The sequence below is a fragment of the Astyanax mexicanus genome, chromosome 2 (assembly GCF_023375975.1).
Source record: "Astyanax mexicanus isolate ESR-SI-001 chromosome 2, AstMex3_surface, whole genome shotgun sequence".
Classification (NCBI taxonomy): Eukaryota; Metazoa; Chordata; class Actinopteri; order Characiformes; family Acestrorhamphidae; genus Astyanax; species Astyanax mexicanus.
The window spans coordinates 26,325,271-26,389,646 of record NC_064409.1 but is presented as its reverse complement, the minus strand read 5'-3'; the positions used below and the strand labels follow the sequence as shown (position 1 = coordinate 26,389,646).

The 64,376-nt window shown below is 40.2% G+C and overlaps 1 protein-coding gene and 2 long non-coding RNA genes across 19 annotated transcripts; 1 reads left to right on the top strand and 2 right to left on the bottom strand.

Annotated features, from left to right (window-relative positions):
• The first annotated feature begins 4,800 nt into the window (after positions 1-4,800).
• kcnc2 (potassium voltage-gated channel, Shaw-related subfamily, member 2) lies at positions 4,801-55,094 on the top strand. 2 transcript variants are annotated; one of them, XM_049474101.1, is made up of 4 exons: positions 4,801-5,625; positions 28,465-29,374; positions 37,887-38,057; positions 53,324-55,094. In XM_049474101.1, the coding sequence occupies exons 1-4, from the start codon at positions 4,939-4,941 to the stop codon at positions 53,446-53,448; spliced, it is 1,893 nt and encodes a 630-aa protein (XP_049330058.1). In that variant the 5' UTR covers positions 4,801-4,938; the 3' UTR covers positions 53,449-55,094. The 2 variants fall into 2 exon arrangements, with proteins under 2 accessions (XP_049330058.1, XP_049330057.1); XM_049474100.1 differs by having other exon boundaries at positions 4,802-5,625; positions 51,693-53,413.
• LOC125797621 (uncharacterized) lies at positions 38,212-39,406 on the bottom strand. Of its 9 annotated transcripts, XR_007436481.1 has the most exons (6): positions 39,229-39,406; positions 38,929-39,028; positions 38,579-38,678; positions 38,479-38,528; positions 38,339-38,428; positions 38,218-38,288 (listed from the first exon to the last, which is right to left on the bottom strand). It is a non-coding gene; the product is annotated as an uncharacterized LOC125797621 (long non-coding RNA). The 9 variants fall into 9 exon arrangements; XR_007436499.1 differs by lacking the exons at positions 38,479-38,528; positions 39,229-39,406 and adding an exon at positions 39,029-39,099 and having other exon boundaries at positions 38,339-38,388; positions 38,529-38,678; positions 38,929-38,978; XR_007436457.1 differs by lacking the exon at positions 38,339-38,428 and having other exon boundaries at positions 38,219-38,288; positions 38,429-38,528; positions 39,229-39,401.
• LOC125797672 (uncharacterized) lies at positions 39,770-46,700 on the bottom strand. Of its 8 annotated transcripts, none has more exons than XR_007436540.1 (4): positions 46,645-46,700; positions 45,207-45,271; positions 44,265-44,312; positions 41,233-41,821 (listed from the first exon to the last, which is right to left on the bottom strand). It is a non-coding gene; the product is annotated as an uncharacterized LOC125797672 (long non-coding RNA). The 8 variants fall into 8 exon arrangements; XR_007436516.1 differs by lacking the exon at positions 41,233-41,821 and adding an exon at positions 42,975-43,685; XR_007436510.1 differs by lacking the exons at positions 44,265-44,312; positions 45,207-45,271; positions 46,645-46,700 and adding exons at positions 39,770-40,220; positions 43,638-44,001 and having other exon boundaries at positions 41,412-41,863.
• Positions 55,095-64,376: the final 9,282 nt, after the last annotated feature.

Here is a 64,376-nt window from a genome sequence, read left to right as displayed (position 1 = left end):
TTTTTACAGCACTCACAATGTTTCTATCATCAACTGCTGTAGTTTTCCTTAGTCTACCTGTTTCTCACCTGTTATTTAGTACACCAAGACATTCCAAACAGTTGTTCTCGCTATGGTTCTAATTGATTCTCCATCTTCTCTCAGCTTCACATTTGCTTATTTTTCACCTATAAACAGCTCACTGCTTTTCATGTTGGTTACTCTTAACAATAAATGCACAGTCTGCACAGATAAAACCCAAATCTGAAACTGAGCGCTGTTTATTGTTTAAATAATCAATGTATCAGTACACACCTGGGCAACATAACACACCTCACAGGCACATCTTCAATACTTTTGCTCAAAAGAAAAACAAATGGGTTCAGACAGAAGGTACTATCTTCTAAACTGTGTATTAGATCCAGATGTAAGGGGCAATTCCACATATGCAGCTGTAGGGGGCGCCAAAGGCAAGGAAGATTCCAACACACCTGTAGTTGCAATAGAGGTCAGGAGGTCAGTATGAGTTGAGTATATGTCTCTCAGCCAGTCACAGGCACACATCTTTGCTTATTGGCTCTCTGACTCATACAAGGCGGGACCCGGAAGCTTTTATTGAGTAGTTTAGTGAAAATCAGAGTAGCATAATTGACTAGCTTAAAAATGCCCAGGCAAATAGAACAAAACCCTGGGGTAGATTTTGAGGTAATGAGGTAAACAAGGGTTCCTGGGGTGAAATTTGAGATAATAAATGAGGTATCCTGGGAAGGTTAATGGGAAAGCAGAGCCCTCCAAGCAGTTCCATCTAAATCCTAGAATGGATTTTTTATTTTCAGATTCATTCAAACAGATTTGACATTTTCAGTATCTGATATAAGTTTCAGAAGGTGCCAATCTTTTAAAATGATGTGCTAAGAAACACACTGACATAAAGAGTTACAGAATTACCTTCTGTTGGTTAGTGGAGACAGCGTCTTGTTTCTCACCGGGAGACTGTGAGAAAGCTGAGAGCTGGACTGGGAGACGCTGTCGAAAGGGCAGGAGGTCCGGACTGCTGAGTCATGGTGTTCCAGTGTCCTACTGATGTTCACCCTGTTTTTGCAGTAGGGGTGGAGTCTTAATAACACATACAATAACATCCCACATATTTTCAATCAGGGTTAGGTCTGGCATTTTATAAAATTTCAACCCACACCATGACACCAGGCCTTCCAGATGTGTGAAACAAGACAACAAACTGCAGATCTTGGTTCTGACCACTGTGTTTCCACACTCAGATTTGTTAATCATCTATACCAGATAAAGGGGGATATGTCACTGAAGATTACCCACTGCCATTCTGAGAACCTCCCTGAAAAGCCCTTAAAGTCAGTAATCCTAATTGTCTGTGTGCGTGTAGTCCTGCATCAGCCGTCTATGTACAGTGGTTCTGGCACCAACAGGAGTCACTGAAGGCCATCTCTGCTCGTTGGCTTACTTCGCACGTCGGACAATTCATCAGTTTTCCTTCCCTGTGGTTACTCAGTAATTTGTAAGTAATCTAACGCGTTACTATTTATAATCCCATAGACAAATTTTACGGTGACATGAAAAAGTTTGGGCACCCCTGATCATTTTCATGATTTTTCTTCATGAATCATCAGCAATTTCAGTTAAATGTCATATATCAGAAGAACACAGTGAAATTTAAGAAGCAAAAAGAAGTTTATAGGATTTACAGAAAGTGTGCAATAATTCTTTAAACAAAATTAAGCAGGTGCATAAATTTGGGCACCCCAAAAGAAAACTAACATCAATATTTAGTAGATCCTCATTTTGCAGAAATAACAGCCTCTAAATGCTTCCTATAGCTTCCAATAAGAATCTGTCTTCCGATTGAAGGTATTTTGGGTCATTCTTCTTTACAAAACATCTCCAGTTCAGTCAGGTTTGATGGTTTCTGAACATGAACAGCCTGCTTTAAATCACACCACAGATTTTCAATAATATTCAGGTTTGGGGACTGAGATGATTATTCCAGAACATTGTACTTGTTCCTCTGCATGAATGCTTTAGTAGAGTTTGAGCAGTGTTTATGTTTAGGGTCGTTGTCTTGTTGAAGTATACAGCCCCCACGCAACTTCAACTTTGTCACTGACTTTGTTCTTAGAAATCTGCTGATATTGACCCACAGCATAATGGAAGCACCACCATATTTTACTGTGGGTTGCAAGTGTTTGTCTTGGAATGCTGTGTTCTCCCGCAGGGCCTCCTTGCATCCTCTGCGGTCTTTGGTGGCTTCTCCTTCTCTTCGCCACCACTCATCGCACCCGTTGTGGCTCCTCCCCGACGCTACCCCCACAGGGCCTCCTTGCGTCCTCGGCGGTCTTTGGCGGCTTCTCCTTCTCTTTGCCGTGCTCCTCACACCTCACACATCTTCACCATCCTAATCATCCCCGCCATAATCATCGCCATCATCGTCAACATCATCACTATCATCATCTTCGCTATTGTCCTCATCCCAAAATGCTACATAGCTTTAAAGTTACTTTTAAAGAGGTAATCAGTAATCAGATTACTATGCCATCACTGCATCTTCCAGATCCCAGCTACTGCAACTGCTTTGGAGGAACTGTTCTCTGAGGTGTCATACTTCAACAAAACAGCACAAGTAAATAATGAAAGCTTGCGCAATGAGATGACCCTACAGGTTTGAAACGTTAAACATTTGCATGTCTCACAATGAAAAAACTACCCACCAAGTTTGATTCCTGTTGATTGATTCCTTCTGGGTGCAACTATTTGTTTGATGATAAGTGTGTATACAATGTATGAAGAAAAGTATTGGGACAGTTACCTTTTCTACCTACAGGATCTGTTATGGTCCCAAATTACACACGCTCTGTAAACTTTACAGTCTGTAGCTTTATGCTCTGTATGTTTCAGATGAATGAGACGTTCCATTTCTGAAGTTGTGCGGGTATTTATCTATTCTCCATGCACAGTATCACATGTGTACAGGGAATACACCATAGAAGGCTAATATTACCACCCAAAGTGGACAGCGCATTTGAGGTAATGATGGTGAACAATGGCATCTAACTGCTTACTATGTGAGCAGTGAACAGAAATTACACCCACATATAATGCAGGAGACCCTGCTCATACATAAAGACACACGTGTAACTGCATAGTATAATATGTTTGTGTACAGAACTTGGCTCTGTTCTGTTAAATGTAGAATGCACACGCACACGCAGCTGATGTGTACCCATTGTATCCACATTTAGAAGAAGGAGAGGATGAGAGAGGGGAGCATACGTGTTTTATCCAGACAGCCTCTCATATAGATGAAACGGAGCACGCTTCTACCTGTGTATCTGTATGCAGGTTTTGGGCATTTTTCTCATGCTTCTCCTCCTTTTTTCTCTCTTTCACACTCTTTCTCTCCTCTCCCTCACCCTCTCACTCTCTCTCTCTCTCTAAATCTCCCTCTAACATTAAGTCTCTCTCTCTCTCTCTCCCTCCCTCACCCTCTTACTCTCCCTCACTCTTTTTCTCTGCTTCTCTCTTCCTCTCTCAAAATCTCCCTTCAATGTTAAGTCTTTCTCTCTGTCTCCTTATCTCCCTCACCTTCTAACTCTCCCTCTCTCTTTCTTTCTCATTCTCTCCCTCTCTCTAACTATCCCTCTAGCTTTAACTCTTTCTCTCCTCTCATTCAAACTTTCTCTCTCTCTCAATTCTTTTTTTTTTCTTTTAAGGTGGCTTTTACCCTTTAGACTTTTAACAAGACTGTGAGGTCACCGGAATTTTCTCTCAAAAAATTATCTCTCAAAGGTTTTATTAGATTTTAAAGGTCTCATTCCAATATTTTTTTACATCTGTGGTCTCTAGTATGAATGAATGCCATGTGAGCAGTTTTTGTGCTCTGGTGTTTCTGTATATCCCTGCTTTAGTTCACTGAATTAGTAATATCTGAAGAAAGACATAATTTTGGCTCTTGCTTATGAATATTCATACATGCAAACATATTGCTAACAGCACTGCAGCACTGCTCTATTGGCTAACAGCACTGCAGCAGGGAATGCTACCTGCCTCTGTCCCCCACAGTCAACTTTGCAACTCTAAAACAACAAAATGGACTAAATGTTTTCAGAGATACAGCCTAAGTTGTAAAGATCGTCGAAGCCCCAGTCGAGTCCGAGTGTTCTATTGAGTTGTGCTTACTTGTCAAACCGTGCTTCCCTTTTGTTCATTTAAGGTTTTTGTAAAATGCAGAATCAACCGGAGATCCGATTTATACCTATAGTTACTTACAATAGGTAGCTAATGCTAAGTAGCTGGTATACAGAACTGTAAGCTCTTTAGCTTTGTCTGTGGGCAGTCCCGAGCCCACATGGTCAAGGCCATGCACTCAAGAGTTGAGAAAGACAAGTTGCTTTTTCCTGATCGACTCGTTTTTCTGAGGATTTCCTTTTCTTATGTACTGCAGACAATGCAGGCTGAGAAAGAGTTTTAAGTGCAGCACACATAAACAACTCAGAGAGAACTATAGTATTTCACAAAGAACAAGAAAATGTGGATGTTAGAATAATAAAACCATTATTACCTGTGTAATTGATTTGAATTACTACCGATGTGTGAAAAACCTACAGTATTTTGAAGAAATATGGTTTTATGTGGAGGCTGTGTGACAAGCTGGAGTTCTGCTGACCTGAATGCTTTTAATATTGAACTTGATGTTTTTTTTTTAATAATCTGTTTGATCAGTTGAATTGACATTTTGCTAATAACTCTTACAAATTGCTTAAAATAAATATAATGCTCTATCTCTCTCTCTCACTCTCTCTCTCTCTGTCTCTCCCTCTCTCTCTGGTTCAGTCCGTGCTGCTCCTCTGATCGCGCGCGCGTCATGCCTCTCTCCGCCGCCTCTTCTTCCTCGCGCTCTTCATCACTTTCCTCTACCTCTCCTGAGCCGCGATGGGGAAGCTCGAGGACAACAGCAGCACAAACATAAACAACTACACCTGCGTGCGCCCTAACAGCAACAGCGGCAACGAGCGGATCATCCTGAACGTTGGGGGCACGCGGCACGAGACCTACCGGAACACGTTGCGCACGCTACCGGGCACGCGCCTGGCGCTGCTGGCGACCGAGCTGCCCTCGTCCGCGTGCGCCGTGACGGCGGCGGGCTGTTGCGGTGGTCATAGCAACGCGCTCGAGCCTCACCACCCGCTGCAGCTGCACCTCCCGCAGCAACAGGTGCGCGCGCGCGCCAACAACGAGTACTTTTTTGACCGGCACCCGGGAGTGTTCGCCTACGTGCTGAACTACTACCGGACCGGGAAGCTGCACTGCCCCGCGGACGTGTGCGGCCCGCTGTTCGAGGAGGAGCTCAGCTTCTGGGGCATCGACGAGACGGACGTGGAGCCGTGCTGCTGGATGACCTACCGGCAGCACCGAGACGCCGAGGAGGCGCTGGACGTCTTCGACATGAACGCGCTAGGTGGAGGACCCGAGGGACCGGGCGGTGAGGACGGCGACGAGCTGGGCGAGGCGGCAGAGCAGCGCGAGCACGCGGATAAGGAGCGCGATACGGGCTGGAGGCGGTGGCAGCCCGTGATGTGGAACCTTTTCGAGGACCCGTACTCTTCGCGCGCCGCACGGGTAAGAGAGCGCCTGTCCTCGAACCCGAGCCTGTACTTGTACTGCTACCCGTACTGGTACCAGAACTTGTAGCTGTAACTGTTCCTGTACTGATCACACTGATCTGCCACACTATCTGGTTAGATTGTTAATGCCAGCACCTGCCTCTACCGGCACTCATGTTCATGGCTGAACCTTGTATTTGCAGGTAAATCTGTTTCTAATCCTGTAACTGTAGGCAGACCTGCCTCATCAGCTGAGTTTAAGTTCTGTTAAACCTGGTTACCTGTTCAACAGGTGGCGTTACAGAGCTCTGTGTGATTTAGTTCAGTTCAGTCAGTCAGTCCTTACTCCTGCAGGCTTTATCTTAGTGGTATCTCACGTGTGGACGTTCTCCTAAAACCAGCTGGTAGTGATAATGAGCACATGATAATGTTAGTCTTTCTAAGTCTGTATAACTCTTTAGGAGTGTACCTGTACTTTGCAAACCTATTAATATTATTAAATAGTTAAGATTTAAACAGAGCGATTCAGACACAGCCTGAGACCTGATACTTTCTGTTTTTCCCGAGGGAGTCAGTGTGAGGTCTGATAGTGGGAGCAGGTAAATTATGGGAGTTGGAGTGAGGTCTGATAGTGAGTGCAGGTGAATTATGGGAGTTGGAGTGAGGTCTGATAGTGGGAGCAGGTGAATTATGGGAGTTTGAGTGAGGTCTGATAGTGAGTGCAGGTGAATTATGGGAGTTGGAGTGAGGTCTGATAGTGAGAGCAGGTGAATTATGGGAGTTGGAGTGAGGTCTGATATTGGGTTCAGGTGAATTATGGGAGTTGGAGTGAGGTCTGATAGTGGGTGCAGGTTAATTATATGAGTTGGAGTGAGATCTGATAGTGGGTGCAGGTGAATTATGGGAGTTGAAGTGAGGTCTGATAGTGGGTGCAGGTGAATTATATGAGTTGAAGTGAGGTCTGATAGTGGGAGCAGGTGAATTATGGGAGTTGGAGTGAGGTCTGATAGTGAGTGCAGGTGAATTATGGGAGTTGGAGTGAGGTCTGATAGTGAGTGCAGGTGAATTATGGGAGTTGGAGTGAGATCTGATGGTGGGTGCAGGTGAATTATATGAGTTGGAGTGAGATCTGATGGTGGGTGCAGGTGAATTATGGGAGTTGGAGTGAGGTCTGATAGTGGGTGCAGGTGAATTATATGAGTTGGAGTGAGGTCTGATAGTGGGAGCAGGTGAATTATGGGAGTTGGAGTGAGGTCTGATAGTGAGTGCAGGTGAATTATATGAGTTGAAGTGAGGTCTGATAGTGGGAGCAGGTGAATTATGGGAGTTGGAGTGAGGTCTGATAGTGAGTGCAGGTGAATTATGGGAGTTGGAGTGAGGTCTGATAGTGAGTGCAGGTGAATTATGGGAGTTGGAGTGAGATCTGATGGTGGGTGCAGGTGAATTATATGAGTTGGAGTGAGATCTGATGGTGGGTGCAGGTGAATTATGGGAGTTGGAGTGAGGTCTGATGGTGGGTGCAGGTGAATTATATGAGTTGGAGTGGAAGTTCAAGAGAAATTCATTCAGAATGGTGGTTTTAAAAGTACTTGTATAGAATAAAGTTTTAAGATGAGCTCATTGAAAGTGGGATTTTAAAACTTGTTTACTGGGTAAATATGGTAAATTTAATTTATCATTGAATCAAGAGAGCATCGTATACGGTTTGTTCTGGGAATTACATCAGGTGTAAGAGTGTTGTGGTAATATCAGTGATTGGGTAAGAATCTGCACAGCTTCTCTATAAATTGAATAAGGTCGAGGGAGTGTGTTCACTCTGCATGTGTGTTTGGTAGTAGACTGAACTGATCAGAAAATCAGTAAAGATCAGACAGATATTCTTAGGCTATGTGTGTTTCTCCATTTATAACACTGAGAGTGACCTCACACACACGCACACGACTTATGACTGTATGTTTATAAGTGTGATTGTGTGTATGTCAGTTTCTGCACATTATCCTACCTGTGTGAAGACCAGATGTCCCCACAAGTGTAGTGGCATGTCATAATTTGAGGGTTTGTGGGGACATTTTGTTTTCCTTACTACTTCAAAGACTTTGGTAGGCTAAACTGGTACTTCCTTAGTAATTACAAAATGTAAAAGAGTGAAATGATTTACTTTTGATCACTGTGGCTAAGGTTAACTTGAAGTATAATTAGCTAGTTATTATTATGTGAATCGACAGTCCTCACAAAAATAGCAAAACAATGTGTGCATGCGTGTTTGTGTATGTGCGCGTGCCGCCACTTTAGAGGTTAACACACTCGTGCAGCTGAGGATGCTGCACTTAGACCGTTCTCATGGCAACAGCATCGCTCAACTCCCGTGTTCATTCAGAGCTCAGACTGATTTCTGGAACACGTACACACCGTGTAATGTCAGTGTTTGTGAAGTTCGGTGGTTAAATCGAGGAGCTGTTTGTAACACAGTTAAACCACAGTGAGCTCAGAGTACTGATGTTCCTCCACCTGTACTGTAGGTGGAGCCGTTCACCCCAACATGTCGCCGTGTCCATCCTTTTCCCCATTTTTTCAGTGACGCTCCTTCTCTCACAGTCTTTCAAAATGGGGCAAACTGTCTTTAAGTGCATCATAAGGTGTGTCTAGCCTTAAATACCTCTCCAAGAGGTACACTACCCAAATGTAACCTTTTCATAGAGCAGTGGGAGAAGCACTTTTATACCCTCTTTCTAAAAACACATATCTCAGGCATGGGGTTGTGATGGGGGTGTGGTCGATGGCTTTTCTCACTCTTTGCTCTAATCAAACAAATAAATTAGTCACATACCTTTACACAGACACACACACAAACACACCTTCACACAAACATCTTTGGAAACACACACACCTTCACAAACACCTTCAGATCTTTCATGAAGATCATACTAATACGAGTGTCAGACTCAGAAACTAACAGAAACTTAGCCCTGCCCAGAACACTATATTGGGATGCTGTATCATTGTTCACTGTTTCTTCAGAAATCAAGGATATTAAAAAGAGTTTGTTTTTGTTTAAGTAACTGTCTCTACTGTCCAGAGAAGACTTTCTGCTAGATTCTGGCAGAAAGCATTGCTATGAGGATTTGATTATATGAACACCCTAACTCACCCTATCTAAGAGTATTGAATAGAGTTCCATCATTTCAGAGAATCTAGTTCTGCTGCTCCATAGCTCAGTGGCTTCTCCAACTATTAGCATTGTGGCTAAACTTGCTCTGAAGGTTTATCTGCTCAACGCTGTACTAAAACCTGTGGTGGGGCAGTACTGTACTGAACCTCTCGACGCAGTGTAGTGATGTGATGGAAGTTCAGAGGGTAATAACACGCTAGTTATACAGTAATATCAGAGAGCAGTCATTAGCCAGCCCTCCATCAGCGTTTCAGTGGAGTGATGCTGAATGAGTCACTCTGTTCACTCTCAGCACTGACACTCCTGCTGCCACGGTGGAAAACACTCTCTATTAACTGAAGCCCTCTTCAGTGCCGGTGCCACTGCACACCGGACCCCTACAGAGATCCATTTACCGCGGTGTTAGTGCTAACGCTAACGAGCGGAAACACCTCCCACTACACCTGCTGAACTCTGACACTCTCTGATATGCACCTCACTTTTACACTTTACACCACACTGCAAAACAACACACACACACAGCCGAAATAGCCAAAAGTATCGGACACCTATATGAGCACTAATATGGATGTGACCTTTGGGTTGCAGTTCTAACTGCGTCTGCTCGTCTGGGACAGTTTTAGTCTCTGCTCTAATGCAGGTTCTCAGAATTTTTTTATAAAACTAGAGCCAGAGCTAAATGTTCATATTATTTATATTTCACTCATATATTTTATTATTATTTATCATTATTTATTATTATTTGTTTTCTTATTTATTATTATTATTTATTATTCTTATATTTCTTCTTCTTTTTTATCTACTCTATAAAAATATAAAATTAGCCCAAATTAACCACCTACTGTACTCTCCCAGAGAAAAATAGAATGATGTACTGTACTCTCTCGGACTCCGACTGCTGATGGAGAAGCAGCATGACCCAGCCTTTCTAATGACAAGGACATGTTTATGCTAACCTATCAAAGGTGCCTGTACTTCCTGATTTCTGCTCTCAAAAATTACCATTGTCTTGCTTGGTGATTAAGTGACGTGTTTCCCGAGTTCGTGCTCCTTGCTCTCATTTTCCATTAAATTCTTTTGTTAAATTATTTTTTACTTTTCTTCTTTGTTATTCCACAGGTTTATTAAGGCCACTATTAATGGCTTCCCATAGTTTATAAGATCAGTGATTTGTCACAACTTCAACCTGACAGAACTGAGTGCTTGTATACCACACTTTGATAAGTGTTATAGTATTAAACTCCCATAGAAATGTATTGAAATGCATTTTAACCTATAATTTATCCTATACTTCAAACTTCTATAGATTATAGTTTGACCTACAAACACCAAATTCCACACAAAGAGTTTCTCTCAAGTGCCTGTCTCACTGTGTGATTAAAAATAGAGCAGAAAGAGAGAGATGCTATCATCCGGATCCACTTAACCAGAACCGCCCTAAAATACCAGCATACATCATTCATTAACAAAGTCCATCACACACACTCACACACACTCCATCAAACACACACACACACACACACACACACACACACACATATGTATTGGGGCTGATGCATCTGTGTGTGTGTGTGTACCAGTCCTGTAACAGAAGGTCGTGTCACAGTGTGACTTGTCTCCGGGGCGTCCGGCACCATCACACCTGTCCTCGTCTCCCCAGCCTATCTCCATGACAACTTACATAACACAGTCGTCATGGCAACCGCTGAATCCTCTGCCTCGGGTCCTTGTGAGGAGCGATGCCAAACAAAGAACAGGAGCAACGTGATGATGTTCGGTATTTAGCGACATGTACATCCTGAATTAAGATGAGCCATGATAACCCAACACAGGCAACACAAAGACAACCAGAGTAGAGACAACTCAACTAAAGACAAAGCAGGATGAGCTCAAAGAACTCCAGCTCAACCATTCCCAGCTGACACAAAGCAGAGATGAACTGAGACATCCAGAGTGGAGACAAACTGAGACATCTCAAACCAAACTGAAACATCCAAATTAAAGACAAGCTGAGACATTCCAAACTGAGACATCAAAGTGGAGGCAAACAGAGACAACTAAACTGGATACAAAGCAGGATGAGCCCAAATAACTCAAGCTCATCCATACCAAGCTGACACAAAACAGATATATTGAGACATTCAGAGTCGCGACAAACTGAGACTTTTTAAATTAAACTGAGACATCCAGAGTAGAGGCAAACTACGACATTCTAAACCAAACTGAAACATACAGATTGTAGACAAATTGGGACATCATAAACCATACTGAAAAATCCAGAGCAAAAAAAACTGAGACATCATAAACCAAACTGAAAGATCCAGCGTGAGAACAAACTGAGACATCATAAACCAAACTGAGAAATCCAGAGTAAAAAAAACTGAGACATCATAAACCAAACTGAGACATCCAGCGTGAGAACAATCTGAGACATCATAAACCAAACTGAGAAATCCAGAGTAAAAAAAACTGAGACATCATAAAACAAACTGAGAGATCCAGCGTGAGAACAAACTGAGACATCATAAACCAAACTGAGACATCCAGAGTAAAAAAAACTGAGACATCATAAACCAAACTGAGAGATCCAGCGTGAGAACAAACTGAGACATCATAAACCAAACTGAGACATTCAGAGTGAAAACAAACTGAGACATCATATACAAAACTGAGACATTCAGAGTGAAATCAAACTGAGACATCATAAACTCAACTGAGACATCCAGAGTAAAAACAAACTGAGACGTCATATACCAAACTGAGACATCCAGAGTGAAATCAAACTGTGACATCCTAAACCTTTCAAAACAAACTGAGACATCACAACTTAAGACAAGGCACACCAAGACATTTCCAGCTGACACAGAGCAGAGACAAACTGAGACATCCAAATTAGAGACAAGCTGAGACATTCCAAACTGAGACATCAAAGTGGAGGCAAACAGAGACAACTAAACTGGATACAAAGCAGGATGAGCCCAAATAACTCAAGCTCATCCATACCAAGCTGACACAAAACAGATATATTGAGACATTCAGAGTCGAGACAAACTGAGACTTTTTAAATTAAACTGAGACATCCAGAGTAGAGGCAAACTAGGACATTCTAAACCAAACTGAAACATACAGATTGTAGACAAATTGGGACATCATAAACCATACTGAGAAATCCAGAGTAAAAAAAACTGAGACATCATAAACCAAACTGAGAGATCCAGCGTGAGAACAAACTGAGACATCATAAACCAAACTGAGAAATCCAGAGTAAAAAAAACTGAGACATCATAAACCAAACTGAGAGATCCAGCGTGAGAACAAACTGAGACATCATAAACCAAACTGAGACATTCAGAGTTAAAACAAACTGAGACATTATATACAAAACTGAGACATTCAGAGTGAAATCAAACTGAGACATCATAAACCAAACTGAGACATCCAGAGTAAAAACAAACTGAGACGTCATATACCAAACTGAGACATCCAGAGTGAAATCAAACTGTGACATCCTAAACCTTTCAAAAATAAACTGAGACATCACAACTTAAGACAAAGCACACCAAGACATTTCCAGCTGACACAGAGCAGAGACAAACTGAGACATCCAGAGTGGAGACAAACTGAAACAACTCAACTAAAGACAAAGCAAACCAAGACACAGAGCAGAGACAAACTAAGACATCCAAAGAGGACACAAAGTGAGACATCTCCTGCCAACTTGAGACATCAAAGGTGGAGGCAAACTGAGACATACCAAACCAAACTGAGATATCAAAAGAGGAGGCAAACTGATTCCAATCATTTTAGTGAACTATGTGCAAGCTGTCCACAACGCACCATGCAGCTTGATCTAGGATGTGTCAGTGTGTGTTTGTTATCATAGGGATAGGGAAATAATGTCATGTACCAATTCTCTTAATTAGTCATGGGTGTGTTTTGGGCATAATGTAAAATAAATCAATCAGCGTGTCATTTGCCATTCCCTTTAAGGTGCATAAGCAGGTAATTTACGGGAACAGCAATGTTAATTTATTTAATATTCTGTTTATTTTTAACGTCTGTGCAATGCTGCATGTATTTGTGTGGGTAAGCGAGAAGGGGTGTATGTGCACTGGACGTGACTATGTTGCCAAGATAGCAATGAACGTCTGACTGTTGTATGTGATATTCAGTCAGTGTTATTATGTGGTATTCACCTGTGTTTTACGTTTCCAAGATAGCAATACACCAGCAATGTACCTAAACACACCTCATTTCCAGACCACCACACCCATCAGTGTAGATATATTCATTAGCGTCTTTCCTATTTTTATGTCACAGGCACAAAATGAAAATAGCCTGTTGGCAGGCTGTAAGATAGCAATGAGTGTTGTGATCTGCTTTGCGCAGGGTCTAAGATAAGGCCCTGAGGCTTTAAAGGCCTAGTCAAAGCGATATATCCAAACTGATAAGTGTTGAGCCATGCCAATCGAGACAAACTGAGCCTAAATCTAAGACATCCTAAATCGAAACAAACCGAGACAAACAAGACTTCCTGAGCTGAGTGGACTGAACTGATAAAAAAAAAAACAGCTTGGGTTCAGATGACCCAAACCAAAATAAACCAGGCTAAGAACAAAGCAAATTATGTTGTTAGCCAAGCTAAACTGGGTCAAGTCGCCTTATTGAACATGCGATATAGTTTATATTCTGTGAGAATATTCTGCATATAATAAGAGGAGTAAACTGTATATTGGTGGTGTTTCACTGAGTGTGCGTCTCCCCCTCCCCTTGCGTTCACACTCCACTCAGAACTCAGCGCTATTTTAGGACCTGTTTTATTGTTCTTTTATGAGGAACTCAAAGAGTCTGTGTGTGTGGGTATGTGTGTGTGTATGTGTGTGTTTGTGTGGGTATGTGTGTGTCTGTGTGTGCGTATGTGTTGTGTTTCTGCCACTATCTATAAGAGATGTACAGAACATTTGGCAATCAAAATTATTTAGTTGAAAATACCAAAAAAAAAGGCTTAGATGTGACTTGAATAGCACTACTGACGAGTTAAGGTAAATGCATGATAACAATAGTTCATAACTAAGGTATTATAGTAACTTAATTAGTAGAATAGCACTGATATGGTAAAATCATGATTTTTATAGCCTTTCTGAGGTAAAATCACAGTTAGACTATCACAGCTGGGGTATATGTATGATTAGAATCACAATAAGAACTAGAGTCAAGAAAGAGGAAAATAAATAATGGTGTGCGTGTGTGAGTGTGTGTGTTCCATCTGTCTGTATTTATTTGCATCTTTTCCTTTTTCTCAGCTCTCATCCTTCCAGCTGGCACACACACGCACACACACACAGACACGCACGTTTGACCTTTTCTCATCTCTATCCATCAAGGCGTCTCAGGAACAGGCGGTGTGACGTGTGATGCGTGTGTGTATGAGTATTTGGCACCCCCCACACACAGAAACACACACAAACACACATGTTAGTGTATACTAATCTGTGCAGAAGAGGATGATAAATCAGATCAGGTTTATTGTAAAGTCACATGATCATAGGTTTGCAGGTGAGAAAAGGTTAGGGGTACAGTTTCTCAGCAATGTAAAGAAAATATATACACAGTGAATAAACAATAGAAAACATTGGCAAGATGATGGTGTATGATGTGTTAATGTGTGTTGTGTTTGAATTGAATAGATCAGATACAGCAGTGCTGCTGAAGTTTTTAAACACTGTGTTTAATCACACACTGTCCTCCACTTTAAACCCGAGTAGGATGGGTTCCTCGGACTGAATCTTGGTTCATTCCAAGGTTTCTTCCTCTTAAAGGGAGTTTTATGGCCACTGTGTCACCATAAAATTGGCATCTCTGTGGTGCTGCTCATAAGAGGCGTGGACCTGTTTTACCTGTAAAGCGGCTTTGTGACTACTTTTGTTGTAAAAAGCGCTATATAAATAAAACTGAATTGAATTGAATTGAATTTATTACTCATTCCTACCTACAGCTGAGACACCTTGTAGATAAAATAAAGTCAGAGACAGAAACTCTGAATCTATTGCTGTACAGTTTGTGTTGCTCATCTTCTAACCCTTCATCAGGACCAAATAATTTTCTTGGTGTCAAAGCAGTTATAGTTGATCGGTGGTGGTCTAGGCGGGTCCTGAGCACTTTCCCCTCTGCAGGGTTTTCTGCAGAATGGAGAACTTTCCTTACCAGTGCAGGTGCAGGAAGACTTGAGGATGTGGGGATGTAAACCAAGCCTCGCCAGCAGTCTAAGTAGTGGTGCAGCTGTGCCTTCCTTACCACCTCTGTGGTAAGTTCTGCCCATGTGAACACTAAGGGTGTTTTTACACCTGAAAGTCCTGGTTAGTTCTGGTTTGCAGTTTAGCAACTGTATTTAAGGACCTTGCTATGTCCCTGTTGTCTTAATGTACATGGACGCAGTCTTCCTATACCTGTCATTGATTGTAGAAGGATGTGCATCAGATGGTGGGCGTGTTGTCAATTCGGCGGGTTGCCTTTTCAAAATGGGACTCCCTCAAGTACAGATGCATCCCACTGTAGAATGAGTGTAACAGATTCCCATCTGATTCCTTTTATTTCTGTTTATAAATCATTTTAATCTACAGTTACTGTAGATACAGAATCACCAGCATAATCTGTTCTACCAATACCGCTACATGATAGATCTGCACGCCAAGGGGAGACAGATTTTAGCTCAACTTCACTTCTTGTTTCTACTGTTTTATTAAATATATCCAGTATCACAAGAAATTCTTATCTGCCTTGCGAAAAATGTTTTCCAGTAAAACTTATTTCACCATAGTACTGGGTTTTTCTAAGGTCTATTGTTTACATTCTTCAGCTGTTTTTCTGCTAATGAAGTTTGATTTCTTTATACAAAGTAAACCCAACAGTAATCAAAGCCTTAATTTAAAGACTTAGTGTTGATATTATATGTACTCCTAACAGTAACAGACCTATATAAAAGCCAAGTCATGAACAAAAGGATAAATAAATAAGATATAAATACCGTGATATACCGTAAAACCGTCAGAATCTTGAAAAATACTGTAAAATACATTTTTGGTCATACCGCCCAGCACTATTTTACCATAATAAGAAATGTTATAAGACAGGTTCCAGTAATATAAGAAACTCTTTTAAACCTGTATCACGAAAATCTTAAAAAAAAAAAAACCTTAGCACAGGATCACCCTTCTGTAAGATATTATGAGCTGTTTCAGAAGTTCTAAAGATTCTGTTGGAATGTTATGTTGGTGAACAGTTTGAACAGTTAAACGCTGGCCTGGCTCAGAAAAAAACACAGATTTATTCTGTTCTGGTGCTTTGGAGACCAAAAATGTGTATTTCTAAACGCATGCATGTGTGTGTGTTGCCGTACATAGCACTGTCAGTGTGATGAGCACAGATGCTAATTAGAGAAAAGGATCTGTGTTTTATTCCAAGCTGCTTTAATACGAGTGACTCACTTCTCTATTACAGCCCAGTGTTCATTTATGTGTGCCTGTGTGTGTGTGTGTGTGTGTGTGTGTGTGTGTGTGTGTTTGGCAGCCGTGAAGGTCAGCTCCCTCAGTTCGGTGCATATGGTCTCCACAGCCAGACACAAAACCAGACCCTGGGGTCCGCTACTCTGATATTCATCACACACACACACACTCACTCACTAACACACACACACACACACACACACACTGTATATTCAAATATTTGTGGACACCCCTTCTAATGAATGCATTCAGCTGAAAAAGTTTAATAATTTCCATGATTATATTTATAAATCATTGGTTGTTCGGATCTGCAAAAAGAGGAAGCACAGTGACCCTTGACCTACATACATGAAAATGAAAATAAAAGACCACAGGCACAGTTGTAGTTAGGCTAAAAGTGGCAGGCTGTCACGTTCTCTTCATGTCTCTCATATCTGTATCTTTCCTGATTTGTCTCTTTGTTTTTTCCTGGTTCTTCCCCATGTGGTCCTTATCACATGACCCTGTTGTGTTAACATCTTGTCTCCATCCACGCCTCCCTTGCTTCAAAATCTTGAAAAAGTATGAAAGAGATTTAAAGCGAGCTGTCCATGCTCGGAAACCATCAAACCTGACTGAACTGGAGATGAGATGTTTTGTAAATAAGAATGGTCCAAAATATCTTCAAGCAAGACTCTCATTAGAAAATATAGGAAGCATTTAAAGGCTGTTATTTCTGCAAAAAGGATCTATTAAATACTGATGTCATTTTTTCTGTTGGGGTGCCCAAATTTACCCACCTGCTTAGTTTTGTTTAAAGAATTATTCCTATAAACTTCATTTCACTTCTCAAATATCACTGTGTTCATCTGTTATATGATATATTTACTGAAACTGAAACTTCCTTAAAAAGCAAAATCCTGATCAGAGGTGCCCAAACTTTTTCATACCACTGGAAATGCACACGACTTGTCTAGTCCCTGTATAAAAGCACATCCATAGAAAAAGACTCTCCAAATCAAATAATAATGAACTTATTGTTACATGACTTCAAATGTTTCTTGACAACAAAGCTGGATGAATTCATATAAATACTCTACTAACTACCAACCAATTACCTGAGACACCAGAGCGACCACTCCACAACACCTGAGAAACGTGAGACACTACAGCAATTGTTTGAAATACTATTGTTAGCAACCTCCCGGACAACCTTAGCAACAACTTGAATGGAATATCATTGCAACTGCAACCTCCTGCAAACACCTTAAGTACTGCAGCAACACCCAAGCAACCCAAGCAATTCATGAATGACTGCTGGTGAGGGAACCTCCATGGCTGTTGGTTAAAGGAGACCTAAGCAGCCGTAGGTTTATAAGGATCTGAACACCTGCTGGGTTAGGGGACATGTGTATGTGCATGTGCATACCTGAGTAGCTGCTGGTTTGGGGGATCTGAGGAGCTGGTGGATTATCGAGACCTAAGCAGCTGTAGGTTTATGGAGACCTGAGTTGCTCCTGATTCATATTGACTGTAATGGTTGTTCATTTAGGGGACCTGAGCAACTTCTGGATCATAGGGACTTGAGCAACTGCTGATTTGAGGACCAGAGTGACTTCTGGATTATAGGTACCTGAGTGATTGCTGGACTGTAGCTACCTGAGCGACTGCTGGACTATAGCTACCTGAGCGACTGCTGGACTATAGCTACCTGAGCGACTGCTGGACTATAGCTACCTGAGCGACTGCTGGACTATAGCTACCTGAGTGACTGCTGGACTATAGCTACCTGAGCGACTGCTGGACTATAGCTACCTGAGCGACTGCTGGACTATAGCTACCTGAGCGACTGCTGGACTATAGCTACCTGAGTGACTGCAGGTACCTAAGCGACTGCTGGACATAGCTACCTGAGTGATTGCTGGACTGTAGCTACCTGAGCGACTGCTGGACTATAGCTACCTGAGCAACTGCTGGACTATAGCTACCTGAGCGACTGCTGCACTATAGCTACCTGAGCAACTGCTGGACTATAGCTACCTGAGCGACTGCTGGACTATAGCTACCTGAGCGACTGCTGGACTATAGCTACCTGAGCAACTGCTGGACTATAGCTACCTGAGCGACTGCTGGACTATAGCTACCTGAGCGACTGCTGGACTATAGCTACCTGAGCAACTGCTGGACTATAGCTACCTGAGCGACTGCTGGACTATAGCTACCTGAGCGACTGCTGGACTATAGCTACCTGAGCGACTGCTGGACTATAGCTACCTGAGCGACTGCTGGACTATAGCTACCTGAGTGACTGCAGGTACCTAAGCGACTGCTGGACATAGCTACCTGAGTGATTGCTGGACTGTAGCTACCTGAGCGACTGCTGGACTATAGCTACCTGAGCAACTGCTGGACTATAGCTACCTGAGCGACTGCTGCACTATAGCTACCTGAGCAACTGCTGGACTATAGCTACCTGAGCGACTGCTGGACTATAGCTACCTGAGCGACTGCTGGACTATAGCTACCTGAGCAACTGCTGGACTATAGCTACCTGAGCGACTGCTGGACTATAGCTACCTGAGCGACTGCTGGACTATAGCTACCTGAGCAACTGCTGGACTATAGCTACCTGAGTGACTGCTGGACTATAGCTACCTGAGCGACTGCTGGACTATAGCTACCTGAGCGACTGCTGGACTATAGCTACCTGAGCGACTGCTGGACTATAGCTACCTGAGCGACTGCTGGACTATAGCTACCTGAGTGACTGCAGGTACCTAAGCGACTGCTGGACATAGCTACCTGAGTGATTGCTGGACTGTAGCTACCTGAGCGACTGCTGGACTATAGCTACCTGAGCAACTGCTGGACTATAGCTACCTGAGCGACTGCTGCACTATAGCTACCTGAGCAACTGCTGGACTATAGCTACCTGAGCGACTGCTGGACTATAGCTACCTGAGCGACTGCTGGACTATAGCTACCTGAGCAACTGCTGGACTATAGCTACCTGAGCGACTGCTGGACTATAGCTACCTGAGCGACTGCTGGATTATAGCTACCTGAGCGACTGCTGGACTATAGCTACCTGAGCGACTGCTGGACTATAGCTACCTGAGCGACTGCTGGACTATAGCTACCTGAGTGACTGCAGGTACCTAAGCGACTGTTGGACATAGCTACCTGAGCGACTGCTGGACTATAGCTACCTGAGCGATTGCTGGACTATAGCTACTTGAGCGACTGCTGGACTATAGCTACCTGAGTGACTGCAGGACTATAGCTACCTGAGCGACTGCTGGACTATAGCTACCTGACCGATTGCTGGACTATAGCTACCTGAGCAACTGCTGGACTATAGCTACCTGAGCGACTGCTGGACTATAGGTACCTGAGCGACTGCTGGACTATAGGTACCTGAGCGACTGCTGGACTATAGGTAGCTGAGCGACTGCTGGACTACAGGTCCTTGAGTGACTGCTGGACTACAGGTCCTTGAGTGACTGCTGGACTATAGGTACCTGTGTGACTGCTGGACTACAGGTACCTGACCGACTGCTTGGCTATAGGTACTTGAGCGACTGCTGGACTACAGGTCCTTGAGTGACTGCTGGACTATAGGTACCTGAGCAACTGCTGGACTATAGGTACCTGAGTGACTGCTGATTTAGGGGACCTCAGCGAATTTAAGTGATTTAAGTGACTTCTGGATTATAGGGACATGAGCAACATCTGGATTATAGGAACCTGAATAGCTGCTGGACTGTAGGGACCTGAGCTACAACTGTATTATAGGGACCTGAGTTGCTGCTAGTTTAGGGGACCTGATCAATATCTGGATTATAGGGACCTGAGCAACCGATGAATTATAGGACCCTGAGCTATCGCTGAATAGTAGGACCCTGAGCGACTGCTAGATTATAGAGACCTGAGTGTCTGCTGATTTAGAGGACCTGATTGGCTGAAGGGTTTAGGGGGTCTAAGTGGCTGCTGTTTCTGGAGGACTGAAAGTTCCAGGTGGGGTACCAGTAGGGTGTAGCTCAGCAGCAAATGTACACACACACATACACACACACAAACACACACACAAGTGCACTGTTGGTGTGTGTGTGTACAGGTGTGTGCTTGGTGTTCCCCAGGCAGTGCAGGGAGTCATTTCACACTTCGATGGCAGAAGGTGCCTGACTCACTCTCACTCTCTCACTCTCAATGTGCAAGCCTTATGTAGGTCACAGAGTTTGTGTGTGTCTGTGTGTGAGTGTGTTAGGTTTTCAGTATTTATTATACATGTTGCTTCTTCCTTTCACAGCTCACATCTTTCTTTATTCATCTGCAGCTTTTTTCCCAACACACACTCACACTGATGGCATTTTCTAAAGCACTCTTTTTGCTATTAAAATTATAGTCGGTTTTAATTTATATGAAAATACCACAGCAATTCCATAATAGCCACAAAATATATCATAGAAACTGCCAAACAACAGGTTATGATTTATGTAACTTTGTCATATTGACATCCTGAAGAACTACGAAAGCTAATAACCACCAGGAATACCACAGAAACTGCATAGTCATAACCTAACAACCATTTGAAATATCATAGCAGCTGTATTGTTGAAATCAAACAACCATCTGAAACACTTTAACAAACACCTGAAATGCACAGCAACACCATAATATCCACCAGAATAACCATACGAATGGTATAGGAATAACCCAGCAACCACCTGGAGTACTGTGGCGTTTATTTGTCATGTTGCCTAATGACAGAATGGACGGAATGTACGCATAAACCTCTGAACTCCTCTGCACTGAATTAATAATACACTCAGTATAAGTATTAGTATTATACGTCGTTTTCCCCTCTCTAAGTGCTCCTCCCAGCTGCTGTTGGAACAATTCCAAAATCGTTTAAACCAGTGCCATCGCCCCACAGTCACTTCGGTGACGTCAGTCCCGCCTCTCTCTGTCTGCCGTGTGTTCTCCATTCTGGTTCTCAGCTCAGCAGACGTCGGGGTGTGAACACGGGTCCGGCTCCTTCTACAGAACCACCAATCAGGATTCAGCTCACAGACACTTCTCTACCAGGCCATCTGTTTCTCACACACACACACACATTCACACACTGGATGGGTGTCATCATCGATGGTAAAGGACGGGAGGTTCCCCTAGCCCCTACGACTCACCATTAAAAACCAGCCAGAGATTGACTGAGGGAACCCTCAGAATCAAGTCTGGTCCAGATTTCTCTAGAACGCCTCCAGCCAGGGCCTCAGTTCATGTGTTCTGTTCTATTGGCAGCTCACCTCATTTACATTATTTAATATTGTTAAGCTCTGTTTTTCTGATTCTCTTAAAGAACCAGATGTGCTTCGTTTTTGGCACATTGATATTTTTATGGCAGCAGAGGAAGGCAGAAGAAACTGACCTGCATGTTCACGCGATGAAGGTGCACGAGCAGGTCATTTACAGGAACAGCAATATTATTTTATTTTGTATTCTGGTTATTGTTGATGTAAAAGCTGGGTTTGGATTCTGTGCCAGTTTGTGTGTGTAACGAGTTCAGTGCATGCGGCACAACTGCTTTGCCAAAATAGCAATAAACATCTAACTGATGACTGTTGTCAGTGTTTAAATCATTCAGTAGCACACCTGTGTTTTCCATTCCCAACATAGCAATTCACCAGAAATGTACCTGTACTCACCTAATTTATTATGCCAATTTAGGAAGTCTGTTGCTATTTAAACAGCATAGGTGCAAGGCGTATAACTCTTCCTCACTCTGAAATCTTCTTCACACACAATACCTCACTCTGAACTCTTTTTTTATACACTATACCTCACATTGAATCCTTTCTCTAACTAAAGGTACATTCAGGTACACTTTTTTCTTATACACGTTACAGCTCACAATAAACTCTTCCTCCACACACTATACTTCACACTGAACTCTTTCTCTACACACTGTACCTCACACTGATCTCTTCCTCTACACACTATACCTCACACTAAACTCTGTCCCTACACACAATACTTCACACTGAACTCTTTCTCTACACACTGTACCTGACACTGATCTCTTTCTCTGCATACTGTACCTCACAATAAACTTTTTTCTCCACACACAATATCTCACACTGAACTCTTCCTCACACACACTACCTGACACTCAATTCTTCCTCTACACACTATTCCTTATACTAAACACTTCCTTTACACACTATACCTCACAATGAACTCTTCCTCTACACACTTTACCTCACACTAAACTCTGTCTCTACACACTGTACCTCACACTGATCTCTTCCTCTACACATTATATCTCACACTGAACTCTTTCTCTACACACTATACCTCACAGTGAAGTCTTCCTCTACACATTATACCTCACAGTGAACTCTTCCTCTACACATTATACCTCACACTGAACTCTTCCTCTAACTAAATAAAATGTTCCTTGTATATAATACAGCTCACAATAAACTCTTTCTCTACACACTATACCTCACAGTGAACTCTTCCTCTACACATTATACCTCACACTGAACTCTTCCTCTACACACTGTACCTCAAACTGATCTCTTTCACTACACACTATACCTTACACTAAACTCTTCCTCCACACACAATACCTCACATTGAAATTCTTCATCTACACACTATAACTCACATTGAAACCTCTCTCTACACACTATACCTCACACTTAATCCTTCCTCTAACTAAATAAAATGTTCCTTGTATATAATACAGCTCACAATAAACTCTTTCTCTACACACTATACTTCACACTGAATTCTTCCTCACACACTATACCTTAAACTGAACTCCATTTCCAACATAGCAATTCACCAGAAATGTACCTGTACTCACCTAATTTAGTATGCCAATTTAGCAACTCTGTTGCAATTTAAACAGCATAGGTGCAAGGCGTATAACTTTTCCTCACTCTGAACTCTTCCTCACACATACAATACCTAACACTGAACTCTTCCTCACACATAATACCTCGCTCTGAACTCTTCTTCTACACACTGTACCTCACATTGAATCCTTCCTTTAACTAAAGGTACATTTTTCTTGTACACGTTACAGCTCACAATATACTCTTCCTCCACACACTATACTTCACACTCTTTTTCTACACACTGTACCTCACACTGATATTTTCCTTTACACACTATACTTCACACTCTTTCTCTACACACTGTACCTCACAGTGATCTCTTCCTCTACACGCTATACCTCACACTAAACTCTGTCTCTACACACTATACTTCACACTGGACTCTTTCTCTACACACTGTACCTCACACTGATCTCTTCCTCTACACACTATACATCACACTAAACTCTGTCTCTACACACAATACTTCACACTTACACTAAATTCTTCCTACACACAATACCTCACACTGAATTCTTCATCTACACACTATACCTCACATTGAAACCTCTCTGTACAAACTATGCCTCACACTGAACCCTTCCTCTAACTAAATAAAAAATTCCTTGTACACAATACAGCTCACACTAAACTTTTCCTCTACACACTTTACCTCAAACTGAACTCTTCCTTACACACAATACCTCACTCTGAACTCTTCCTCTACACAGTATTCCTTACATTAAACTCTTCCTCTACACACTATACCTTACATTAAACTCTTCCTCTACATACTATAGCTCACACTGAACTGTTCCTCTACACACTACACCTCACGCTGAACTCTGTCTCAACAAACTATATTTTGCACTGAACTCTATCTCTACACACTATACCTCACATTGAACCCTGTATCTACACACTATACCTCACACTAAACTCTTCCTCTGCACACGATACCTCACACTGAACCCTTCCTCTAACTAAATAAAATTTTCCTTGTACACAATACAGCTCACACTAAACTCTTCCTCTACACACTATACTTCACACTGAACTCTTCCTCACACACTATACTTCACACTGAACTCTTCCTCACACACTATACCTCAAACTGAACTCTTCCTCTACACACTACACCTTACATTAAACTCTTCCTCTACACACTGTACCTCAAACTTAACTCTTTACTACACACTATACCTCACATTAAACTCTTTCTCTACACACTATACCTCATACTGAACTCTTCCTGTACACACTATACCTCACACGGAACTCTTTCTTTACACACTGTACATCACACTGTTCTCTTTCTCTGCATACTATACCTCACACTGAACTCTTTCTCTACACATTATACCTCACACTAAAGTTTTTTCTCTACACACTATACCTCACACTTAACTCTTCCTCTACACACCAAACTCACACTGAACATATTCTCTACACACTGTACCTCACACTGAACTCTTTTACTACACACTGTACCTCACTCTGATCTCTTTACTATATGCACAATCACACAATTATAACACTTACTACATTCACTACAGTCAGTAATAACTGCACGTAATAACACTATAACTAATCAATATACTGTATTTATTGTATTTAGCATCTGCTGTACTACTTGTATGTGAACCTTGTGTTTTGGTCTGTCATGCACTGATCTGTCTGTTACTGCACTGGAGATTTAGTCTAACAGTGTTTTATTGTATAGTGAAACCCTGTATCAGTATGCGTAATAATTAAGTAAAATTGAATTCAATTTACTAAATCAACTGCTGGAGGATTACAGTGGATGCTCCTTTTTAGGCTCATCTTAATTAAACCTGCTCAGTAAAACCGCATCACTAACACTCCCGGATTACTCAGGGTTAGTATAACTTTCTCCCTTCCTCGGCCGTAGCGTGACTCCTCATATGTGGGGTTACCACGGTTACCGGGGCTCAGATCTAATACCCCACTGAGATCAGAGGCTGGAGCTCGGCGCTGTGGAAGCCGCATTAGCCGTATTAGCCCCGCTAACCGCCGTGCTCACAGGAGACATCTAAAGCCTGACAACATCATTAGCTGTGTTTACATGAGTACTGATTGAACACGGCCCAACCGGACTGCAGCCGGGCCAACCGGCACCGTTCCGGGCCATGGCAGCGCGAGATCTGTGTTAGTGCTGTATTAGCGTTGAGAATAAGCTAAAAGCACAACCTTCAGACTCTAAACAGTAAGAGAAAGAGCAGAAATGGTGGCTCAGTGGTTAGAGCACTGGGCTGTTGACGTTAAGGTCATGGGTTTGATAACATGGTTTAGCGGGCTGCTCCCATATATTGAGCAAGGCCCTTTACCATCACTGCTCACTGGGTGCCAGGGCAATTTAGGGGGTTGCAACTTGATATAAGCCCTGGAAAAATAATAAATACTTGAACAATAAAATCATAGCAAAGTAAACAAATGCGTTGTTAATTACCATTAAACTGACACAATTTAAGAGTTACCATCACAAGGTACAGCAGCAGTTTTTCACACAGGGCCATGTAGGTTTGGATTATTTGTCCCTTAATAATAAAAACCTGTATTTAAAACAGCATTTTGTGTTTCTTGTGTTGTCTTTGATTAATATTTAAATTTGTCTGATGATCTGAAACAGTTAATAGTGACAAACATGCAAAACAACATTTTTAAATTTTACTGTTGGTTTGACATCACAACGACACATCTTGAGAAAATTAATAGAGTTATTTATTACTCATTTTGTCTGTTGTTTCTCCTATGGTTTCTCCAAGTGCCACTTGGAGCAAGAAAGAAACATGTGAGCATGGTGGGTATGTGCCCCAGTCAAATATAGTCATATACAAATTGTGTTAAGTCAAATTTAAGTGAATATAAGAAAATAACGTCAAATATCAAAAAATTTTTGAGGTTTTACTTTTTTGTTGACCATCATTTTAAAGTGAAACTGCAGCTGCGCTAATTAATATCCATTGTCTGTCTCAACATAAATTATGAAGCTAAATCGATCTCCCATGCTGCACTGTAATACTTTTTTATGGGAGTAGTTTATGACAGGTTGGTGAGTTAGGGTTGTGAAATATTTTCAACCCTAAAAAGGGGTTGCACAGAAAAGAAGGTTAAAAACCTCTGATTTAGGATAGCCAATTTATTGCCAATTTAGATGCAGTTTGTATTATGGGAGTAAACCCACACAGGCTCAAGGAGAACATGGAAACTTCACTGGGGGGACTTGAACCGAAGACTCCAATGTTAAAAGGAGGATATATGCTAACAACCAAGCCACTGTGCTGCCCAGTTAACAAAGATGCCATAAAGAACATTATGAGAAAGTCTTATTTTAACCAGCAATAGGTCTCCCCATTGATACAGCCCCTGATTTATTCACAGTGCTGCTGGAGTTAAACAGTGTGGTACAGTGTTACCTAGCGGCGTTACGCTCACTGTCAGCCTGCTGTCAGCACCGAAACAGCACTAATTATTACCACATTACTGCAGAGAGGAGAGGAAGTGTTTGATGCTGCAAAGACCTATGGGTGTTTTGACACATGTGTGCTGTGTCTCAGAGCAGCTGTAGTACAGTCTGACTCACACTTTACTGTTTTATCAACACAGCCTGGGTCCGACAGCGCTCAGCTTAAGGTCTTTACCCACGGGCACCATGGGACCTTTACTCTACTCATGCTTTAATATGCTAATTCAGAGAGCAGGGGATATACACACTCCATTCTGTAGAGTGAGAAAACTGAGCTTAGTGGAATTTACTCTACAGTGGAAAGCTTATTGAGGTGTAGGCTGATGTGTAAATGATAACAGTTATAATCTGGTTAAACTCTGGGTCTTTCCACAAGAGGTAGTAAAAGTGCCTCTTCCACTGCTATATAAAATTGTTGGGTAGTGTAGTGACTGCTAGACCTGCCTCTGTGATGGACTCAAGAACATTTTTCTCAGTGGGCAGACTTTGATAGTGGTGCATCACTGGACTAAGAGAAGAAGAGTGGTCATTTCCCATCTAGACAGACTTGCTCTGGTCTATCATTTTTGGTGACAAATCTAGGTTCTGTTTGGGATCTGGCACCGGTGGGGTTCAAGGCTGGTGTGATATTCTGGGGAGCACTGCATACAAGAGTTGGTCAGCCCCAGTAATGATACAAGGAACAATAACAGCTCAGTGATTTGTGCAGGACATCCTACAGACACATGTGTTGCTGCCTCTCATGGACAACTGGCAAGGCAAGGGTTTCCCGGGAATGTCTCTACCAGATAAATAACACTTCCATGTTCTGGCTGGTCTCCAGATTTATCAGAAATCCAGCATTTATGGGAGCAGCTGGAACAGCAGCTTCAGTAACCTACTAGTGTAGAGCAGGATCTACAGGCCCATCTGCTACATCTGTTGGTAAACATGCTGCAGGGTGCCATACAGAACCTCTATACCTCCATACCCAACCATATAGCATCCTGTATCCAGGCTAGAGGCTCCAACAGTGTGCTAGACCTTCCTTTCAGTTGTACAGTTTCCTTTTACTCTAATATTGTAATCACTATAGTGTTTCATCATTACATTTACACAGATTAAGACTTATTACATTACAAATCTCAACTTCCTTCTGTGTTATATTTGTTAGTTTAATAAAACAGGATATATTAATCCATTAACACCTCAATGAACACTCCTAAACACTAGAATAGGTTGAGGTGTTTAATATCTTAATACAGGGATGGGCAACTGGCGGCCCGGGGGCCGCACACGGCCCTCGTCATCACTCAGTGCGGCCCGCGAATAGATCAAAAATAATTTCAGAATTTCATAATTAAAAAACAAAACAAAAAAAAACAAAAAAAAAAAAACGTAATTCTACTTTTGACCGCTAGAGGCCAAACAACCACGAAAATTGACATTGACATCCAGTCCATTGTGAGCCAGCAGGCCAAACCACAGCTCTCTCATTAGCTTCAATAAATGTTTTTTTAAGCAAACGGTTTGTCTTTTGCCGTATTAAAATGCATTAATATGCAGAAAATAGTTGTTGATAAATGTTGGTGCTGTAAACATACAGATATAAATTCATATAAAATTTGTTCTTATTGAAAATCATTTGTAGCGTTTTTCATATTCAATTATTTGAAGTGCGAGGTCATGTGGCCCTCCAATGGTCATGCTGAAAAAAATGTGTCCCTCTCCATCATGGAAGTTGCCCATCCCTGTCTTAATATCTCTAATTCCTTGCTACTGAAATCACATGCTATCAGTATCAGTTATTTACTGTTTGAAGGTTAATTATTCTCTCTCTCTCTTTTTTCCACAGTTTGTGGCTTTTGCTTCTTTGTTCTTCATCATGGTCTCTATCACCACCTTCTGCCTGGAGACCCATGAGGCCTTCAACACGATCATCAACAAAACTGACGCGTTACGGAATGACAGTTTGCTGGAGGTTTCCCCACAGTATGAAATAGAGACTGACCCAGCGCTTACCTATGTGGAGGGCGTCTGTGTTTTATGGTTTACTTTCGAGTTCTTGGTCAGAGTGACATTCAGCCCTGATAAGCTGGAGTTTGTAAAGAGTGTCCTGAACATCATTGACTTTGTAGCCATCCTGCCCTTTTACCTGGAGGTCGGGCTGAGTGGCCTTTCTTCCAAAGCTGCTAAAGATGTGTTGGGATTCCTGCGCGTCGTTAGATTTGTCCGGATCCTTCGGATTTTCAAGCTCACCCGGCATTTTGTAGGTTTGCGGGTCTTGGGCCACACCCTTCGGGCAAGCGTTAATGAGTTTTTCCTCCTCATCATCTTCCTGGCCCTTGGAGTCCTCATCTTTGCCACCATGATCTACTATGCTGAACGAATTGGCGCTAACCCCAACGACCCCACAGCCAGTGACCACACCATGTTCAAAAACATCCCTATTGGCTTCTGGTGGGCGGTTGTTACCATGACAACATTGGGCTATGGGGACATGTACCCACAGACATGGTCAGGTATGCTGGTGGGAGCACTGTGTGCCCTAGCAGGCGTGCTAACAATAGCCATGCCTGTGCCAGTTATTGTGAATAACTTTGGTATGTATTACTCTCTGGCCATGGCCAAGCAGAAGCTACCCAAGAAACGTAAGAAGCACATCCCCCAGATGGTTCAGGTGGGGTCCCCAGGCTACTGCAGGACTGATTTCACCATGGCCTGCAACAACACCCAGGGGCGTGGCCTGGAGCGCCACAGATCAGGTACAAATAACATCAAAGATCAGGTGAACGAACCGGTCGGTGGTGTAGCACTGCTCCAGAGTAAGCCATAGTGTGTTTGGGATAGAGTGTGTATATGCAAAAATATGTTACACCCAGAATATGTTAAGGCCATAATGTCTTTGGGATAGTGTGTTATGGCCAGAATATATATACAGGCTAAATGTGTATATGGTAAAGTGTGTATATGAGATGAGGGTGTTTGGTACAGAGTGGGTTTAGGCCAAATTATGTTTGGTAAAAAATTTGGCCAGAGTGTGTTTACACCAGAATGTGTTTAGGATAGTGTGTTATGGCCAGAATATATATAAAGGCTAAATGTGTTTATGGTAAAGTGTGAGTGTGCCATAATGTGTTTGGGATAGAATGTGTTTGGAATGGGGTGTGTTTGGGATTGAGTGTGTTTGGGATGGAGGGTGTTTGATTAGGTTAGATTGTCTTTGGGATAGAGTGTGATTAGGCCAGATAGTGTTTGGGATCAAGTGTGATTAGCCCAAAATGTGTTTAGGACGGAGTGTGTTTATGCTAGATTATGTTTGGAATAAAGTGTGTTTAGGATAGAATGTGTTTGGGATATAATATGTTTAGACTAGAGTGTGATTAGGTCAGAGTGTGTTTGGGATATAGTGTGTTTGGGCCAGAACGTGTTTTCGAAAGAGTGTGTTTAGGATATAATGTGTTTGGGATGGGGTGTGTTTGGAATAGTGTGTGTTTAGGCCAGATTGTGTTTGGGATATAGTGTATTTGGGCCAGAACGTGTTTTTGAAAGAGTGTAATTAGGATATAATGTGTTTGGGATGGGGTGTGTTTGGAATAGTGTGTGTTTAGGCCAAATTGTGTATGGGATAGAATGTATTTAGGCCAGAATGTGTTTGGGATGGAATAAGTTCAGGATAGAGTGTGTTTGGGATGGAATGTATTAAGGCCAGAATGTGTTTTGGATGGAATGAGTTTAGGATTGAGTGTGTTTGGACCAGAATGTGTTTTCGAAAGAGTGTGTTTAGGATATAATGCGTTTGGGATGGGGTGTGTTTGGAATAGAATGTATTTAGGCCAGAATGTGCTTGGGTCATAACGTCTTTGGGATAGAGTGTGTTTGGGATAGAGTGTGTTTGGGATGGAAGGTGTTTGAGATGGAGTCTGTTTGGAATAGAGTATGTTTGGGCCATAATGTGTTTGTGATAGAGTGTGTTTGGAATGGGGTGTGTTTGGGATGGAGTGTGTTTAGGGCAAAGTGTGTTTGAGATGGAGCGTGTACATGCCAGAATCTATCTGGGATAGAGAGTGTTTTGCATAGATTGTGTTTTGGCAAAAAGGTTTTTGGGATGTAGTGTGTTTGGGATAGTGTTTTTGGCATAGACTGTATTGAGGCCAGATTTTGTTTGTGATTGAATGTGTTTAGGCGAGAATGTCTTTGGGAGGGGGAGTGTTTGGAAAAGAGTGTGTTTAGGCCAGAATGTGTTTAGACTAGAGTGTGATTAGGCCAGATTGTGTTTGGAAAAAAGTGTGTTTAGGTCAGAATGTGTTTGGAATGTGTTTAGGCCAGATTGTGTTTGGAAAAAAATGTGTTTAGGCCAGATTGTGTTTGGGATTAAGTTTGATTAGACTTTGTTTGGGACAGAATGTGTTTGGGCCAGAATTTGTTTGGGATAGAAGGTGTTTGGGTCAGAATGTGTTTGGGATGGAAGGTGTTTGGGCCAGAATGTGTTTGGGATAGAATGTGTTTGGGATAGAATGTGTTTGAGCCAGAATTTGTTTGGGATAGAATGTGTTTGAGCCAGAATTTGTTTGGGATAGAATTTGTTTGGGATAGAATGTGTTTGGGATAGAATGTGTTTGGGCCAGAATTTGTTTGGAATAGAATGTGTTTGGGATAGAATGTGTTTGGGCCAGAATGTGTTTGGGATAGAATGTGTTTGGGCCAGAATGTGTTTGGGATAGAATGTGTTTGAGCCAGAATTTGTTTGGGATAGAATGTGTTTGAGCCAGAATTTGTTTGGGATAGAATGTGTTTGGGATAGAATGTGTTTGGGCCAGAATGTGTTTGGGATAGAATGTGTTTGGGCCAGAATTTGTTTGGGATAGAATGTGTTTGGGATAGAATGTGTTTGGGATGGAATGTGTTTGAGCCAGAATTTGTTTGGGATAGAATGTGTTTGAGCCAGAATTTGTTTGGGATAGAATGTGTTTGGGATAGAATGTGTTTGGGCCAGAATGTGTTTGGGATAGAATGTGTTTGAGCCAGAATTTGTTTGGGATAGAATGTGTTTGGGATAGAATGTGTTTGGGCCAGAATGTGTTTGGGATAGAATGTGTTTGGGCCAGAATTTGTTTGGGATAGAATGTGTTTGGGCCAGAATGTGTTTGGAATAGAATGTGTTTGAGCCAGAATGTGTTTGGGATAGAATATGTTTGAGCCAGAATGTGTTTGGGATAGAATGTGTTTGGGATAGAATGTGTTTGAGCCAGAATTTGTTTGGGATAGAATTTGTTTGGGATAGAATTTGTTTGGGATAGAATGTGTTTGGGATAGAATTTGTTTGTGATAGAATGTGTTTGGGCCAGAATGTGTTTGGGATAGAATGTGTTTGAGCCAGAATGTGTTTGGGCCAGAATTTGTTTGGAATAGAATGTGTTTGGGATAGAATGTGTTTGAGCCAGAATTTGTTTGGGATAGAACGTGTTTGGGATAGAATGTGTTTGGGCCAGAATGTGTTTGGGATAGAATGTGTTTGAGCCAGAATTTGTTTGGGCCAGAATGTGTTTGGGATAGAATGTGTTTGAGCCAGAATTTGTTTGGGATAGAATGTTTGGGATAGAATGTGTTTGGGCCAGAATGTGTTTGGGATAGAATGTGTTTGGGCCAGAATTTGTTTGGGATAGAATGTGTTTGGGTCAGAATGTGTTTGGGATAGAATGTGTTTGGGCCAGAATGTGTTTGGGATAGAATGTGTTTGAGCCAGAATTTGTTTGGGATAGAATGTGTTTGGGATAGAATGTGTTTGGGATAGAATGTGACTGAGCCAGAATTTGTTTGGGATAGAATGTGTTTGGGATAGAATTTGTTTGGGATAGAATTTGTTTGGGATAGAATTTGTTTGGGATAGAATGTGTTTGGGATAGAATGTGTTTGGGATAGAATTTGTTTGGGATAGAATGTGTTTGGGATAGAATGTGTTCGGGATAGAATGTGTTTGAGCCAGAATTTGTTTGGGATAGAATTTGTTTTGGATAGAATGTGTTTGGGATAGAATTTGTTTGGGATAGAATGTGTTTGGGCCAGAATGTGTTTGGGATAGAATGTGTTTGAGCCAGAATTTGTTTGGGCCAGAATGTGTTTGGGATAGAATGTGTTTGGGATAGAATGTGTTTGGACCAGAATGTGTTTGGGATAGAATGTGTTTGGGCCAGAATGTGTTTGGCATAGAATGTGTTTGAGCCAGAATTTGTTTGGGATAGAATTTGTTTGAGATAGAATTTGTTTGGGATAGAATTTGTTTGGGATAGAATGTATTTGGGATAGAATTTGTTTGGGATAGAATTTGTTTGGGATAGAATTTGTTTGGGATAGAATGTATTTGGGATAGAATTTGTTTGGGATCGAATTTATTTGGGATAGAATTTGTTTGGGATAGAATGTGTTTGGGCCAGAATGTGTTTGGGATAGAATGTGTTTGAGCCAGAATTTGTTTGGGATAGAACGTGTTTGGGATAGAATGTGTTTGGGCCAGAATGTGTTTGGGATAGAATGTGTTTGAGCCAGAATTTGTTTGGGCCAGAATGTGTTTGAGCCAGAATTTGTTTGGGATAGAATGTTTGGGATAGAATGTGTTTGGGCCAGAATGTGTTTGGGATAGAATGTGTTTGGGCCAGAATTTGTTTGGGATAGAATGTGTTTGGGTCAGAATGTGTTTGGGATAGAATGTGTTTGGGCCAGAATGTGTTTGGGATAGAATGTGTTTGAGCCAGAATTTGTTTGGGATAGAATGTGTTTGGGATAGAATGTGTTTGGGATAGAATGTGACTGAGCCAGAATTTGTTTGGGATAGAATGTGTTTGGGATAGAATTTGTTTGGGATAGAATTTGTTTGGGATAGAATTTGTTTGGGATAGAATGTGTTTGGGATAGAATGTGTTTGGGATAGAATTTGTTTGGGATAGAATGTGTTTGGGATAGAATGTGTTCGGGATAGAATGTGTTTGAGCCAGAATTTGTTTGGGATAGAATTTGTTTTGGATAGAATGTGTTTGGGATAGAATTTGTTTGGGATAGAATGTGTTTGGGCCAGAATGTGTTTGGGATAGAATGTGTTTGAGCCAGAATTTGTTTGGGCCAGAATGTGTTTGGGATAGAATGTGTTTGGGATAGAATGTGTTTGGACCAGAATGTGTTTGGGATAGAATGTGTTTGGGCCAGAATGTGTTTGGCATAGAATGTGTTTGAGCCAGAATTTGTTTGGGATAGAATTTGTTTGAGATAGAATTTGTTTGGGATAGAATTTGTTTGGGATAGAATGTATTTGGGATAGAATTTGTTTGGGATAGAATTTGTTTGGGATAGAATTTGTTTGGGATAGAATGTATTTGGGATAGAATTTGTTTGGGATAGAATTTATTTGGGATAGAATTTGTTTGGGATAGAATGTGTTTGGGATAGAATTTTTTGGGATAGAATGTGTTTGGGACAAAATTTGTTTGGGATAGAATGTGTTTGGGACAAAATTTGTTTGGGATAGAATGTGTTTGGGATAGAATGTGTTTGGGCCAGAATTTGTTTGGGATAGAATGTGTTGGGGCCAGAATTTGTTTGGGATAGAATGTGTTTGGGCCAGAATTTGTTTGGGATAGAATGTGTTTGGGCCAGAATTTATTTGGGATAGAATGTGTTTGGGATAGAATGTGTTTGAGCCAGAATTTGTTTGGGATAGAATTTGTTTGGGATAGAATGTGTTTGGGATAGAATGTGTTTGAGACAGAATTTGTTTGGGATAGAATTTGTTTGGGATAGAATGTGTTTGGGATAGAATGTGTTTGAGCCAGAATTTGTTTGGGCCAGAATGTGTTTGGGATAGAATGTGTTTGAGCCAGAATTTGTTTGGGATAGAATGTTTGGGATAGAATGTGTTTGGGCCAGAATGTGTTTGGGATAGAATGTGTTTGGGCCAGAATTTGTTTGGGATAGAATGTGTTTGGGTCAGAATGTGTTTGGGATAGAATGTGTTTGGGCCAGAATGTGTTTGGGATAGAATGTGTTTGAGCCAGAATTTGTTTGGGATAGAATGTGTTTGGGATAGAATGTGTTTGGGATAGAATGTGACTGAGCCAGAATTTGTTTGGGATAGAATGTGTTTGGGATAGAATTTGTTTGGACCAGAATGTGTTTGGCATAGAATGTGTTTGAGCCAGAATTTGTTTGGGATAGAATTTGTTTGAGATAGAATTTGTTTGGGATAGAATTTGTTTGGGATAGAATGTATTTGGGATAGAATTTGTTTGGGATAGAATTTGTTTGGGATAGAATTTGTTTGGGATAGAATGTATTTGGGATAGAATTTGTTTGGGATAGAATTTATTTGGGATAGAATTTGTTTGGGATAGAATGTGTTTGGGATAGAATTTTTTGGGATAGAATGTGTTTGGGACAAAATTTGTTTGGGATAGAATGTGTTTGGGACAAAATTTGTTTGGGATAGAATGTGTTTGGGATAGAATGTGTTTGGGCCAGAATTTGTTTGGGATAGAATGTGTTGGGGCCAGAATTTGTTTGGGATAGAATGTGTTTGGGCCAGAATTTGTTTGGGATAGAATGTGTTTGGGCCAGAATTTATTTGGGATAGAATGTGTTTGGGATAGAATGTGTTTGAGCCAGAATTTGTTTGGGATAGAATTTGTTTGGGATAGAATGTGTTTGGGATAGAATGTGTTTGGGCCAGAATTTGTTTGAGATAGAATGTGTTTGGGCCAGAATGTGTTTGGGATAGAATGTGTTTGGGCCAGAATTTGTTTGGGATAGAATGTGTTTGGGATAGAATGTGTTTGAGACAGAATTTGTTTGGGATAGAATTTGTTTGGGATAGAATGTGTTTGGGATAGAATGTGTTTGAGCCAGAATTTGTTTGGGCCAGAATGTGTTTGGGATAGCATGTGACTGAGCCAGAATTTGTTTGGGATAGAATGTGTTTGGGATAGAATTTGTTTGGGATAGAATTTGTTTGGGATAGAATTTGTTTGGGATAGAATGTGTTTGGGATAGAATGTGACTGAGCCAGAATTTGTTTGGGATAGAATGTGTTTGGGATATAATTTGTTTGGGATATAATTTGTTTGGGATAGAATGTGTTTGGGATAGAATGTGTTTGGGATAGAATTTGTTTGGGTTAGAATGTGTTTGGGTTAGAATGTGTTTGGGATAGAATGTGTTTGGGATAGAATTTGTTTGGGATAGAATGTGTTTGGGATAGAATGTGTTCGGGATAGAATGTGTTTGAGCCAGAATGTGTTTGGGATAGAATTTGTTTGGGATAGAATGTGTTTGGGATAGAATTTGTTTGGGATAGAATGTGTTTGGGCCAGAATGTGTTTGGGATAGAATGTGTTTGAGTCAGAATTTGTTTGGGCCAGAATGTGTTTGGGACAAAATTTGTTTGGGATAGAATGTGTTTGGGCCAGGATGTGTTTGGGATAGAATGTGTTTGAGCCAGAATTTGTTTGGGATAGAATGTGTTTGGGCCAGAATTTGTTTGGGATAGAATGTGTTTGGGCCAGAATTTGTTTGGGATAGAATGTGTTTGGGCCAGAATTTGTTTGGGATAGAATGTGTTTGGGCCAGAATTTATTTGGGATAGAATGTGTTTGGGCCAGAATTTGTTCGGGATAGAATGTGTTTGGGATAGAATGTGTTAGGGATAGAATGTGTTTGAGCCAGAATTTGTTCGGGATAGAAGGTGTTTGGGATAGAATGTGTTTGGGATAGAATGTGTTTGGGATAGAATGTGTTTGGGATAGAATGTGTTTGAGCCAGAATTTGTTTGGGCCAGAATGTGTTTGGGATAGAATGTGTTTGGGAGAGAATGTGTTTATGGGACGAAGTATGTTTTGAATAGAGGGTGTTTAGGTATGTTTGGATCAGTATGAACTTTGAGCAGTATATACTCTAGTATGAAAAGTTTGGGCACCCCTCGGATACCATACTGGAGGAGCTGGCCTCCTGTACTTCTCCTTACAAAAACAAAGTGTATTCAAATGTACTATTTTCACGAATTTGCTTTATAATTTATTGGTTGTTTAGATCAGCAATTTCCATTTAAATATATTATTTAGTTTGAGCCAGAATTTGTTTGGGATAGAATGTGTTTGAACCAGAATTTGTTTGAGCCAGAATTTGTTTGGGATAAAATGTGTTTGGGATAGAATGGGTTTGGGATAGAATGTGTTTGGGATAGAATTTGTTTGGGATAGAATGTGTTTGGGCCAGAATGTGTTTGGGATAGAATGTGTTTGGGATAGAATGTGTTTGAGCCAGAATGTGTTTGGGATAGAATGTGTTTGGGCCAGAATGTGTTTGGGATAGAATGTGTTTGGGATAGAATGTGTTTGAGCCAGAATTTGTTTGGGATAGAATGTGTTTGGGATAGAATGTGTTTGAGCCAGAATTTGTTTGGGATAGAATGTGTTTGGGATAGAATGTGTTTGAGCCAGAATTTGTTCGGGATAGAATGTGTTTGGGATAGAATGTGTTTGGGATAGAATGTGTTTGAGCCAGAATTTGTTTGGGCCAGAATGTGTTTGGGATAGAATGTGTTTGGGAGAGAATGTGTTTATGGGACAAAGTATGTTTTGAATAGAGGGTGTTTAGGTATGTTTGGATCAGTATGAACTTTGAGCAGTATATACTCTAGTATGAAAAGTTTGGGCACCCCTCGGATACCATACTGGAGGAGCTGGACCTCCTGTACTTCTCCTTACAAAAACAAAGAGTATTCAAATGTACTATTTTCACTAATTTGCTTTATAATTTATTGGTTGTTTAGATCAGCAATTTCCATTTAAATATATTATTTAGCAGATGAACACAGTGATATTTGAGAATGAAATAAATTTTATAAAATCTTTATAGAAAGTGTGCAATAATTCTTTAAACAAGTTTAGGCAGGTGCATACATTTAAGCACCCCAGCAGAAAAATAATATCAATATTTAGTAGATTCTCCTTTTGCAGAAATAACAGCCTCTAAATGATTCCTATAGCTTCCAATGAGTGCTTAAAGGTATTCAAATCAATAAAACGACAAGGGTGCCCAAATGTATGCGCCTGCCTAAACTTGTTTAAAGAATTATTTCACACTTTCTGTAGATTCTAGGAACTTTATTTCACTTCTCAAATATCATTGACTCACACAAACATAACTTTTTCATACCACTGTATTTGGAACTGTATGTATTTGGGTATAAGTTATCTTTATTGTTTTTGTAACTTGTTTTGTTCCCTTCCACAGTTTTATCAACAGACTTCAGTGTAGGAAGTGACATCACCATGTCTCCAGAGGAGCGTGTGCCAATGCGCCGGGTTAGCATGCGTGAACCTGATCGACATCATGAAAGAACTTGTTTCTTATTGGCTCCCAGTGACTACACCTGCACTGCAGAGTCCAACATCCACAAAACAGGTGCACTTACAATGAACAATCACATTACAGCTCCAGTTAACTCTTTCTGACCATGCTATCAGTCAATTCTCTATCATCACATCAATCACTCTTCTTATTGGCTTCATAACCGGTCTAATTAGACAGTAGTGTCTGCACTTCATAAGTACACCTGCACCACCCTCTAAAGGTGTTACTGCACCTGTTAGAACTAACACTACTCACCACCACCCTCTAAAGGTGTTACTGCACCTGTTAGAACTAACACTACTCACCACCGCCCTCTAAAGGTGTTACTGCACCTGTTAGAACTAACACTACTCAGCACCACCCTCTAAAGGTGTTACTGCACCTGTTAGAACTAACACCACCGTCTAAAGGTGTTACTGCACCTGTTAGAACTATCATTACTCACCACCACCCTCTAAAGGTGTTACTGCACCTGTTAGAACTAACACTACTCACCACCACCCTCTAAAGGTGTTACTGCACCTGTTAGAACTAACACTACTTACCACCACCCTCTAAAGGTGTTACTGCACCTGTTAGAACTAACACTACTCACCACCACCCTCTAAAGGTGTTACTGCACCTGTTAGAACTAACACTACTCACCACCACCCTCTAAAGGTGTTACTGCACCTGTTAGAACTAACACTACTCCCCACCACCCTCTAAAGGTGTTACTGCACCTGTTAGAACTAACACTACTCACCACCGCCCTCTAAAGGTGTTACTGCACCTGTTAGAGCTAACACTACTCCCCACCACCCTCTAAAGGTGTTACTGCACCTTTTAGAACTAACACTGCACACCACCACCCTCTAAAGGTGTTACTGCACCTGTTAGAACTAACACTACTCACCACCGCCCTCTAAAGGTGTTACTGCACCTGTTAGAACTAACACTACTCACCACCACCCTCTAAAGGTGTTACTGCACCTGTTAGAACTAACACTACTCACCACCAACCTCTAAAGGTGTTACTGCACCTGTTAAAACTAACACTACTCACCACCGCCCTCTAAAGGTGTTACTGCACCTGTTAGAACTAACACTACTCACTACCACCCTCTAAAGGTGTTACTGCACCTGTTAGAACTAACACTACTCACTACCACCCTCTAAAGGTGTTACTGCACCTGTTAGAACTAACACTACTTACCACCACCCTCTAAAGGTGTTACTGCACCTGTTAGAACTAACACTACTCACCACCGCCCTCTAAAGGTGTTACTGTTTACGTGTTAAAATCCCTTAGCCCCCTATGGAGCCTAAATCAATCATTATGTATATCCAGCAGTGTGTTAGACACATCATACCACCACTTACTTTATTAAATGCCTTTAAAGCAGAGAAAACTGTAGAATATGTAGAACAGTGGGAATATGCAGTAGAATATGCAGGAACAGGGTTGAGAAACACTGTTCTAACTTCTGTTCATTTGTAGTTCACAGTACGACCACATTTCCTGACGTTTATATTAACTTGTGCCAAAAATATGTATGAAACGTAAAGTAACATTCTTTTTCATAAAAGGACAGTTGTAAAGTCACCTTTACTTGGATGTAACTAATAACAAACAGAATACAGAAAAAATGATTATTTGTGATTAAAAGTAATTCCACAAATATTCTTCTAGGAAACTATAGGGTGGGCTTGGTTTCACATTAGCAAATGTGTCCCCCTCAATATCAAACCCGCTCCTACGCCTTTGCCTAACCATAACCTTAACTATTAATTAACCCTAAAATCTAACCCTACACCTAACCCTAACCTTAACTGTTAATTAACCCTAAAATCTAACCCTACACCTAACCTTAACCATTAATCAACCCTAAAATCTAACCCTACACCTAAACTTAACCCTTAATCAACCCTAAAATCTAACCCTACACCTAACCCTAATCAACCCTAAAATCTAACTCTACACCTAACCTTAACCATTAATCAACCCTAAAATCTAACCCTACACCTAACCTTAACCATTAATCAACCCTAAAATCTAACCCTAGACCTAACCTTAACCATTAATCAACCCTAAAATCTAACCCTACACCTAACCCTTACCATAACCCTTAATCAACCCTAAAATCTAACCCTACACCTAACCTTAACCATTAATCAACCCTAAAATCTAACCCTACACCTAACCCTAATCAACCCTAAAATCTAACCCTACACCTAACCATAACCTTAACCCTTAATCAACCCTAAAATCTAACCCTACACCTAACCTTAACCATTAATCAACCCTAAAATCTAACCCTATACCTAACCCTAATCAACCCTAAATCTAACCCTACACCTAACCATAACCTTAACCCTTAATCAACCCTAAAATCTAACCCTACACCTAACCTTAACCATTAATCAATCCTAAAATCTAACCCTACACCTAACCCTAATCAACCCTAAAATCTAACCCTACACCTAACCCTAACCATAACCTTAACCCTTAATCAACCCTAAAATCTAACCCTACACCTAACCCTTACCATAACCTTAACCCTTAATCAACCCTAAAATCTAACCCTACACCTAACCCTTACCATAACCTTAACCATTAATCAACCCTAAAATCGAACCCTACACCTAACCCTAACCTAACCCTCAATATCAAACCCGCTCCTACGCCTTTGCCTAACCATAACCTTAACTGTTAATTAACCCTAAAATCTAACCCTACACCTAACCCTAACCCTAACCCTTAATCAACCCTAAAATCTAACCCTACACCTAACCTTAACCATTAATCAACCCTAAAACCTAACCCTACACCTAACCTTAACCATTAATCAACCCTAAAATCTAACCCTACACCTAACCTTAACCATTAATCAACCCTAAAATCTAACCCTACACCTAACCCTAATCAACCCTAAAATCTAACCCTACACCTAACCCTAACCATAACCCTTAATCAACCCTAAAATCTAACCCTACACCTAACCCTTACCATAACCCTTAATCAACCCTAAAATCTAACCCTACACCTAACCCTTACCATAACCCTTAATCAACCCTAAAATCTAACCCTACACCTAACCTTAACCATTAATCAACCCTAAAATCTAACCCTACACCTAACCCTAATCAACCCTAAAATCTAACCCTACACCTAACCCTAACCATAACCTTAACCCTTAATCAACCCTAAAATCTAACCCTACACCTAACCTTAACCATTAATCAACCCTAAAATCTAACCCTACACCTAACCCTAATCAACCCTAAATCTAACCCTACACCTAACCCTAACCATAACCCTTAATCAACCCTAAAATCTAACCCTACACCTAACCTTAACCATTAATCAATCCTAAAATCTAACCCTACACCTAACCCTAATCAACCGTAAATCTAACCCTACACCTAACCCTAACCATAACCTTAACCCTTAATCAACCCTAAAATCTAACCCTACACCTAACCTTAACCATTAATCAACCCTAAAATCTAACCCTACACCTAACCCTAATCAACCCTAAATCTAACCCTACACCTAACCCTAACCATAACCCTTAATCAACCCTAAAATCTAACCCTACACCTAACCTTAACCATTAATCAATCCTAAAATCTAACCCTACACCTAACCCTAATCAACCGTAAATCTAACCCTACACCTAACCCTAACCATAACCTTAACCCTTAATCAACCCCAAAATCTAACCCTACACCTAACCCTTACCATAACCTTAACCCTTAATCAACCCTAAAGTCTAACCCTACACCTAACCCTTACCATAACCTTAACCATTAATCAACCCTAAAATCGAACCCTACACCTAACCTTAACCATTAATCAACCCTAAAATCGAACCCTACACTTAACCCTAATCAACCCTAAAATCTAACCCTACACCTAACCCTAACCATAACCCTTAATCAACCCTAAAATCTAACCCTACACTTAACCCTAACCATAACCCTTAAATCAACCCTAAAATCTAACCCTACACCTCACCCTTACCATAACCCTTAATCAACCCTAAAATCTAACCCTATACGTAACCCTAACCTTAACCATTAATCAACCCTAAAATCTAACCCTACACCTAACCCTAATCAACCCTAAAATCTAACCCTAAACCTAACCCTAACCATAACCCTTAATCAACCCTAAAATCTAACCCTAACCTTAACCATTAATCAACCCTAAAATCTAACCCTACACCTAACCCTAATCAACCCTAAAATCTAACCCTACACCTAACCCTAACCATAACCCTTAATCAACCCTAAAATCTAACCCTACACCTAACCCTTACCATAACCCTTAATCAACCCTAAAATCTAACCCTACACCTAACCCTAACCTTAACCATTAATCAACCCTAAAATCTAACCCTACACCTAACCCTAATCAACCCTAAAATCTAACCCTACACCTAACCCTAACCATAACCCTTAATCAACCCTAAAATCTAACCCTACCCCTAACCTTAACCATTAATCAACCCTAAAATCTAACCCTACACCTAACCCTAATCAACCCTAAAATCTAACCCTACACCTAACCCTAATCAACCCTAAAATCTAACCCTAAACCTAACCCTAATCAACCCTAAAATCTAACCCTAACCTTAACCATTAATCAACCCTAAAATCTAACCCTACACCTAACCCTAATCAACCCTAAAATCTAACCCTACACCTAACCCTAACCATAACCCTTAATCAACCCTAAAATCTAACCCTACACCTAACCCTTACCATAACCCTTAATCAACCCTAAAATCTAACCCTACACCTAACCCTAACCTTAACCATTAATCAACCCTAAAATCTAACCCTACACCTAACCCTAATCAACCCTAAAATCTAACCCTACACCTAACCCTAACCATAACCCTTAATCAACCCTAAAATCTAACCCTACCCCTAACCTTAACCATTAATCAACCCTAAAATCTAACCCTACACCTAACCCTAATCAACCCTAAAATCTAACCCTACACCTAACCCTAACCATAACCCTTAATCAACCCTAAAATCTAACCCTACACCTAACCCTTACAATAACCCTTAATCAACCCTAAAATCTAACCCTACACCTAACCCTTACCATAACCCTTAATCAACCCTAAAATCTAACTCTACACCTAACCCTTACCATAACCCTTAATCAACCCTAAAATCTAACCCTACACCTAACCTTAACCATTAATCAACCCTAAAATCTAACCCTACACCTAACCCTAATCAACCTTAAAATCTAACCCTACACCTAACCCTAACCATAACCTTAACCCTAAATCAACCCTAAAATCTAACCCTACACCTAACCTTAACCATTAATCAACCCTAAAATCTAACCCTACACCTAACCCTAATCAACCCTAAATCTAACCCTACACCTAACCCTAACCATAACCATAACCCTTAATCAACCCTAAAATCTAACCCTACACCTAACCTTAACCATTAATCAACCCTAAAATCTAACCCTACACCTAACCCTAATCAACCGTAAATCTAACCCTACACCTAACCCTAACCATAACCTTAACCCTTAATCAACCCCAAAATCTAACCCTACACCTAACCCTTACCATAACCTTAACCCTTAATCAACCCTAAAGTCTAACCCTACACCTAACCCTTACCATAACCTTAACCATTAATCAACCCTAAAATCGAACCCTACACCTAACCCTAACCTTAACCATTAATCAACCCTAAAATCTAGCCCTACACTTAACCCTAACCATAACCCTTAAATCAACCCTAAAATCTAACCCTACACCTCACCCTTACCATAACCCTTAATCAAACCTAAAATCTAACCCTACACCTAACCTTAACCATTAATCAACCCTAAAATCTAACCCTACACCTAACCCTAATCAACCCTAAAATCTAACCCTACACCTAACCATAACCTTAACCCTTAATCAACCCTAAAATCTAACCCTACACCTAACCTTAACCATTAATCAACCCTAAAATCTAACCCTATACCTAACCCTAATCAACCCTAAATCTAACCCTACACCTAACCATAACCTTAACCCTTAATCAACCCTAAAATCTAACCCTACACCTAACCTTAACCATTAATCAATCCTAAAATCTAACCCTACACCTAACCCTAATCAACCCTAAAATCTAACCCTACACCTAACCCTAACCTTAACCCTTAATCAACCCTAAAATCTAACCCTACACCTAACCCTTACCATAACCTTAACCCTTAATCAACCCTAAAATCTAACCCTACACCTAACCCTTACCATAACCTTAACCATTAATCAACCCTAAAATCGAACCCTACACCTAACCCTAACCTAACCCTCAATATCAAACCCGCTCCTACGCCTTTGCCTAACCATAACCTTAACTGTTAATTAACCCTAAAATCTAACCCTACACCTAACCCTAACCCTAACCCTTAATCAACCCTAAAATCTAACCCTACACCTAACCTTAACCATTAATCAACGGTAAAACCTAACCCTACACCTAACCTTAACCATTAATCAACCCTAAAATCTAACCCTACACCTAACCTTAACCATTAATCAGCCCTAAAATCTAACCCTACACCTAACCCTAATCAACCCTAAAATCTAACCCTACACCTAACCCTAACCATAACCCTTAATCAACCCTAAAATCTAACCCTACACCTAACCCTTACCATAACCCTTAATCAACCCTAAAATCTAACCCTACACCTAACCCTTACCATAACCCTTAATCAACCCTAAAATCTAACCCTACACCTAACCTTAACCATTAATCAACCCTAAAATCTAACCCTACACCTAACCCTAATCAACCTTAAAATCTAACCCTACACCTAAGCCTAACCATAACCTTAACCCTAAATCAACCCTAAAATCTAACCCTACACCTAACCTTAACCATTAATCAACCCTAAAATCTAACCCTACACCTAACCCTAATCAACCCTAAATCTAACCCTACACCTAACCATAACCATAACCCTTAATCAACCCTAAAATCTAACCCTACACCTAACCTTAACCATTAATCAATCCTAAAATCTAACCCTACACCTAACCCTAATCAACCGTAAATCTAACCCTACACCTAACCCTAACCATAACCTTAACCCTTAATCAACCCCAAAATCTAACCCTACACCTAACCCTTACCATAACCTTAACCCTTAATCAACCCTAAAGTCTAACCCTACACCTAACCCTTACCATAACCTTAACCATTAATCAACCCTAAAATCGAACCCTACACCTAACCCTAACCTTAACCATTAATCAACCCTAAAATCTAGCCCTACACTTATCCCTAACCATAACCCTTAAATCAACCCTAAAATCTAACCCTACACCTCACCCTTACCATAACCCTTAATCAACCCTAAAATCTAACCCTATACCTAACCATAACCTTAACCATTAATCAATCCTATAATCTAACCCTACACCTAACCTTAACCATTAATCAACCCTAAAATCGAACCCTACACTTAACCATAATCAACCCTAAAATCTAACCCTACACCTAACCCTAACCATAACCCTTAATCAACCCTAAAATCTAACCCTACACTTAACCCTAACCATAACCCTTAAATCAACCCTAAAATCTAACCCTACACCTCACCCTTACCATAACCCTTAATCAACCCTAAAATCTAACCCTATACCTAACCTTAACCATTAATCAACCCTAAAATCTAACCCTATACCTAACCCTATTCAACCCTAAAATCTAACCCTAAACCTAACCCTAACCATAACCCTTAATCAACCCTAAAATCTAACCCTACCCCTAACCCTAACCTTAACCATTAATCAACCCTAAAATCTAACCCTACACCTAACTCTAATCAACCCTAAAATCTAACCCTACACCTAACCCTAACCATAACCACTAATCAACCCTAAAATCTAACCCTACACCTAACCCTAACCATAACCCTTAATCAACCCTAAAATCTAACCCTACACCTAACCCTTACCATAACCCTTAATCAACCCTAAAATCTAACCCTACACCTAACCCTAACCTTAACCATTAATCAACCCTAAAATCTAACCCTACACCTAACCCTAATCAACCCTAAAATCTAACCCTACACCTAACCATAACCTTAACCCTTAATCAACCCTAAAATCTAACCCTACACCTAACCTTAACCCTTAATCAACCCTAAAATCTAACCCTACACCTAACCCTAACCTTAACCATTAATCAACCCTAAAATCTAACCCTACACCTAACCCTAATCAACCCTAAAATCTAACCCTACACCTAACCCTAACCATAACCTTAACCCTTAATCAACCCTAAAATCTAACCCTACACCTAACCTTAACCATTAATCAACCCTAAAATCTAACCCTACACCTAACCCTAATCAACCCTAAATCTAACCCTACACCTAACCCTAACCATAACCTTAACCCTTAATCAATCCTAAAATCTAACCCTACACCTAACCCTAATCAACCCTAAATCTAAGCCTACACCTAACCCTAACCATAACCTTAACCATTAATCAACCCTAAAATCTAACCCTTAATCAACCCCAAAATCTAACCCTACACCTAACCCTTACCATAACCTTAACCATTTATCAACCCTAAAATCGAACCCTACACCTAACCCTAACCTTAACCATTAATCAACCCTAAAATCTAACCCTACACTTAACCCTAATCAACCCTAAAATCTAACCCTACACCTAACCCTAACCATAACCCTTAATCAACCCTAAAATCTAACCCTACACTTAACCCTAACCATAACCCTTAATCAACCCTAAAATCTAACCCTACACCTCACCCTTACCATAACCCTTAATCAACCCTAAAATCTAACCCTACACTTAACCCTAACCTTAACCATTAATCAACCCTAAAATCTAACCCTACACCTAACCCTAACCACAACCCTTAATCAACCCTAAAATCTAACCCTACACCTAACCCTAACCTTAACCATTAATCAACCCTAAAATCTAACCCTAATCAACCCTAAAATCTAACCCTACACCTAACCCTAACCATAACCCTTAATCAACCCTAAAATCTAACCCTACACCTAACCCTTACCATAACCCTTAATCAACCCTAAAATCTAACCCTACACCTAACCCTAACCTTAACCATTAATCAACCCTAAAATCTAACCCTACACCTAACCCTAATCAACCCTAAAATCTAACCCTACACCTAACCCTAACCCTTAGTCAACCCTAAAATCTAACCCTACACCTAACCCTTACCATAAACCTTAATCAACCCTAAAATCTAACCCTACACCTAACCCTAACCTTAACCATTAATCAACCCTAAAATCTAACCCTACACCTAACCCTAATCAACCCTAAAATCTAACCCTACACCTAACCTTAACCATTAATCAACCCTAAAATCTAACCCTACACCTAACCCTAATCAACCCTAAAATCTAACCCTACACCTAACCCTGACCATAACCCTTAATCAACCCTAAAATCTAACCCTACACCTAACCCTAATCAACCCTAAAATCTAACCCTACACCTAACCCTAACCCTTAGTCAACCCTAAAATCTAACCCTACACCTAACCCTTACCATAAACCTTAATCAACCCTAAAATCTAACCCTACACCTAACCCTAACCTTAACCATTAATCAACCCTAAAATCTAACCCTACACCTAACCCTAATCAACCCTAAAATCTAACCCTACACCTAACCTTAACCATTAATCAACCCTAAAATCTAACCCTACACCTAACCCTAATCAACCCTAAAATCTAACCCTACACCTAACCCTGACCATAACCCTTAATCAACCCTAAAATCTAACGCTACACCTAACCCTAATCAACCCTAAAATCTAACCCTACACCTAACCCTAACCATAACCCTTAATCAACCCTAAAATCTAACCCTACACCTAACCCTTACCATAACCCTTAATCAACCCTAAAATCTAACCCTACACCTAACCCTAACCTTAACCATTAATCAACCCTAAAATCTAACCCTACACCTAACCCTAATCAACCCTAAAATCTAACCCTACACCTAACCCTAACCCTAAATCAACCCTGAAATCTAACCCTACACCTAACCCTTACCATAAACCTTAATCAACCCTAAAATCTAACCCTACACCTAACCCTAACCTTAACCATTAATCAACCCTAAAATCTAACCCTACACCTAACCCTAATCAACCCTAAAATCTAACCCTACACCTAACCCTAACCATAACCCTTAATCAACCCTAAAATCTAACCCTACATCTAACCTTAACCATTAATCAACCCTAAAATCTAACCCTACACCTAACCCTAATCAACCCTAAAATCTAACCCTACACCTAACCCTAACCATAACCTTAACCATTAATCAACCCTAAAATCTAACCCTTAATCAACCCTAAAATCTAACCCTACACCTAACCCTTACCATAACCCTCAATCAACCCTAAAATCTAACCCTACATCTAACCGTAACCTTAAACCACACTTTAAACCTTAACTAACCAAACCTAAAATGTTAAGATTAGAGTTTGGGTTAGAGTTGGTTCCATTCAAAAGAGAATCATTTACTTTCACTTTTCAGCTCAATTGCATTTAATAAACATGCAGTTGACTTTTAGTCAGTTCAGCATTAATGAGGTCATTAAATGGACAATCCAAGTAAAGTTTTACCTTTTTTCTTCTAATAATTAGAATTAAACACTGATTTTTATATTTACTCACATCATTATTAAAATGAGTTTGTTAATCTAAATCATTCATGTATGATGAAAAAGCTGAAACAAAATAAATCTGTATGGGGAAAATAGTTTTTATGGCACTGTGTATACGCTGCAAAAAATGAAGGGAACACTTAATCATCACAGTATTTCACAAAGTCAGTTAAACCTAAAGGATATCAATCTGCCCAGTTAAGAGCTACAAGCAAGACAAGTCCCCAAACAGTGAATGGTTTAGCAGGTGGTGTCACAGACAGTTACTCTTCCTGACTGATTCTTCTCTAGTTCTGCATTTTACTGGTGTCCTTATCACTACTGGTAGCATGACTCTTTCATGTTGCACAAAGGACAAGGCTGTAGAAGGGCAGCAACCCAGTAGCAGGGTCAAACATAGTATCTGTAATTAATACAGGATGCTGACTGTACCATGACGTGCAAACACACCGCTGTGTCTTTAAACCTTTTTATTACAGCATTTCACTCAATATAATCACCCCAAAATCATTCATCACTTTCATTATCACTGACCTCTTCTGCTCACACTTATACCATCAGAAAATATACAGAACAAGTGATGAATTATATATTTGTTATTAAAATCATAAGCGTGTGATACAGTGTGAAAAGTGAGACTGTTGTATCTGTAGTGTTTCAGTAATCTGTGGTGTTGTGGAAGTACAGAGTGCTGCAGATTCTGGTTCTTCAGCGCTAAAACAAACAACGCATGGACAAGCACTCCAAATGTTTGTCTGCATACATTATGAATAATGCGTGTCTGTCTATATATGTGTGTGTTTGTATATATACTAAAAAATATGTTTATGTGTGCTTGCAGTATTATACACTGTAACACTGTTTATATATACACTGTTTATATATACACTGCCTATATAAACACGTGTGAATGTGTACACATAATACTTGTGTCTGTCTATGTGTAATGTGTTTCTATATGTGTGTCTGCACACTGTAAATGTGTTTGTTTATATATATATATATATATATATATATATATATATATATATATATATATATATATATATATATATAGCTCTGGAAAAAAGAGAGCACTTAAAATGATGAGTTTCTTTAATTTTACAAATTTTAAAACCTCTGGAATAGAGGAAGATGGATAATCACAAGCCATCAAACCAACAAACCAAGCTAAACTGCTTGAATTTTTGCACCAGGAGTGGCATAAAGTTATCCAAAAGCAGTGTGTAAGACTGCTGGAGGAGAACATGCCAAGATGCATGAAAACTGTAATTAAAAAACAGGGTTAATCCACCAAAATTGATTTCTGAACTCTCAAAACTTAAATATGAACTTGTTTTCTTTGCATTATTTAAGGTCTGAAAGCTCTGCGTTTCTTATTTTCTGCAAATAAATGCTCTAAATGACAATATTTTTATTCTAAATTTAGGAGGAATGTCTGTAGTTTATAGAATAAAAAAACAACGTTTATTTTACTCAAACATATACATATAAATAGCAAAATCAGAGAAACTGATTCAGAAACTTTTTTTTTCTTGAGCTGTATATACATAAGCATATATACTGTAAACACATGTGTATGTGTAACATTGTAAATGTGTGAACGTGTGTATATATTCTGGAAAATGTATATACGTGTCTATATATCCACGGTATGACTGTGTATATCATTTTTTGTACAATGAAAAACAGGTTTCTCCATTTTGGTAGATTTTTTTAGTTTACTGCATAATTTAAATAGACCCTACACCTACACCCTTACACCATTTCAAAATAGCTTGATGAACAGAACAAAAGAAACTCTTCCATATGACCTGATATTTATTTTTTTTACACTAACTTTTACTGAAAGTTAAAAGGTTTATTTGTCTTTTGAAAAGTAGCAGTTTTGGGGATGCTTGTTTTTCATCAGACGGTGGCTATATACACTTGTACTGTGTGTGTATACATCCACACTGTAACAGTGTATAAGTGCATACTCAAACATACATATAAAGTATAGAAAGTGTGTATGTATTTGTATATACACAGTACCAGTATGTGTATACATTGACATAGGTGTCTATATTGACACTGTAAATTATATTTAATGCGTATTACATATATTTATATACAACGTATAGCTATAAATGCACTGTAAAATGTACATACATGTCTATATATACACTGTAAAAATGTGTGTATACAGTACATGTGTATGTATATACACTGTACTAATGTGTGTGTATATGTGTTTGTATATACACTGTAAAAGTGTGAATAAGTGTAAATGTACATTGTATTTGTACGATGTATTTATATACACTGTAAGGGTGTGTGTGTATAATCTTGCATATACATCACTATATGTAAGTTCGTGTGTGCCTTTTTGATGTATGCACAGAAACAGTGCATATGTGTGTATATAATGGATGCGCTATGGAAATTTGTGTATTCATTTGTGGCATTTTATGTGTATACTTGTATATGTATGTGGTTATATTTTAATACACTGCAATATCTATTTTGCCTCTATATATAGTGTAAAATGAGCGTATATATGAGCAATGTGTGTATATATACACACATACACTGTGTACACGTACATGTGTGCCTATACGTAAACTTTATGTAAAAATGTAAATTGAAGGAAAATTTACATTTTTACGTGTGTGTGTGTGTGTGTGTGTGTGTGGGTGTGTGTGTAGAAATATACAACATAATTCCTCTTACTATGATCATTATCTGTACACTGATCAATTTGATTATGAAGTGATGATTTCAGATCTATGCAACTGCTCTGATTAACAACAATGTTAAAATGTATTAGTTATAATTATTATTGTGGACTGTAATTCCATATCAGGCCATTAATATAATTAATAATTAGCACACGTCGTTGGTGTGTGTGTGTGTGCGTGGCTGTTGTGGGTGTTGTGTGTATGTGTTTGTGTTGTGAGTGTGTAACGCTGGGTTCTTGTATCTGAAGGGCGTGGTGCGAAATCTCGAAGTTTAAACGCCTTGGCATGTAACATCCTGCACCTGTCTCCGGTGACCACGCCCTACAGCTCACCCTGTCCAATCAGACGTGCTCACTATCCCATTCCATCAACCCTCTGACCGCCTCCAATCGACCAATCACCAGACACCAATCAGTAACCTCCAGCTATTACAGAGACTTCTGGTGTGGGCGGAGCTGTACGCCCCTTTCAGACACAGCTTATATATAAGCTTCCATTACTGGTTAGCTATGTTAACCCCGAATTACATATGTCTCGAGTCCACTTGAAGATTATTTTATTTTTATTTTACTGAATAATCACTTTAAAATCATGATATTGTGTATTTTGAACATTTAGACTATAGAAGAGCCATCTGGAAACAGTTCTATTATGAGGTAAAAGTGTATCATTGAACTGAAGTATCTAGTTTTATTTTTGTAAATGTCCGTGTTTATTGTGTATATGTGTATAAATGTAAAACTACACTGTTATAAACGAAGCAGCTGATATTACAGGATGAATTTTGATGAATAACAATGTTACAACAGTTATAACCACTGTTTACTTGCACTTGTTCTAAAAGTATATGCAATAACGCTATTATTATTATTATTAGTAGTAGTAGTAGTAGTATTCACAGCTGTGCCTCATAAACTGTGAGTTTGTCTCTGGTGTAAACTGGACGGTTGCCAAGACACTGAATTGTTCTGTTCACTTTCATTGCATTTTTATTCTCACAAAGCATCCATATTCTTTTCACTGTCACATGTGCTATTTCTGAATATCACCCCACCCATGCATTAACCCCACCCACTCACTCACTCACTCACTCACTCACTCACTCACAAAAACTGACCACTGCACATGCTTCACTTAATCCTGTGTACCAACACTTATAACATGAATGTTTTGATATAGAATGGACATTTTTGCATTAAATTAAATGTCCTTGATTTATTTTAACCCTTCAATACAGCCTTTGGGTCAGTAGTGACCTCTGACCAATCCGAAATGTTTTAAATGTTTATGTTATGTTTTTGTTACAATCAAAATGATGTGTTATCATATTTACTGTCACTGCTGTGTATCGATCAGTTTGTGTGAAATAAGTGAATTTAGTTTATACTAAATGTATTCAGTGTAAAATGTCAAAATATTTAAGAGTGAAATACGTCTACATTTAAAGCTTAAATACCCAGATCTTTAAGAGTGAAATACTTATACATTTAAGGGTCAGCTTAAAAGCTTAAAAACTCATATATTTAAGAGTCGAACACCCACATATTAAGGGTTAAATATTCACACGTTTAAGGGATGAATATTCATAGTTACCCATTTACCCACACATGTAAAGCTTTCATATTTAACACCCACATTATTAAAAGGGTTAAGATCTTGTTCTTGTCTAACAGGTAAATTCAGTATGTAAATGGTTAAACACTCATATAACAGTTCAGCACTTATACATTTAATGTAGAGAAGACCATACCTTTATAAGGTAAACACCCACACAATTTAGGGTTAAATGCTCATGTGTTTAAGGGTTAAACACCTACATAATTAAACCCTGTGATGTACAGTAATGTTGTTGATGAATCAGCTGTTGTTGGATTTGCAGCTGCCATGAAACCTCTGGCTGAGGTTCAGCTAATAACGGCCAGAGCCGGGGAAGGAGGGGCCAGCACGGACTCGGATGGATTCGACGATCTGGATTGGACAGTGTGGAATAGAATAACCCTGTGATTGGACGTTGTGGACCTGATATGTCTGTGATTGGACAATATGAAATAGAAAAAAAAAGACTGGTTAACAGTCTGAAAATTAAATCGTCCTGTTATTGGACAGTGTGGAGTAGAATCACACGTGATTGGACAGTGTTGAGTAGAAAAACCCTGTCAATGAACAGTGTTAAATAACCCTGTGATCGGACAGTGTGAAGTAGACCACTTGTGATTGGACAGTGTGGAGTAGACTCACTTGTTATTGGACAATGTTGAGTCAAACAATTCTGTAACTGGACAGTTTAAAATGGACAAAGATGTGTGATTGGACACTGTGAATATAACGATTTGATTGGACAATGGAAAACCTAGGAGGAAGAATTGGACCATACATAAGTAAGGTAACCCTGTGATTGGACAGTTTTTGGATTACACGCTGTTGTACAGGCTGGGACAGTGCTAATGCTAATGCCCCCCGCCTTTCTGGACTCCACCCCTCAGCCTCCACTTCCTCACCGGAGAGCAGCAGGTAGCGCTCATCACACGCCTCCCTAAGCCCCGCCCAGTGTGGTGATGGTCCTGGCAATAAGTGTAGAAGTTGTGTAGAAGAAGTCGTGGAGTTCCTGTGGAGCATCTGTAGAACTGCCCCGTAATAAATGTGACCTACTGTCATCATGGCTTTACCCTGATTTAATACTTACTGTGGATTATTTATTGCTGTATGTGTGTGTGAGTGTGTGTACACTGTTAATCCTCACGTCCCGGTTTCCCAAGTGTGAAAGAGTCTGATGTGCAATAAAAACCCAACCGATACACACTGTGACTTCAGTTACACACACACATACACACACACTGCACACTGTAGACTCTAACACTGAAAAACCTTTGCTTTAGCCGAGGAGAGATTAAGGCGGAGTCAGTAATGATACAGATACAGTTCTGTTTGTTTGTTCCAGATCACTAGAAAAGAAATAAACATGATTTCTGTCACCCCGAGACTAAGAATATTGTTCATCATTTTAATCAAATTATTATTTTTTACCTTAATTTTTAACTTAATTTTAAACTTAAATTCTAAAGGGAACACAAATAAATATATGTATTAATAATAAAAAATACAAGTTAAAACAGTAATGAGAACGTAAAGTTTCCACTAACCGTATTAAAACAGTAATGTTGATGTAAAAATGGTACCAATATGAAACTCCTATTAAAGTGACCAAATAATGGAACTGTTTTTTGCTGTACCTGTATCAATGTGGACACAGCCTAAACATTTACTGTGTGTGTGTGTGTGTGTGTGAGAGAGAGAGAGAGAGAGAGAGAGAGAGAGAGAGAGAGAGAGAGAAAGGTTCTATCTGTGTTCTATGATCTGCTGCTTAATGGAGTCAGGGCACTGTTTAATGTGAATTATGATGAAAAACTGTAAATCATTTATTTTTGAAAAGTGTAATTGTGTGTGTGTGTGTGTGTTGTGAGTCGACTCTGTGTAGGGTGTGAACCGGTGTGTATCGTTCTATGTTCTGGTTTCAGTGTGTTCTGGTTGTAGAACCCTGTGTTGGTGTTGTGGAGCATGCTGACCTGTGGTGGTTTCCTGTACAGAACTGCTGGATGTGAAGTTGTGTGTAAAGTTTTACTGAGCTCACATAAACCTTCCTCACCCTCACAGCAACCCGCCTCGTTACTGACTTCTGGGGGGAAAATGCATAGTTTAATAAAAATATAGAATCATGATTCCTGCTGACACTAAACAATCTGCTTAAACCATATTGTGCCTGAATCATTTCAGTTGTACCCCTAGTACTTGTTGAGTGCCAGTATAAGCAACCTGACCAAGCCAATCAATCAGTTTGACTAAACTGCTCAACCAGCATAACTACACTGGTCCAAAATATGTGCAAACTATTTATCGAGCTAAGGCAAGAGAGTGTAACAGACAACACAAAAAATACAGCCTTTAAAATACAGTTATTATTACCACAGTAATAGGCTGCTGTTTTTATCACAATTACTAATTGCAATTAGTAGGCAAAAAAAATAAAGGGAACACTTAAACAACATAATGTAACTCAAAGTCAACCACACTTCTGTGAAATCAACCTGTCCAGTTAGGAAGCAACACTAATTGTGAATCAATTTCACCTGTTGTTGTGCAAATGGAACAGACAACAGGTACAAATGAGAGGCAATTAGTAAGACAACCTCCATTAAGGAGTGTTTCTACATCTTTTCTGGCTAAAGTTTTGGTCATTTTTGCAGTTTGTCAAATCTCTCACCATAGAGGTAGCATGAGGCGTTGTCTCCCACCCCCACAGAAGTTACTCAGGTAGTGCAGCTCATCCAGGATGGCACATCAATGCGAGCTGTGGCAAGAAGGTTTGCTGTGTCTGTGAGCACAGTGTCCAGAGCATGGAGCAGATACCAGGAGACAGGCCGGTACACCAGGAGACATGGAGGGGGCCGTAGGAGGGCAACAACCCAGCAGCAGGACCCCTACCTCCTCCTATGTGCAAGGAGGAGCAGTGCTCCCTGCAAAATGACCCCCAGCATTGTGCAGAACACCATATCCAGGGAACACCAGGATTGGCAGATTCGCCACTGGTGACCTGTGCTCTTCACAGAAGAGAGCAGGTTCACACTGAGCACATGTGACAGACGTGAGAGTCTAGAGAGTTCATGAAAATCTTTCTGCTGCTGCAACATACTTCAGCATGACCTGTGTAATGGAATTTCTTTGGAGTGCTGCACAGACCTCCATGTGCTCGCCAGAGGTACCCTGACTGCCGTTAGGTACCGGGATGAGATCCTCAGACCCATTGTGAGACCATATGCTGGTGCAGTGAGCCCTGTGTTACTTCTGATGCAGGACAATGCTAGACCTCATGTGGCTAGAGTGTGTCAGCAGTTCCTGCATGATGAAGGCATTGATGCTATGGACCGTCCCGCCTGTTCCCCAGACCTGAATCCAATCCAGCACATCTGGAACTACAGGTGTGAAAATGCTCTTTTATACTCAGCAAATTAGGTTCCAATTCATAAATCGTTACAACCAAACTGAGATTATAATAATGAAAAATAAAATTTAGTTATTATTCCAGCACCCCACATTGGTTGTATCTCCTCTCAAACATACAAGTATAAAATAGTATTTTAACTGACATCACTAACATAAATATGACTGTCTTTTACACTTGTTACATATTCACTATAAAATCATGCATCATAAGAAGAACGGGGGTGATCACAGTAAATCACAGAATATTTTTAGTTGATTGATTTACATCATTAAAATAAAGCTTTTAAGTTGTCTTTTCACTCTTGGTTTCAGTTAATAGATCTTTACACACACCTAAAAGATATCAGAAAAAGGGATAGCTTAGCATAAGCACACTAAGGTAACCCACCACTAGCATCTAAAAGACTGTCTGTCTTTCTGTGTTCAGCTCCAGGACATTTAATCTGCTGTAGCTTTCTGTGTTTATATACAGTTATATAGGATATAAAGATAATCTAATCTGCTGTAGTTTCTGTGTTTATATACAGTTATAGAGGATATAAAGAGAATCTAATCTGCTGTAGTTTCTGTGTTTATATACAGTTATAGAGGAGATAAAGATAATCTAATCTGCTGTAGCTTTCTGTGTTTAAATACAGTTATAGAGGAGATAAAGATAATCTAATCTGCTGTAGCTTTCTGTGTTTAAATACAGTTATGGAAAAAATATAAAGAATATGTCTGCATGATAATAAAACTAGTATCTGAGTTGGTAATAATGGAAATGTAACATTAGTAAAAACAGATTCTTGTTTAAAAAGCTAAAAAAGAATCCTTCTCTAAAATGACTGTAGTGTACTGTGTTTACTGTAGAATTCCCCCTACACTGAATGTGTCTGTGATGCAGATCTACAGATATATGCTGTACACAGGTTTTTACAGTAGTAATGCTGTGAAATTGTACTGTTTTTTTCCGGAGTAGATCTATTAGCCAGGTCTGAGGATCCTGCACGACCCACACTGCACTACAGCACTGCTCCTCACCAGAACCGCTCCAGACGGTTTAACACATCAGGTTCCTCTTGCTGCAGAGGAAAATAGAACATCTATAAATGATCAGGTGAGTCTGGATCCGTAAACAGAACCTGATGAAGGATAGAGTGACTCCACTTGATTTCAGCACAGTCTGTTCCTCGTGCCTTTCTCTCTGACCCGGTTCTGTCACTGTGTTCTGATTAAACTCAGCCAGTGCTGTGATTGGACCTCACCTGGTTCTCCTGCATTTAAAACTCATCACTCTGCCACACTTCTCAGACTTCACTGTACTATACACAAATATGGACGCAAATTGTGCTAAGATTTTGAGTTCTGAATGGTTCTCCTGGATTACCTTTGCTAATAATGCTCATACTCATAATATAAATCTGCATTTTCAGAGAACTAAACTAAATTAATAAACTGTAATATTTCAAGTACAGTGGTAGGAAAAAGTTTGGACACCCATGATAATTTCCATGATTTTCTTTTATGAATTATTTGTTGTTTGGATCAGCAATTTCAGTTAAATATATCATATAGCAGAGTATAACACAGTGATATTTGAGAAGTGAAATAAAGTTTATAAGGTTTACTGAAAGTGTGCAATAATTCTTAATACAAAATTAGGCAGGTGCAAACAACTTAAACGAACTAACAAAACAAAGCAAAACAAAAAAAAAATTGTTCAACATTATGGTTTAGGGGAAGGATACAGAAATCTATCTCAGAGATTTCAGCTGTCACTTTCCACTGTGAGGAACAGAGTGAGGAAATAGAATACCACAGGCACAGTTCTAGTTAAGGCCTAAAGTGGCAGAGGAGAAGGATGGTGAGAACAGTCATAGTGGAGGGCAGTATGCATGGCGGAAAAAAACACAGCATTCCAAGACAAACACTTGCTACCCACAGTAAAATTTGGTGGTGGTTCATCATGCTGTGGGGCTGTGTGATCAGTGCAGGTACTGGGAATCTTCTAACTCTAAACTCTAAAGTTGAGGGTCGCATGGATTTCTGTCAATATCAGCAGATTCTAGAGAAAATGTTGAAGAATCAGTGAGAAAGTTAAAGTTGCACTGGGGCTGAATACTTCAACAAGACAAAGACCGTAAACACTAAACACTGCTCAAAATATACTAAATCATTCATGCAGAGGAACAAGTACAACATTCTGTAATAATCATCTCAGTTCCCAGACCTGAATATTATTAGAAATATGTGGTATGATGTAAAGTGAGCTGTTCGTGCTCAGAAACCATCAAACCTGACTGAACTGGAGATGTTTTGTAAAGAAGAATAACCCAAAATACCTTCAACTAGAAGACAGACTCTCATTAGAAGCTATTAGAAGAGTTTAGAGGCTGATATTTCTGCAAAAGGAGGCTCTACTAAATACTGATGGAAATTTTCTGTTGGGGTCCACCTGGCTACTTTTGTATACAAAATTATTGCATATTTTCTGTAAATCCTATAAACTTATTTTTACTTCTCAAATATCACTGTGTTCGTCTGCTATATGATATATTTAACTGAAATTGCTTATCCGAAAAAAACAACAACAAAGATTTATAAAGAGAAATCTTGAAAATGATCAGGAGAGCCCAAACCTTTTCATACCGCTGTAAAACTAAAAAGCATTTTGTTCAGAATTTATTTCTAATTTGGTCCCATTTTCTCCTTAATTTGGAAGTACTATCACAATCACCCCACACCCACTCAATAGAACTCCCCTATCACTAGTCCCAGATTTCAGGAAGGTTCTGAAACCATTGCATTATTTACATAATAATGGTTTGCATCACAATGTTATTAAAACGTTTCTCAGAAAAACATCCTGAAAAATAAATATTAAAACATTACAGATCTTTTAAATCATTAAATAAAAATATTCTAAGAACATTCAAATTGATTGACAGATTTAATGTTAAATTAAACGTTAGCATAAGGATGGTGAGGACCAGCGCACACCTCCTCTGATAGATGTAAAGTCACAGTTAGTGTGTGTGTATGTTTCTGGAATATTTTGGGAGTGTATTTGTGTTTGTGAGCGTGTGGGGTGGGAGGTGTTTTGGGTGTGTGTGTGTAAGGATATTTTGGGACTGTGTGTGTGTGTTCAGGATTTTAGCTTGCTACCCTTCCCTGGCATCCACACCAACTTCACACAGATCTCCATAGAAACCGTCGTCGTGCAGGAGAACATAAACAGCGGGGATAAGCCCCACCCATTCATATCAAAGCCTGTATCCATGACAACCAGGGAGAGGCTGTATCAGTTACTCAGGACAAAGACAAGTGCTTGTGTGTGTGTGCGTGTGTGTGTGTGGGGCATGAATATTGTCTTGGAGTCAGATTCCCTCAGCTTCGGTTTTTGATTGTCTGCTCCAATAACAAACACACACACACAGACACACATTCACACACACACACACACACACACACACACACACACACTCATCTTTGTCCTGGGTAACTGATCTTATTGTGTCTAGACAGAAACAGGGCGTTGTTGGTGTTGTTGCTTCTCCCTGCCTTCCATGTAGGGCAGGATCTGCAGGGTCCAAATGAGGCAAGACCTGGATGACAAAGAGTCTTTCTTCAGAGACTTTAACTTAATGTTCTGTTTTACTTATCAAGATTATATATTTTATCTTGCGCCTGTGTGTCTGTGAGCAGGGCAGTTGCCTGGGTATTTAAAGATCCGGGGCTTTTAAGCATAGTATGTAGCATAATATGTAGTTTTTTGTATTTGATGGATTTAAAAATGTGATGTAATTCAGCATGGTTGATTGTTGCTGTCTTATTAAAAATCATTTTAAAAACTTGGAAACAAGAAGAAATATGCATGTGACAGAAAATGAAAATGACAAACTATAAAAAACTAAAAAAAACATCACAAGTTTTCACAGCAGTTTCCCCAGTTCCCCACAGGAGTTTCCCCAGTTTCCCCAGCATTTTATGTAACTATGTAATTTATTCCTAATTTCTAGTAGCTGTAACATGGAGGAGGAGGCTGGATGCAAACGCAAGTCAGTTTTATTTTCCATTTAAAAAAACTAAACAAAGAACAAAACACTATGAAATAATATAAAGAGAAGGTAACTAAAACAAAACACTATGAACTATGATGACAAACCAAAAGACTGAAACAAACAAGCAAAAATAACAAATAAAGAAACAAACTACATAAAGCAAACATGGAACACTTAAGACAAAAAACATAGCAGGTCTAAGGCTAAACAAGACAGATTAACAAGATCCGGACAGAGTAACCGGACACGTTCAAACAAAAAGCATGACACAGAACAAAGGAGCACATGGGGTATTTATACACAGGCACACACTAGGGACACCTGTGGAGGTAATGAGGGGGCAGTTACAAATGAGCCACAAGGTGATAACACTAATGAGTAGGGCGGGGCTAGGGTGGAGATTAGACAATAACAAAACAATGCCATGTGCTCAAAAAAGCACATGACAGGAAAACAGGGCAGGAGCACAAAAAAACAAAAGAGGGAAAAACACAGGACAGACACAGGCTTATGTGTGACAGTAGCAAAATTGTAGTTACCTTTTACTGTTGCTCACTTAAACAAATTAGTGAAAGGACTTCTGACCTACAGTATCAGAGGTCTCTGATTTCCTCTGAACATCACACAGGCCCAGTTATTAGTCAGTGATTCCAGTTTACTTCCATACTTTAATGCTGTCCATAAACATCACCTTCATACAGAGAAAGAGAATAATACTGATGTACAGCTTTGTTGATTAGATACTACAGCGATGGAGCATAATGTTTGTCAGTAACAGTATTTAGTTAAATAGCTGAATCATTAGCTGCTAACAATCTGATATTAGTCTAACTAAGTTAATTCAATAACAGCAAAATATTCATCTGCAGCTCTACTGCTATAAACACTGCTATCGTTCGGAAATGACAGATACCTGAAACAGTGCTGTGGCTGTGACTCTGGGGACGAACCTTTTCTCTTATTTTCCCCCAAATGTCTGGATTTGTTTATACAGTTACTGGCAGCGTACTAGAGCGCAGCATGCAGTGTGCGGGCGGGGGGCTGTAGGTGGAGTAAGAGGCTGTGTCTCAAAAACTTTGCCTGTTTCAATCCTCTCGCCCTGTAGGCTCTCACCCTATAGCGCTGCATATTGCTGATGGCACCAGAGAGTAGAGTTTGAGGAGACAGCAGGGTGTGATTTGGGTTGGGGCTGTTAACGTTACTGTGCACGGAGAGAAGAGCAGGGAGTGAGCAGCAGTGCTAGAGAAACTATGTGCGTTAAAACAAGCTGATTAATTAAACGTTACAGAAGATGGGTAGCTTTACATCTTAACATTATGTTCTGGGCTCGTTCCGAAATGTTCCTGGAAGCCCAGGGCAGGCGACGCCCCTGTCTATGAGTCATGTTGGTAGAACGGGGGTTCTCAACCTTCCCAGAAGTCAGATTTCTTTCACTATTGTATAATGGTGACGACAATCTGCTTTTTTTAGGTTTGTTATGCAGCAGTATGAGTACAACAGATTAAGCTGGTGACTCTGTATGTACTGTAACTGTAGATTAACCCTTATTTATAAACAGAAATAAAAGGAATCTGAGGGGAATGTGTTACTCATTTTGCTGCGGAATTCATCTGCACTCAAAGGGATTCACATTCTGGCAGTGACGCATAATTTAGCACAACATGTGGAAAGGCAACTTGCCAAAGTGAAAGCATTCTACAAACCAATCAGTGATGAGTATAGGGAGATTCCGCACACATAAGTGAGGATGACATGATGTTATAAAGTTGTTTAGTTGTTCAGTTACTAACCTGTAGTGTCAAAGCTAACCATTAAACGTATAGAATACAAGGTAATAGACACATGAAGCTCAGTTTAGACTTTTTGCTGTGAAACTAAAAATATGAGGCTCTGGAGTGGTCCAATCCTCCATCTGCTGAAGCTCTACCCACCCAGCACTGCACCAGCTCCATCAGCTATAGGTGGGCGAAACCGGAATTCTGGTATCGATCCGATACCAAGTAAACGCAGGGCCAGTATTGCCGATATCGATACTGATACCGAAACTTTTTAATATTTAAGCTTTATAGATCCAAATGATCCAAAAACCTAGGATATAATTTCACCAAACATTGTAAGTGATAACAAAATACTTTAGTATCACAATCAACATTTTTTGTTTAGAAACAATGGAACAGTAACAAAACAAAGTTTAAATATAAAGTAAAAAAATATTAAAAAATAAAATAAAAATTCTCCCCTCACTAGACATCTTTTCTAGTTCTTTGTTTCTTTGTTTCTTTTTTTTAATAGAATTGTCATTTGGAAAAACAATAAAAAATAAGGAATTGTCTTCCTTTCAGTGCAATTCAAATGCAAGTTTTTCTTAAATAAACAGAGTGTAAAAAAATATCACTCAACACAAATCTCCTGAGGTAGAGGCGTGTCGACTCGAGGAGAGCGCTGAGTGGGCGGGGCCAGGCTGAGCCTACCTGCGTGGCGGTTTGGCTGGCTTTGCTGAGCCATGTGACGCATGCGCAACAACAAGAGACCAGAGAGTAGACTGTGGTGAATCCTCGTACGCAGCAGTCAGTGCGTGCGGCAGAGAAAAAAGCTTGAATATCGATATTTTTACACGAGTATTGCTCAATACCAATACCAGCGTTGGTATCGATATTATCAATATTTGGATCGATCCGCCCACCTCTACCATCAGCCTCACACCGAACACCTCCAACCACACCCACTGACACTGTATGTGTGTGTGTTTGTGCGTTTGTGTGCGTTTGTGTGTGTGTGTGTGTGTGTGTGTGGGAGGAATAGGTCGTAGAGCAGCAGCTATCACAGCGTAATCGCTCACAAATGGAGATGAAGTGTGAATGAGTGGAGTGTCCTAAGAGAGAGTGTGTGTATGTGTGTGTGTTTGATAGTGAGAGTGATTCATGCTCTCTGATGAATGACATTTCAGCACAGCTCAAACACACACATCACTCAGCCACTTTTCCAGACGCTTCACACACGCGCACACACCGCCAAACCACACTGCGAAAATGATCTGCTGGACAGTGAGATCATATTAATGTAGCTGTAGGTACTGAAACAGAGAACAGTTGTATTGGTATTGCTGTATACTGAAGCTACACTACATGGACAAAAGTATTGGGACAGCTGTTCATTCATTGGTCCTTGTGAAATTAGGGTATTAAAAAATGTATCATGCTTTTGTTTGAGACTCGTTACTGTCCAGATAAGACGCTCTTCTAGAAACATTGCTGTAAGGATTTGATTGCATAGATCATTTGACAAGCCACTCCACCTCATCACAGACTGAAACAATGTCGTCTTTAGTGATGAATCCAGATTCTGTTCGGGATCTGATGGCGGTCAGGTTTGAGTAGGGTCTCCTGGTGACACCTTAATCCTGCCTTTACTGTGGAGCAACACACTGCCCCAATTGCTAGTGTGAAAACACTATGTTGCTGCCTCCTATGGAAGGCCTTCCAACTGGTATTTTTCAGCAGGATAATGCTCAGCCACACACAGCAAAGGTTTCCCAGAAATGTCTCCAACAGACACAGTAACAGTTCCTTATCCTGCCCGCTCAAACATCAATACAGCTCAAGCTCTCTTATCAAATGTGTTCAAGTGTATCTACACAGTTTTGAACCAGAACCTGGACCGTGGTTCACATGAATGTGTCTCAGATTACAGTGTGTGTCTGTTAATGATGAACTTGCCTTATTCCAATCCAGCCACTTCGCTCTGGCTCCACCCACTGAGAGTCGGTTGCTATGAACCCAGCAGCTTCATAGAGTGTTCAGTGCAGTGAATAGATGTGTGTGTGTTCTCAAGGTCAAATCTCCCTCTCTCAAACACACACACACATACTCTCTCACGCTCGCTTTGAGTGTG

Excerpts from the sequence above, each read along its gene's own strand:
- kcnc2 (XM_049474100.1), top strand. The coding sequence starts at position 4,939 with ATGGGGAAGCTCGAGGACAACAGCAGCACAAACATAAACAACTACACC. Across the intron at positions 5,626-28,464 it reads ACTCTTCGCGCGCCGCACGG|TTTGTGGCTTTTGCTTCTTT; the intron begins GTAAGAGAGCGC and ends TTTTTTCCACAG. Across the intron at positions 29,375-37,886 it reads CCTGGAGCGCCACAGATCAG|TTTTATCAACAGACTTCAGT; the intron begins GTACAAATAACA and ends TCCCTTCCACAG.